The sequence below is a fragment of the Panthera pardus genome, unplaced genomic scaffold (genome assembly GCF_024362965.1).
Source record: "Panthera pardus isolate Hobbes unplaced genomic scaffold, ASM2436296v1 HiC_scaffold_27, whole genome shotgun sequence".
Taxonomy (NCBI): domain Eukaryota; kingdom Metazoa; phylum Chordata; class Mammalia; order Carnivora; family Felidae; genus Panthera; species Panthera pardus.
Genome location: NW_026526843.1, coordinates 67347157 through 67419245, shown reverse-complemented (window position 1 = coordinate 67419245; position 72089 = coordinate 67347157). Strand labels below are relative to the sequence as shown.

Genomic DNA, 72089 nt, shown 5'->3' with positions numbered 1-72089 from the left:
TGTATGAGTTGGGGGTGGGCACAGTATCAAAAATGCTTGATCCTTTGGTCTGGGCATGAAGCACCCCAGTCCAGCAAGGCTGTATCCAAACACTAAACTCTGAACTGGAGTTCTGGCTGGTAGTGGCAAGCTGGGACAGCTATCTTATGGAGCCTAAGAAAAAGGTTTGACCTTATATACAAATCAGGAGAAGAGGGGTTACAGATAAGGGAAGAAAGTGTGGGGACACAAATTCAAAACTCATTCATCTTACTCTAACATTCTATGAGTTAGTCGTTGGTTTCTGTGCTTTACAAATATAAACTTGTTTAATTCTCTTAACACCCTGTGAGTAGGTACTATTATCATCAACTCCATTTTACAGATAGTGAAACTGAGCCAAAGAAGGATGAGGTAATTTCCTCAAGGTCACAGAGCTAGTAGCCAGATGTTGGAGCAAGGATTTGAAGCCAGGCAGTCTGGCTCCAGAATCCATGCTTTTAAGTATTTTATACTGCACCATTACAGAAAATTTGGAAAATATACAGAAACATATACAACAACCTGTACTAGCACCACTGGTCACATTTTGCTAGGTAGCCTTCCTGTCTTTTATGCATATATAATAGAGCACACTATATACTTTTTCTAAAAAATGAATCATATTCTATAGCTTGGTCTGTAACCTTCCTTAAGTCCATTTCCTGTGTCAGCTTTTCAGACAGCTTTACATTCATTATTTTAAATGGCGCATATCCTTTTGTGTGATTGAAACATTATTTATTTAAGCAATACCCCACTGAGGAACATTTAGACCGCTTCCAATTTTTCTCCATGACAGAGTTCTGCAAGAGGCAGAGGGGTGATAGCTTTTTTTTTTTTTTAACTATCTTCTAAATCCAATCAGCTACAACTGCAGAATAAAATTTAAAAATGAAAAACCTCAAGAGAGAGCAAGGCCTATGAGTAGGAGAGAGCAGGAGGAGGGGGCAACCACCGCGGCTCTTCCTCCTTTCCCTTTGTCTGGCGGCCCCGCGGGATTGGCTAGAGCCGGCGCCAAGGGACTGCAGAGGCCCGCACCTTCCACTACGCATGCGTGGAGGAGATGGGCGGGGGAGTGAGGGAGCATGGGAGCTAGCTCAAATAATGGCGTGCGATAGAAGGAACAGCTACAACAAAAAAAACGCAAAGGCGGGGTTTCCCGCCCCTGCTTCACCACTGGCTCCTCCCCTCTAACAGAACCTAACTTCTTATTGGTCAGACATCTTCAGCTCCATTGGTCCGCGGGCCCAAGGACCGGGTCTGCCTCAAATTATGCCTGCTTCCAGGGCCACAGCAAAAACTGTCAAGTTCGATGCCGTTTTCAGTCGTTTGTTTCGGACATGCCCGTGGGGCCTGAAGGGGCTTTGTCAGGCAACCGAAGCCTTTGACAGTACAGCCCCAAGATTCGAAGATGCCGCCCAAGGGAAAAAGCCGTTCCGGGAAAGGGGGGAAAGGTAGAGCGGCCAAAGCAGCCAGAGAGAATGGGATCGGATGAGGAGCGAGGGGAGGAAGCTGACCGGCGACCCCCAGGGCCCGGGACGGGGCAGTGGGTGGCCAGTGACTAGAGGATTGACCCGGAAGTGAGAAGTTGGAGACAGTGCGGACTTCTCTGGAAAGCCTTTATTGAAAACGCAGGGGAATTAAATGGTAGATAGAGGAAGACAAAGGACTAAGAGGAAGTTTTGATGGTTTCTTCAAAATGGGGAAAACTTAAGAGTGAGGCTGACGTAAAGGATCCGGTAGAGTTAGAGAGGTAAGGGGCCGGAAGGAGTGAAGTTGGAGAAAATGGGGTCTAGGACAGAGGTGGAGAAGTTGACCTTTGAATAGGAGAAAGGACACTTTATGCTCGAGGCCATAGGGAAAGAGACGAGGATGGGTGTGGTTGTAAAAATTGGGGCCACAATGGGGAGGTGTTTATAGGATATCATGATTCATGGCCTCAATTTCTTGTTAAAGTGGAAGGCAAGGGTAATTTTTAAGACCGAGGGGCAAGGACTGAGTGAGGTTCTTAAGAGTGGTAAAGGTTTGGAGTCGTCATTGGGGGTGATGGGAAAGGGAAGGAAACGCTAATAAAAGGATCAGCCCTCAAGGCTGAGAGCCTAAGGTTGAAGGCCATGAATTTGTAGAGGACACAATCTGCACAGTCATGATTTACCTGGTAACTTGCAACTGGCACAATATAAGATTGAAAAGAGCTAGGTGTAGCCTTGAGCCAAGGTTGAGGGTTTGTTGGACAATGAGAATAGAATAGCAGAACAAGTGAATTAAGGGTGACAGTAGGAACACAGATGATCGAGCATGGGGTCTAGACTGGCAGGGGAAGGAGAAATGGGTAGCCCAGGGAAACACATCAGGATAAAGGTACCGAAGTTGGGAGTGATTTCTGTGAAGTCAAAGAGCCAGTGTTGTGAGAGTGAGGCATGAGAAGGCTGGAAGAACATGAAGTTGTAGCCAGAGACTGAACTGTTAGTTCTCGGTGGCACAGTTCCATCGTGTTGTGCCCTTGGGAGCAGGTGGCCTGGAGTAGAAGGCATGGACATTGAGGAGGAGGGAGGTCCAGAAGTGTGAAGTTAGGTTGTTGGGTGATTCCTCAGCCTAGGTGGTGAGGTCATCCAAGATGATGGCAAGAGTGAGGATGGAAAGGCAGCCTGAAACTGCTGCCAGAGTCCTCAGTCAATCAAAGGGAGTGAAGTGGTGGCAGTCAGAAGATGCCAGCATCCAGCAGGGGAGAGGCTGGGATAACAGGAATGCATCATCGTTCAAGAGTGAATGTACAGCAGTTTTAGTGTAATAAAACTCCTTTGGCAGTAACATTTTCCTAGGCATTTGGCGATCAGCATTTTGGGTTTTCAGTTTAGTTGGACATTTATTGAACAACTGTTGTGTGCCATGTACTGTGCTAGGCATTGGAGATACTAAGACAAGTAAGATGGAATCTCCTGATTAAAACTTTTCAGTGGTTCCCTATTGTAGGTTCCTTAGTGGGGCTCATAGGCCCTCATGCCCTAACCTTCAGCCATTTCCCCAGGGCTTACTTATCTCACAGCATTCCCACCTCAGACTTGGATTCATCCATAGTTTCATACACACCACGGTGTTTGACCACCCTGGGGTGTCTCCTCATCCTTGTCTTTTCTTCACTTAGCTTCTGTTCATCCAGGAAACCTTCCCTGACTGGCTAAAATGGCTCTCTGTGCTTCCACAGCCTTCTGTCCATAGATCACAGGTCATTCTCCTGAAATGATCTGTTTACGTATCTGTCTTCCCCAGTAGAATATGAATTTCCTGAAGGAAGATACCATGGCTTGTTCATCTTTGTATGCCCAGTGTCTAATAGTTATTTAGGAAATGTTTATTGAACTGAACATTTAATCCAGCAGTAGTTCTTAGGAACATGAGCCTCTAAAAGTAAGTATGCTGCCACAAACAACAAAGTTGGTGTAGTGGTGAGATGACATAATAGTAAAATGTAAGATGCTGCCTGTGGTGGTTAATCTGAATACCGACAACTTTTCTTAGTAAGGTATCAATAGGCAATGCAGGAGACTCCAGGAATTTGGACAATGAATACATTCTTTAGCCAAATATGGGTGGTGGGAAATTTGATCTTTATTTAAAATAGATTCTTAGAGATTTTACTTATTGGAATTGTGAGTACTCAAATACATAGTTGCAGTGCTTATTAGAAATCTTACAGGAGGGGGGCGCCTGGGTGGCTCAGTCGGTTAACGTCCGACTTTGGCTAAGATCAGGATCTCACGGTTTGTGAGTTCGAGCCCTCTGTCGGGTTCTGTGCTAACAGCCTCAGAGCCTGGAGCTTGATTCAGAGTCTGTGTCTCCCCCTCTCTCTGCGCCTCCCATGCTCATGCTCTATATCTCTCTGTCTCTCAATAATATATAAATGTTAAAAAAAAAAATCTTACAGGAGCTCGGAGATTTGCCCTTAGAAGCAGGATTTCAAATTGGGTCCAGAGAATCTGGACCAGACTTTTGGCACTCTCATTCATCCATTAGCACACTCACTTGTATATCTGTTTTCTACGAAGGGCTTATGTGGGCATGAATTTCTTGTTTTAAGAGAGGTGAGTCACAGGTTAATTGTAGCTTCATGTAGTAAAGTGGCAGAGTGCCCCTTTGAAGCATGGTGCTATGACAGAAGTATCCACTCCTCTTGTATTGGACCTTTCTGTAAATATCAAGATGCATTTTAAATGAGTACCTATGATCTCTTCTCTAAAGGGGGAGCAGCCTCTGGGAGTGACAGTTCTGACAAGAAGGCTCAGGGTCCCAAAGGTGGTGGCAATGCAGTAAAGGTGAGTTACTAGTTCCTTTTCTTTCATGTTAAATATAAATAACATACATATACATGTGTTATTTTGGTACCCAGAAAAGGAAAAGACAGTATGCTTAACCCATTCTAAGAGGCTAGCCTACTTACTACTGGGGCACCTGGGTGGCTCAGTCAGTTAAGCATCTCACTCTTATTTCAGCTCTGGTCACAATCTCACGGTCATGATGACCAGTCGTGATCGAGCCCCTCATTGGACTCTGCACTGAAACGGTGTGGAGCCTGCTTGGGATTCTCTTTCTTTTTCTCTCTCTGCCCCTTCCCCCCGCCAAAATAAACTTAAAAAAAGAGGCTAGCCTACTACTGATATGAAATCAAGATAACATAAAATTGGAAAATAGGGACCAGTGTCACAAAGTAATTCCATTTTATTTCTCAACTGTTCCCTCAAACATCCAGAATTTCTTCATACTTTGTATTGTTTCTTTTTTATTTTTTTTTTAAAATTTTTTTTTTTTTTTTAACGTTTATTTATTTTTGAGACAGAGAGAGAGCATGAACGGGGGAGGGTCAGAGAGAGAGGGAGACACAGAATCTGAAACAGGCTCCAGGCTCTGAGCTGTCAGCCCAGAGCCCGACGCGGGGCTCGAACTCACGGACTGCGAGATCACGACCTGAGCCCAAGTCGGACGCTTAACCGACTGAGCCACCCAGGCGCCCCTGTATTGTTTCTTAACATGTATTAAGTTAGATCTTCCCAGTAAATGAATGAACTGTTTGTCAGAAGGAAATAATATTTAATATTTTATGTTGCTCCCCCAATTGGTAAGCTACAGTCCAGGGACCTGACCATGAACATTGGGATGGGAGGCAATCACAAATAACTATTTGAAGTACTTGACCTAGTACAGAGGAGTGTTATCTGCCCTGGGAAAACAAAACCTTACTACTTAGTGCTACGTAACAAGGCAGTTTCATTGTTTCAGAGTATGGGATCCGATACTTGGATTCATTCATTCAATAAGGATTTAGTGACATCTGCCCTGTGCCAAGCAGTGTACTGAGATGGTTTCTGTATTTAAAAACAAAAACAAAAACGGGCACCAGGGTGGCTCATTCAATTGAGCTTTCAATTTCAGCTCAGGTCACAATCTCATGGTTCATGAGTTTGAGCCCTGCGTTGAGCTCTGTGCTGACAGCTCAGAGCCTGAAACCTGCTTCAGATTCTCTGTCTCCGTCTCTCTCTCTCTGCCCCTCCCCTGCTCACACTCTGTCTATCTGTCTCTCAAAAATAAATAAACATTAGGGGCGCCTGGGTGGCTCAGTCGGTTAAGCGGCCGACTTCGGCTCAGGTCATGATCTCGCGGTCCATGAGTTCGAGCCCCGCATCGGGCTCTGTGCTGACTGCTCAGAGCCTGGAGCCTGTTTCAGATTCTGTGTCTCCCTCTCTCTGACCCTCCCCTGTTCATGCTCTGTCTCTCCCTGTCTTGAAAATAAATAAAACGTTAAAAAAAAATTTTTCTAAATAAAAAATAAATAAACATTAAAAAAATCTTTAAAAAATCCAGCAGGTAAGAGATGGTTTCTATTATCACAGTATACTTGGAGCAGTTAGGTAAAGATAAATTTCACTGCTGTATAATAAGTGGAGTAGTGGATTGCATCGTATAAACCCAGCCATGCACACGCAGCCAAAAAAAAGAGAGAGGGAGCATAGAAACAGTGTGGGCTTTTCTACCCACTTTTCTACTCGATGACCCTATGGCCCAGAGAAAGTGAGGTAGGAGACATTAATCAGCTTCTCCATAGTAGACCTCTGTTCTCATATGAGCATCCAGTTATGTGAAGTGGGATTCTGGTATCCAAAGAGAAGTTCTCATAAAACGTGGTCCCTAAATATAAACCAAGTACTTCATCTGGTGTTCAGCTGAAGAAGTTGTCATTGTTGCCGCAGTCTGGGGAGACAGGCTGTGTTGGGTTTGATGAGGGCTGACATGTTGGTCTCCAGTATGGCATCTTCATAAGGGATATTGTAGGGAATTTTGGCCATATACAATTTTCACCTTATATGCTGACTTTTACAAGCACCCAACACAAGAGACTGCTCCGCTGCACATGGCTTCAAAGAGGATTCTTGCTCTTTCTGGAAAAAAATGATTTCAGTGTGGCTGTGCATGAGGTATGTGGAAAGAAGTGGCACATAGGAAATTTGATTAGAACTAAATTCTCTTGCTAAGCTTTTTCTTTTGAGATTATTTTATTTTTATTTTATTTTGGGAGAGAGAGAAAGCAAGCACATGAGCAGGGGAGGGGCAGAGAGAGAGGGAGACAGAGAATCCCAAGCAGGCTCTAAGCTGTCAGCACAGAGGCCGATATGTGCCTCAATCCCACAAACCGTGAGATCATGACCTGAGCCAAAATCCAGAGTTGGACACCTAACCAACTGATCAACCCAGGCACCCCATCTTTTGAGATAATTTGAGACTCACATTCCACTTGTAAGAAATGGTACATGTGCTGTTTCCTGTTTCCCCCCGATAACATGTTACATCAAACTCTAGTACACAGCACAACCAGGAGGTTGACGTTGATCCAGTAAACATACAGAACATTTCCATCACCCCCAGAATCCCTCTTGTTGCCCTTTTATAGCCATACCCACTTTCCTCCCCCACCTTCCCTCCGTCCTTAACCCCTGGCAGCAACTGATCTGTTCTCTATTTCTGTAATTTTATAATTTCAAGAATGTTACACGAATGGAATGACACAATATGTAACCTTTTGGCTTTTTCACTGGCATAATTCTCCGGAGATTTCACCTATCAATAGTCTATTCCTTTGTATTGCTAAGTAGTGTGCCATGGAATGGGTGTGCCGTAGTATGTTTAACTGTTCACCTGCTAGAGGACATCTGAGTTATTTCTGGTGTTTGGAAAGGTCCCAGTAGGAAGGGAACCCTGGAACCCTCCAGTCTTTTAGGGGCTAGGCTCCTTCCACATCCTGCCATCCTGCTTTCAATCCCACTCCTGAGCCCACACCCTGCCCTGTGTCTCTAGAGCTATCCAGATTCTGAAATCCACCTACCAACCACAGCTTCCTTCCTACCCCTTTGCTTCCTGCCTCCCCCAGTCTTGTTCTGTTCTTCTGTGCATATGGACCTCTAGCCCTCAAGCCTGCCTGTTCTTCCCACCGTCTCCCGGCTTCCTGTCTGTTGTCCAAGCCCTGTATGTCCTGTAGGCTGGAAATTAGATCAGAGAGCTTGACCACTGGATGTTGGAGCCCCGACTCTTTTTCCTTTTGGTCAGCTGTTGCATCCACCTGCCAGACTACCAACTCCAGATCATCCAGTGGTCTACTTCCTTTACATTAAAATTTTTTTAATGTTTGTTTATTTTTGAGAGAGAGAGACAAGGAGAGGGACGGAGGGGGTGCGGACAGAGGATCCAAAGCAGGCTCTGTGCTGACAGCAGCATGCCCAATGACGGGCTTGAACTCACGAACTGTGAAATCATGACCTGAGCCGAAGCCAGAAGCTTAACTGACTAAGCCACCCAGGCGCCCCTACTTCCTTTACATTTAAACCCAGAACTGCTGGGCCCTGCTGGAGAGTCACACAGCCTTGGGAATTGGGACCACTAATTCCTGGTCTCTAACCTTAGCTAGGCTCTCAGTACTACTCAGCAGTCCTCTGCCACTCACTTCAAGCCATCCACCACCCTGCTCCAGTCCGTCAGTAGATAACTTCGTCCATTGTTTCTCAATCCTGCTGTACATCAGATTCGCCTAGATAGCTTCTCAAACTACCAATGTCCAGGGTCCCACCCCAGACCAGCTGCCTCAGAATCCCTGGAGGATGGGGCCTGGACCTTGGTGGATTTTTTATTTATCTTTTTAAAAAATTTTTTAATGTTTATTTATTTTTGAGAGAGAGCGAGAGAGAGAGCATGAGTGAGGGAGGGGCATAGAGAGAGGGAGACACAGAATCTGAAGCAGGCTTCAGGCTCTGAGCTGTCGGCATAGAGCCTGATCAGGGCTGGAACTCAAAAGCCGTGAGATCATGACCTGAGCCAAAGTCGGACGCTCAACCTACTGAGCCACCCAGGTGCCCCTCAAAAGCACTGAGGACGATTCTGAAATACTGCCAGGGTTGACAATCACTGACCCAGTGTCACAGGGTTGGTGTGAGGATTTCATGAGAGAAGTGCTTAGCACATGCCTAGCAAATAATAACTTTTAAATATTGTTAAATTTTCAGAAGAAAATGGAAACCTGATCTATTGTGAGGAACTCGTTGGCTTTCTGGCCCCCTCTCCAACAAAGTTCTCTTCACCCACATCTCCCTTCTCTGTCTTCTCATCTTTCTTTCTTTAAGACTAATAAGTTTTTCAAGCAGGGCTCTGAGTACCAGGCCTTATCCTGCATTATGTCCACCCTGTTTCTTTGCTCTGTCTTCAACCTTTCCCTCTTTACTGCATCTTTCCCTTCATTCTGAGACCTCTGCCCAGGGACCTTTAAAATACGTACATGTTGGGCTGCCTGGGTGGCTCAGTCGGTTAAGCATCCGACTTCGGCTCAGGTCATGATCTCACAGTCCTTGAGTTCGAGCCCTGCGTCGGGCTCTGTGCTGGAGCCTGCTTCGGGTTCTGTGTCTGCCTCTCTCTTTGCCCCTCCCCCATTTGTGCTCTGTCTCTCTCCCTCTCTCTCCCTCAAAAATAAATAAACATTTAAAAAAAAATTTTTAAAGCAAAATATAAAAAACAATAAAAAATAAAAATAACATATATACATGTCTGTGACCATTTTCTTCTGATAAGAGCCCTTTCTCTTTTTCTACCTCAGCTGGGGGAGTACCCCACACGGATTTCCTTCCTGCCTCCTATCCCTCTCTCTGTGTGCCCTCCACCATCTGGCTTCTGCAGTTTCTACTCTTCTGAAACTGCTTTTGCTAAGGTCATCAATCACTCATTGCTAAATCGGTTGTACTTCTTACCTGATCACTCTGCCGCATTTAAGCCTGTTGACCATTTCCTCCTTGAAACTTTCTTTTGGCTTGGTTTCTATTAACACACCTTTCCTACCTTTCTGGCCTTTCTTTTTATATTATGGTTATTGAGCTTTTTCCTTGCTTATTGCTTAAACATCAGTGTTCTCCGAGGATGTCTTTAACCTACGTTTCTCCTATTCTCATTCTACGTAACCTTCCTGGGCAATCTCATCACCTCCCATAGTGTCAGCTGCTACCTCTGTGCTAATCACTCCCAAATTCTCTGTGGGTTGGCTCTCTTGTTTTTTAAGTTTATTCATTTATTTAGAGAGAGAGTGAGAATGCACAGGAAAGGCAGAGAGAAAATCCCAAGCAGGCTCTGCACTGTCAGTGCAGAGCCTGACGCAGGGCTCAAACCCACAAACAGCAAGATCATGACCTGAGCCAAAATCAGGAGTCGGACACTTAACCACCTGAGCTACCCAGGTGCCCCAGGGTTGGCTGTCTTCTAAGATGCCAGCCTTACACAGTTGCCAGTTGGTCACATTGCAAACCCCACAGGTACTACAGACTCATTATGTGTAACCTGTCAGACTGTCCAGACCAAAATACTTGTTTATTCATGTATAAGGTGCTGGGTGGTCTCCCCTTTCTGTGATCATGAATACTGTAATTCAGTTCCCAGTAATTGTACCAGAAGGTTGCTTTGTGAGTGTAGAAGCATAAAGAGGGGGGGCATCCTAGAAGCTGTTTTGGCCAGGCCAACTTGAGGTCTTGATGAACTGTCCTTGTTTCCCAACATGTATCTCTAGTGTCCAGATTGTTCCTGTCTGCCAGGGACAGTACATTCTGTACATCCTGTACATTCTATATAATTTTGCCTCTCTGAACCCTGCTTTTTGACACATTCTTTCCTTTGCTATCTATGTTCCTAACTCCTGTGTAGCTTCTCCATCGGGAAGTTATTCCTGTGGGCCTAGAATCCCCTTGCCCCCAATTGCAATAGTTGAACCCTGAAGACAACCTTGATTTGCTTGTCTCCATTTATAAGGGAGACACCTTTAGCCCCCATCCCAGTGTATCACTTACAATATGAAACAATGGATTGTGTTTGAGAAATTGGAAATCCTGCAAAATGGCTACCCTGACAAAACCAGTTTTCAAGATAGAGTGATTTTAATAAAAACACATGGCTTTATGTAAACATAGGTCAAACTTGAATACTTCTATAGGGTTGAGTATTCTTAATCAACATACGATACTTTTTCAAAGTGTTGAATTGTGAGGAGGCTTTATACCTTGGGCCTTTTTTCATAAAAAATATTTCCTAGTGGGTTTTTAAATATCATCCCCACTCTGATGAAATAACAGCTAACCTTTATTGAATACTGACTGCATCACCTCAGTCTTCACAACCCTATGAGAACACATAAGTACTATTATTATCTCAGTGCACAAAGGGGGAAACACTTAGAGGTTTAAGAAAATGCCTACAATTGGGGCACCTGGGTGGTTCAGTCAGTTAAGTGTCTAACTTACGCTGAGGTCATGATCTCACAGTTTGTGGGTTCAAGCCCCACATTAGGCTCTGTGCTGATGGCCTAGAACCTAGAACCTGCTTTGGATTCGGTGTCTCCCTCTCTTTCTGCCTCTCCCCCACTTGTGCTCTGTCTCTCAAAAATAAATGTTAAAAATTTTTTAAAAAGAAAAAAAATGCCTGCAATTGTACAGCAGAGGTGGGATTTGACTCAAAGGCCCAAGCTTTCAACTATTCTGTTTCCTCTTCCTGTTACCATTGAAGTACATGGTTAAGATAGTAGCTTCCCACAGCCAGGTGCCCATTTTCCATCTAAATCAGATTTCTGAGGGGTGCCTGAGCTCAGTCAGTTAAGCGTCCGATTTCTCCTCAGGTCATGATCTCACAGTTTGTGAGTTCAAGCCCCATGTCGGGCTCTGTGCTGACATCTCGGAGCCTGGAGCCTGCTTCAGATTCTGTGTTTCCCTCTCTCTGCCCCTCCCCTACATGCGCTCGCTCGCTCACTCTCTCAAATATAAACACTGAAAAATTTTTTTAGTAAAAAAAAATTTAAGTTAATTAAAAAAATATCAGAGTTCTGAGATAGTGTCTTGACATGGGAAACGAGCTTGTGGCCATCGCCCAACTGAGCAGACTTCAGGGTTTTGTTGCCGTAACCTGATCTATTTTTTCACTACTGGGGGTAATACAGCATGACTGCTGTACTGTGAGAAAAGGAATTGTTTGTGTCTCTCAAATTATGTGACCATACTTTTTCCTTGTAGGTCAGACACATTCTGTGTGAAAAACATGGGAAAATCATGGAAGCCATGGAAAAGTTGAAATCTGGAATGAGATTCAATGAAGTGGCCATACAGTATAGTGAAGATAAAGCCAGGCAAGGGGTATGGTGTTGTTTTCATTTATCCCCCATGGAGGACACACAGTGGTAGGGGTTATTTCTATGTTCTGCCTTTAATTTTAGCCATATCTTGGTTTAAAGATCTTAAAAGCAGAAATGTACAGTTGTGTACAGGGCACCTGTTGTCTAAGACTAGGCACGACCAAACTCGCACAGCTGAGACACCTGGCAGCATTGTGAGTGCTTATGTGTTCAGTCCATGGTTGGATCTCTTTCACCCATTTGTCCTTGTCAGGCCCACTTCTTTACAGCCCAGGCAAATAAAACTAGGAACCTTAGCATTTGTGTTGGGAAATTCTCAAGCTACTGTAGAACTGTTTCCTCTGGAGGGCCACCTGACATCACATATCTTTTGGGTTTTTCAGGGTGACTTGGGTTGGATGACCAGAGGTACCATGGTGGGACCATTTCAAGAAGCAGCATTTGCCTTGCCCATAAGTGGGCTGGATAAGCCTGTGTTTACAGACCCTCCAGTTAAGACAAAATTTGGATATCATATTATTATGGTTGAAGGGAGAAAATAAAATTGTATGGAAGACTGACAGTGTTTTATACAATTCTGTTTATTTCTTTTTAAAAAAATTTTTTTTTGATGTTTTTATTTATTTCTGAGACAGAGAGAGACAGAGCATGAGCAGGGGAGGGGCAGAGAGAGAGGGAGACACAGAATCTGAAACGGGCTCCAGGCTCTGAGTCATTGGCACAGAGCCTGACGCGGGGCTCGAACTCACGAGCTGTGAGATAATGACCTGAGCTGAAGTCGGACGCCCAATCGACTAAGCCACCCAGGTGCCCCTGTTTATTTCTTTAAAAGGTGTTGAATAATCCTTGTATTTTATGAACTCTGTCATTGTGGGTTTGTCAGCACAAGATGAGGTGGGGAAAAGTTAGTGTGCACACTATAGTGGGTATTCAGTCAGCTGTTCTCAAAGATAAGTCAAGCAAGGGCACCCAGCTGGCTCAGTCGGTAGAGCATGCAACTCTTGATCTTGGGATTGTGAGTTTGAGCCCCACATTGGGTGTAAAGTTTACTTAATTAAAAAAAGAGAGAAGTCAAGCAGACTCCTTTTAACCTTCAGTCTCTTTTCCCTCAGAGCTACTGTCTGTGATTCTCAGTATACCCCATAAGTTAATTTAAAAATCATCTCTAGGAGAGCCAAATACCTAGTTCACACTATTCACACATTGAGTTGGACATCAAATAGTTGTATTAGCATATGAAAATCCTAAAATAAGCAATAGACAACACTTGTTTTGTAAGTTAGCCAACTTTGATCTGCCAGGACAGTTATTAGCTCCAATGTCTTAATATAATATGCTGTACATAAAGGCCATTCAACATGAACTTTTTTTTGTGAACTCTTCTTTTTAAATAAACATTTATTGCAGGCAAAAAGGCACTCAGTTCTTCTACCAGTTGTTTGTACTAGACTAAGCAGCCGATGTTTTATGTATCTGAATTTTTTATTTCACATTCCCATATTTATAACATACAAAAATGTATAAAGAATTATAAATACTGTACTGCTTCAAAAATAAAACTTTGCCAAAATAACCACATGATTCTTAACAGTGATTCTTTTAATACACTGTGTTCTTGCTCAGCTGCATTTGACATAGAAGTTTCTTATTTTAGAGGAGTTTCTGGGCATCCTCAGCAGGTTAGTCCTCCAGGAGATTTTCCCCACTGAGCAGACTAACGGATGGTACGTAGTGATAATGACACCATTCCTTTGCTGAATCCGATTGAGGTTTCTGGTACGTTCATTCTTACTAGGACCGTGAAAGGTTTTCACTCTCATTCCTGGAGTCCACTTAACAAATTCTTTTATCCACGTGCTAATGAGATTGGTTGGCATGATCAGCAGCACATGATTCACAAGTGTGGCATCAAACATACCAGAAAGGAAAGCGATGATCTGCACAGTCTTCCCTAATCCCATATCATCTGCCAAGATGCCACCTTTTCTTCCATCCCTATATAGGCTATAGAGGAAAGCTATACCTTCCTTCTGGTGCTCAAATAGTTGGTTGTGGAGCTCTCGATAGAGCAGCAGGCCAGAGTTGCACACATCTGTGAATTCATCATCTCCGTGTTCTGCCAACTCCTCCAAGGCTTCCTGTATTTTTTGGATTCTGCTCATCACCTTTTCATTGGGAAAAATGTCCTTTGCCAAATTGAAAAGTTTAAATGCTTCTTCCAGATCTCCATTCTTAGTTGCTTCTTTGGCCTCTTTCACGTATCTGTAAAAAAAAAAATATATATATATATATATATATATATATATATATATATACACACACATATATATATAGATAGATAGACAGATATAGATAGAGAAGATTAGAAAAGAAGGAAACAGATTGAACATTCAATCTGAGAACATGTTAGAATCCATTTTGGAAACTAAACTGCAGTTGGGTTTTTAATATCCTCAATTCAGGATGGGAAAGATTAGCACAGAAGATGCCAATGAAAGCTGGCATCACTTAAGACACATACCCACCAGACACTGCCAGCAACACCTTCAGACATTATTTGTGAGAAATGTATGTGCAAAGGTTATTGGTTCCATAGTATTTTTTTAAAATGTCACCCATAAGAAGTATGGAGTGATATTTTCTTGTAAAACCAACCAACCAGGGGTGCCTGGGTGGCTCAGTCAGTTGAGCATCCGACTTCTGCTCAGGTCGTGATCTCATCACCTGTGTGTTCGAACCCTGCATTGGGCTCTGTGCAGACAGCTCAGAGCCTGGAGCCCGCTTCAGATTCTGCATCTCCATCTCTCTCTGCTGCCCCTCCCCCACTCGCACTGTCTCTGTGTCTCTCAAAAATAAACAAACATTAAAAAATTAAAAAAAAAAACAACCAAACCAACCAACCTATATCGTGGGAGCATGGAAACAGGAAAGATACCTGGGCACTTCTCAAACCTTATTTTTCTGTACCTCTGATACATTTGACACTAATGATCACTCCCTCCTTAAAATTTCTTCCTTCCACTGGATTCCTATAGATTCTTCCTGGTTTCCTTCCTGATCAGTGGCCATTTCTTCTGTGTCTTTCTTGGGATCCTATTCTTCTTTCCATAGGGCTCAGTCCTGGGCCCTCTTCTCATCCCTTTTACTCTCTCCTCTGGCTTTCCCAGAGCTTCCACCTCCACCTATGTGCTCATGAAACCACTCTCTCCATTCCAGGGCTTGCCCCCAAACTCCAGTCTAGACTCGCATTCCAAATGCCTTCTGCACATCTCCACTTGAAAAAAAATCTCACAGGCAACTCAAATTCAACTAATTCCAAATTAAACTTGTTATTTCCCCCTCTAAAAACATGTTTCTCCATTCATGTGATAGTAAATGACACTACTATCAACTTAGCCATACAAGCTAGAAATCTGAAGATCATCCTTGACTCCAATTCACATGAGTCATCCTTGACCTCCACCCTCTTTTAATCACCCTCTCCCCTAGCTGGACAATCCCCAAGCCCTACTAACTTTATTTCCCAAGTATAACCTATGTCTCCATCTGCACTACCACTACTGTGGTTTAAGTCACCATCACCTCTGGCCCAGGTAATGGCAACTTCCTACTCACTGGTCTCCTTACATCCACTCTTGGCCCCTCCAATACATTCTCTACATAGCAGCCAGTGATACTGCCTAAAACATAAAAGAAAAAAAATGTAAAAGAAATCAGGTCATTCCTCTGCTTAATATTCTCCAGTGGTTTACAGTCAATTGATTTAGAAAGGAGGCCAAAACAATTCACTGAGGAAAGAATAGTCTTTTCAACTGAATATCATATGCAAAAGAATAAAATTGATCCCCTACCTCACACCATACACAAAAATTAATTAAAAATGGGTCACAGACATAAATATAAGAACTAAAAACTCTTAGAAGAAAATATAGGTATAAATCTTCATAACCTTGGATTTGGCAGTGGTTTCTTAGATATGATGCCAAACACACAAGCAACCAAAGGAAAAAGAAATTGGACTTCACCAAATGAAAAACTTATGTTTCCAAGGATACTACCAAGAAAGTGAAAAGACAACCCAAGCAATGGGAGAAAATATTTGTAAATCATGTATCTGATAAAGGATTTGTACTTAGAATATATAAAGAAATCTTGTAACTCAATAATTAAAAGACAACACAATTTAAAAATGGAAAAAGGATCTGAATAGAGATTTCTCCAAAGAAGATCTATAGCTAGTAAGCACAGGAAATAATGCTCAACATCATTAGTCATCAGGGAAATGCAAACCAAAACCACAATGAGATACCACTTTATGCCCATTAGGATGACTAGAATCAAAAAGCAAGAAAATACCAAGTGTTGGCAACAATGTGGAAAAATTGGAACTCTCATAACACTGTTGGTGGGAATGTAAAATGGTGCAGCCGCTTTGGAAATAATTTGTCAGTTCCTCAAAAAAGTTACACATGGGTGTGGCTGGGTGGCTCAGCCGGTTGAGCATCCCACCTCAGCTCAGGTCATGATCTCACAATTTGTGAGTTCAAGCCCCACGCTGGGCTGCTTCTGTCAGTGCAGAGCCCGCATCTTTGGATCCTCTGTCCCCTCTCTCTCTGCCCCTCCCCACCCCCTCAAAAAAAAAAACCCAAACATTAAAAAAAAGTTACACATGGGATTACCATGTGATCCAAGAATTCTACAATCAGGTACAGACTCAAGAGAAATGAAAACATCTGTCCACAGAAAATCTTGTACATGAATGTGCGTAGCAGTATTATTCATACGCCAAAAGGGGCAATAACACAGATATCCACCAACTGAATGGATAAAAATGCGGTATATTGGGGCACCTGGGTGGCTCTGTCAGTTAAGGGTCCAACTTTGGCTCAGGTCATGATCTCTCAGTTTGTGAGTTCGAGCCCTGCATCAGGCTCCGTGCTGACAGCTCAGAGCCTGGAGCCTGCTTCAGGTTCTGTGTCTTATTCTCTCTCTGTCCCTCCCCTGCTCACACTCTGCCTCTCTCTCTCATTCTCTAAAAAATAAACATTAAAAATTTTTTTTAATGTGGTATAGCCATATGATGGAATATTATGCAGCCATAAAAAAGGAATAAAATACTGATTCGTGCTACAACATGAATGAACCTTGAAAATGTTTTGCTACATGAGTAAGCCAGTCACAAAAGAGCACGTTTTATTATTCCATTCATATGAAATGTCCAGAATAGGCAAATTCACAGAGGAAAAAGTAGATTGGTGGTTGCCAGGGACTGGGGGTGGGGGGGGCTGGGGAATTCTGGGACTTGGTGGTGGTAACAGCTAAAGGGCAAGGAATTTCTTTTGGGGGTGATGAATGTACAACTCTGTGAATATACTAAAAATTATTAAACTGTATAGTTTACATGGCTGAAATGTATGTATGGTATGTGAACTATACCTCAATAAAGCTATTAACAATAACAGAAAATTCTTCAGTGGCTTCCTGTGGCCTATATAATAGAGTTTAAGTTCCTTAGCCTGGCATTCCAAGCCCTCCTGATATAGCCCGGAACTGCTGAACCTCTCTGCCTTAACTCCTACCACTTCCTGCCTCAAACATCTTATTTTAACCCCTTATGCCCATCATGCTACTTGGTGTCATCTAAGCTTACACCACCCTCCTCTTCCTGGAATGCACTCTCCTTTCATCAAACGAAACTCACAGAACTCATTCTTTAAGACAGTAACTCTCAATGTTATGCATAATCTTCTGGAGGGCTTGTTAAAACACAGAATGCTAGACCCCAACACCAAACTATCTGATTCTATAGTCAGGCCCAAGAATTTGTATTTCTATAAAGTTCCCAGGTGATAATAATGCTTGTGGTCCAGAGACCATACTTTAGGAGCTGCTTTGAGGTATACACCAGGCCTCACCTGCGGTTCCCCTAGGCTGCCTTCTATCCCTACCCTATCCCAGAGCTGGATCAACTGTTCCACCTCAGGACTCCCCCATGTGCTCATCTCTTATCAGTGCACTTAACACATTGTATTAAAATCATTACAAAACAATCTAGCTGTATTACAAATGTATGAAACAAACTCACTGAAAGGGTAGAGACAAAAGGTGCTGACCTAATAACCTAGGAAATGAGGGAAGTCTGTACGACTAAAAACAAAAGAAACAATATAAGTATTGTACTCTAGTGGATAAAGTTGTTTTTGGCGTATGGGCTAACAATTCTGTCGCTACAATGCATGTATAATAAAATTGAAGAGTTAGGTAAATGCGGTGCCTCAGTGGCTCAGTCGGTTAAGCATCTGACTTTGGCTCAGGTCATGATTTCATGGTTCATGAGTTCAAGCCCCGTGTCGGGATCTGTGCTGACAGCTTGGAGCCTGGAGCCTGCTTCAGATTCTTTCTCTCTCTCTCTCTCTCTCTCTCTCTCTCAAAAATAAATAAACATTATTTCTTTTTCTTTTTTTTTTATTTTTTATTTTATTTTTGAGACAGAGAGAGACAGAGCATGAACGGGGGAGGGTCAGAGAGAGAGGGAGACACAGAATCTGAAACAGGCTCCAGGCTCTGAGCAGACAGCACAGAGCCTGACGCGGGGCTCGAACTCACGGACTGCGAGATCGTGACCTGAGCCGAAGTCGGACGCTTAACCGACTGAGCCACCCAGGCGCCCCCATTATTTATTTTTCAAAAAAAAATTTTTTTTGAAGAATTAAGTAAATGAATGGTGGATAGTGGGAGCCACGTTTCTTACCTGTTCGAATGGAGAAGCAAGAGGAGACGGTGGTAATGCATGTGGTAATGGATTAGAGTTGGAGACATCAATATAAACCCATTTTTAACACAGATACAGGTGGTTATACATAGAATATTTACAGTTGTGTGTATACACATGGAGTATTATACACCCATATTTCCTTGCTTGGTCAGGTGAGAGGGCCTAGAAGCAAGAAAATCCCAGTAGCAAAAAGCTCACCTAGCACCCAGATCTTGGTTTCTAATACGATTCTCCAATAAAAGGAACCTGGGCTCCTTGGAAAAATGGCTGATTCTAGGACTGTGGCAGGAACTGTGTAAGATGAGCCTGGAGGAACCTGTAGTGTCAGAAAATAAGGAAGTGCTCAAACAACCCCCCACAATGATGGGAGTATGCCAAAAAGACACAGGAGCCAAATGAAAGAGCTCTCAATGGTCACAGCTGGAACAATTTGAGCAACAAAGTAAAATTGGATTAGAACCCAATGTATAAAATAAATACCTATGAGTCCATACTGATATAAATGAGTGAACAAATATAGGAGAGGAGACAAATCTCCCATGCAGGAGAAAATCAAATAATTTATGTAGATACTCTGCCCTCAAGGAAATGGAGCATAACTCCCTCTACCTAAATATGGAGTGCATATACTAACATCCTCCCAAAAAGTACAGTGTGGAAAGGTATGGGGGAGGGGAGAAGCGCAAGTAACTTTAAAGAGGAGAATCCTGGCAAACAGTACCTCAGCCAGGTGATTACAGTCAACATTAACAATGATATATCACATTAACATATGTACCCTTGATACAATTTGATGATAAGGGCACTTTACCTCTCTAGTCTTCCCCCCAAAACCAAAACCTCCAATCTAAACACCAGAAACAATGAAAGATCCCAATTGAGAGAACATTTTACAAAACACCTAAGCAATACTCCTCAAAACTGTCAAAGTTATCAAAAACAAAGGAAGTCTAAGAAAATGTCACAGGCAAGAGTAACCTAAAGAGACAGATGACAAAATGTAATGTGATGTCCTAGACAGGATGCAAGAACAGAAAAAGGACCTTATGTAAAAACGAAGGAAATCTAGGGGTGCCTGAGTGGCTCAGTCAGTTAGGTATCCAACTCTTAATTTTGGCTCAGGTCATGAGCTCATGGTTTGTGAGATGGATCCCCATGTCAGGCTCTGCATGGACAGTGTGGAGCCTACTTGGGATTCTTTCTCTCTCTCTGCCCCTCCTCTGCTTGTGCTCTCTCTCAGTCTCTTTCAGAATGAAGAAATGAACTTTAAAAAAAAAGATGAAGAGCAGGAAAGGAGGAAGAAAAGAGCTTGCTTGCTGTAAAACTCTGCTAGTTCTACTGTGGCAGGTCAGCTGCCCACCTCCCCAAACTCTACTGAGCTGTAGAATTAAGTTATATTCCCTCTTACTCTGGTCTTGAACGTGAGGGCATAGTGATGACCACTGGATCCCTCCACCTTAGTGCCAGCCCCTGAACTCATTCTCCACTTTCTCTTTCCTCACAACCCTCCCCACCCTCAGGGTGCCTTCACCTGGGTAACTGGTCTTCTGGCTTGGTCTATGTCCCAGAGCTTGAAGGAGAAAATATGTCATTTTCTATTACTATTAGATCGTTTCCAAATCCCTAAACTGGTAACCTGTCCAGTATCCTAAACCCCTGTGAAGCCTGGTCTTCTAACTACAGCCAGGCCTCCTCTCCAGGAAGTAAAGTGCTGCCTGTGAACCCTAGCTCTGGGTTACACTCCCCAGAATCATACACCTTTTTTTTTTAACAAAATGTTTATTTTTGAGAGAGAGAGAGAGAGCACAAGCAGGGAAGGGGCAGAGAGAGAAGGGGACAGAGGATCCTAAGCAGGCTCTGCACTGACAGCAGTGAGCTCGATGTGGGGCTCAAACTCACAAACCATGAGATCATAACCTGAACTGAAGGTGGATGCTCAACCAAGCCACCCAGGCATCGTAATACACCAACCTTTTAAATGGCAACTGTCTGCTTAGACTTTTTTTTTTTTTGTCTTTTTAAAATCTTTTTAATGTTTACTTATTTTTGAAGGTGAGAGAGAGACAGAGTGTGAGTAGGGGAGGGGCAGAGAGAGAGACACAGAATCTGAAGCAGGCCCCAGGCTGAGCTGTCAGCACAGAGCCCGACGCAGGGCTCGAACTCACAAACTGCGAGATCATGACCTGAGCTGAAGTCGGACGCTCAACCGACTGAGCCACCCAGGTGCCCCTGTCTGCTTAGACTTCTTACCACCAGTCTAAGACTCATATTGCTGGGTCCTACCCATCCTCTGGAACTCCCACATTTGTCAACCTTCTACCTGAACCACAACTGGAATTTATAGTATTCCTTGCTCACCACCACTTTCTGATTGGGTTGAACCCCTATCAGGCAAGCTGCTTTGCAGTCCGCTCCACCTGAGTTAGCAGGTCTCATACTGCATCTCAGCTCCTTCCCTCTACCCAGTCTGCTCCACCAATGAAGTTGGGCCTTCTTTCCTTATAACGGAGTTAAGAGAAAAAAATGAAATCTGCCTATTATAGCACTATCCTGGATATCTGGTTACTTACAAGACCACAATGTTTTCTGTAATACAGTTTGATTTAGCCACTCAACCTCTAATCACTTCCATTTTCCAGGGCTGGAAAAGAAAAAAAAATGTCATTTTTACTACTAATGCAATCATGTGTCCATCTGAAACACATAGGATCCCTAATGATCTAGAGAATGTAACACTTCATGGGTCCAAATGTTTTCTCCAAAATTGCTACCCTATTCTTCTTGGGCATGGCTGGGGAAAAGCCAGGCCTGCTTGGCAGCCAAGAAGATAAGGGAAGAGTAACCAGTTCAGGAGAAAGAACCTCCTCCCAAGCAGAACAAGGAGGAAAACAGTGCTAAGTATGGGAGAAGGTCAGATTTATTTTCATTTACCAATTTATTTTTTTTCAGTTTATTTATTTATTTTGAGAGAGAGGGAGGGGCAGAGAGAGGAGACACAGAATCCCAGGCAGGCTCAGCACTGCCAGAGTGGAGCCTGATGCAGGGCTTGAGCTCAAGAACCTTGGGCTCAAGAACTGTGAAATCATGACCTGAGCCAACGTCAAGAGTCGGAGGCTTAACGGACTGAGCCACCCAGGCACCCCTCATTTACCAATTTAATAACTATTTAAAAGGCACTTACATGTGAGGCTCTGATGTTAAAGAACTATTCAGATGCAAAATTGTCAACCCAGAAGAGAGATTTTAATTCCATAGCAAGGGACTATAAAACAAAAAATTTTTTTTTTTAATTTTTTTTTTTTTTAACGTTTATTTTTGAGACAGAGAGAGACAGAGCATGAAGGGGGTAGGGGCAGAGCGAGAAGGAGACACAGAATCGGAAGCAGGCTCCAGGCTCTGAGCCATCAGCCCAGAGCCCGACGCGGGGCTCGAACTCACGGACCGCGAGATCGTGACCTGAGCTGAAGTCGGACGCTTAACCGACTGCACCACCCAGGCGCCCCAAAAATTTTTGTATTTTAATGATTGTACCTGAAATTTCATGTGTAGAACATGATTCCCTATAAGGATCATTTTATTTGTTTTTTAAATGTTTTATTTTTGAGAGTGCAGGCGGGGAAGGGGCAGAGAGAGAGGGACAGAGGATCCTAAGCAGGCTCTGTGCTAACAGCAGGGACCCTGCCTGATGCGGGCTTAGCTCTAGAACTCAAGGAACATGAGATCATGACCTGAACCGAAGTGAGACACTCAACCGAGTCACCCAGGTGCCCTCCACTTTAAGAATCATTTTAAAGGACTTATAGAAAAATTATAGAGATAAACACTAGGTTCTGGAGGGGTCCTTTGGAACATTCCCTATAATATTCTTCTGGAATGTGATGGGATATGGAACTAAATGCAAAGACCCAGACCCAATAAAACTTTGTTTCACACACAAAGAAACCAGAGTTGCTCTTTGTTTTCTAACCTAGTCACCAGGCTCTGGGCTTCTGGGAGAGGTGCAGGAGCATGGTCCTGCTAACCTCACTGCGTGTGAGTAGTTACTACTATCCTTCCCAAAAGATCTCAGTTCCCCTATCCTGATCCAACTCCCTGATAAGGAGCTCTCTGACATACCTCTACATATCCAGTCCCCTTGGCAATGTGCATGCGGATGCATCAGGCACAACTGGTAAATCTTTTCGATTGTCAACCAGCATCAATAAAACATGTGATTCTGATTAAAAAAAAAAAAAAAAAAAAACTACAGGTGGCCTTAATGCCAGTACTGGAAACCGATCCATTAAAGCCTGAGTCACGGAAAAACTAGCCTGAAAAGATGGCCACCTATTGGCCTGACTTCCAGGGATGATCATGTTAACCAAAGTAGAAAACAATGTATCACAATCACTTATAAATATTAACTTAATGTTATTAAACAGCAACCTCTGGGATAAATTAGAGGAGAATGTGGTTCGCATTTCAGTCACACAGCAAGTATTACTGATTATTTGATAATTAGCTTTTCCCTGATTAGCCCCATTAATGAGATGGACAGTTAAGGGGAAAAAAAAACCAACCAACCCTACATCGCTTTACTCTTAACAGCCAGAAACTGGAAACAACTCAAGTGTCCGACTTGGGTTAACAATCTGTGGTATATTCATACAATGGAATACTACTCAATAACAGAAAAGAATGAACTACTATATGTATGAATTCATACATGTAAGAAACTCAACATTATGCTGAGCTACAGAAGCCAGGCCTAAAAGCAGCAGTGAGATTCAGCTTACACGAAGTTTTAGAATAAGCAAAACGAATCTGTAGTGGAAAACATCAGAGCAGTGGTTGCCTCTTTAGGTGGAAGGTGAGAGTGGGGACAGCCTCGGAAGGGGCCTAAGGGAACTTTCTGGGGTGACAATAATATTCTACACCTTGACAGGGGTTTGGGTTACACAAATGGATGCATTTGTGAAAACTCACCAAATGGACATGTAAGATTTGTGATTTCTTTGTATGTAAATTTTACTTCAACAAAAGAAAAAAAAAGTGAAAATATTAAAGCCTAGTTAATGGTATGTATGCTGCGGTAGGAGGAAGTATCCTGATCTCTGCAATCTACTTTAAAATGCATCCAAAACGTAAGATGGATTGGTAGAATAGGTATGTGATGGAGTAAGTGTAGTAAAATGTTAATAATTGAATCTGGGTGGTGGGTCAAAAAAAAAAAACCAAAAACAGGAAATAACTGCTTTGCCCATAGATTACTACCCATAGATTACCTCAGTTCAAAGGCACACATAACCCGGAGTCATAACACACTGAAGTCAGGCTTCTTAACCAAGCACTCAAATGCAACTGGTTTCACCAACAGCACCAATAAACTCCATATTACCAAATCCAGTGGCCACTTCTTGGTCTTTATCTTTCTTGACCTTTCTGTTGCATTTAAAACCACTGACCACTGGGGTGCCTGGGTGGTTCAGTCTGTTAAGCATCCGATTCTTGGTTTCAGCTCAGGTCATGATCTTGTGGTTCGTGAATTCAAACCCCGAGTCAGGCTATGCACTGCCCGTGTGGAGCTGTAATAATCACCCAATGTTTCCAGGTCCTCCACTGGTGAAATTATAACCACTATGTTTGCGGACATCTGACTAACGAAATAAGCTAAGAGATCTTCAGTTGTGCATCACATAGGAATTAAGCACTCACTATGTGTCAAGCACTGTGCTAAACACTGGAGATACAGTGGAGAGCAAGCCAGGTGCAGGCTGTAACAGGGACTGACATTTATCAACGAATCACATAAATAACTAGTTACAAACTGTAACAACGGCATGAAGGCTATCAAAGCATACATCAGGGAAATCTGGGGATGAGCAGCAGTGGGTCTCAAACCTCACAGAATTCTATCTTAATTTTTGAGGTTTGGTCCTTGCTGAATACACCCAATGTGTAGTGGTCACAAAGCAAAGACCTGTGGGGACAAGGCAAGTAACTGCAATGAGTGAAAATGCTGTGTGAAAAGTAACACTGGGGCACATGTGCCCTATTTAAAGGGGGCAGGCTGCTACTGGTCTCCAGATGCTAGTTACAGTTGCAGGAATAAAAGCCCAGGATTGCCAAGATCTTCTGACTATTGAAGATCAGTTGGAAACTCTGATTTTTATGGGAATTTCTCCTGATTTTTAAATGGTAACTAATGGGGCATCTGGGTGGTTCAGTCCAACTCTTGGTTTCAGCTCAGGTTTGATCTCACGGTTCGTGGGATCAAGCCCCCGCTTTGGGCTCTGAGCTGGCAGTGTGGAGCCTGCTGGGGATTCTCTCTCTTTGTCCTTCCCCTATTCGTTCTCTCTCTCTCTTGAAATAAATAAACATTTAAATGGTAACTAATGCAGAAGTTTTTTTTTCTTTTTTTTAACGTTTATTTATTTTTGAGACAGAGAGAGACAGAGCATGAACGAGGGAGAGGGAGAGAGAGAGGGAGACACAGAATCGGAAGCAGGCTCCAGGCTCTGAGCCATCAGCCCAGAGCCCGACGTGGGGCTGGAACTCACAGACTGCTAGATCGTGACCTGAGCTGAAGTCGAACGCTTAACCAACTGAGCCACCCAGGCACCCCAATGCAGAAGTTTTTAAAATACTAGTAAGAACAAACAAAACTTACCTGTGAACATGGCTCATGGGCTGCCAATCTGTGACCTATAGTTTATCTGAGCTAGAAAAAGCACCACTGGGTTTGGCTGAATCCCCTCTCCAAATGTTTTCTCCTAAAAAAATGGTAGGCCTGTAGTTCTCTGGACAGGAACCTAGTCAAGGTTTGGTTTGGGGCTTAACACTGTCCCTCTATGTCCTCTGTTTCACCTGTAAGTCCAATCACTTACAACAGTGTAAGGCTTTCTATAGTACTCATTATCTGTGTCACTGGCTTTGGACTCCACAGCTAAGAACTATCTGGACCAAACCATACGGCCCAAAAGAGATCCAAGGTTCTTAGTGCTCTTCCAGGTCCTTTATACCCTGTCGCAAAGAGATTACAAGCAGGCAGGAAGAGGAAGCCCTAGTTTAAAGTGGGTAAAGGCAGGTAGGGATCTAGTCCCCCTCCTTTGTAACTTCAACCTGAAAATTTTGGTTAAACCGGGCAAACGTTCCTCTGCCAGAATAAACAGGAAGACGGCATCCTCTTACATGTTAACAACATGCCCTCAGAAAGCAGCTGAACTTGCTGGCTAATTACTCTGGAAAAGACAGCTAATTAATAATTATGTCAAAACCAAAATTACCTTTTTTTTCTGGCATAGCAGATGTGCGTTGGCACCCAGATGGGTCATACCAGCCAAAGCGCCTCAGCAGGAAATAGTTTCATCACTTGGGAGAGTATTTGGTGGCCAATATCCTGACTGGCCCTTTGGAATGAAGTCTAACTAAAAATGAAAAATTCTCCAGGAACAATATTAAGTTCTCTTAGAGTAGCTATAGACTTTTAGTACTTCCAGCCCGTAATCTGCCAGCCCAAGGTTATCTCGTTAGCCACTGCATTGTAGTGCAAAACTCTGGGGCTTCAAGCAAGTACTTATTCCGGGATTGGGACAAACCTGGGGTTGTTTGGAAAGAAGTTCCGAACCCTCAAGTTTGCCTTCAATTCACCTTCAGACCACCTTAGTGGGGAAGTGGACAAGACCTTCCATTAAGATGAAAATAAAAATCTAAAAACCATTGGGGCGCCTGGGTGGCTCAGTTGGTTAAGCATCCGACTTTTGCTCAGGTCATGATCTCACAGCTCATGGGTTCAAGCCCCGGGGTCGGGCTCTGTGCTGACAGCTCAGAGCCTGGAGCCTGCTTCGGATTCTGTGTCTCCATCTCTCTTCCCCCTCCCACTCATGTTCTGTCTATAAATAAATAAATAAATAAATGAATAAACCATTTAAAAAATTTTCTAAAAAAATCTAAAAACCATTACCTAGGTGATGGTTGCAATAATAATTCATTAAACTGAATACCTGTTTTATACATTTTCATATATATATATATATATATATATATATCAGAACAAAAGTTGTAAAAGAATGTTACTTGCCTAAATACAATTCAAAAAAATTTTTTGAATTTAAAAAATTCTTTTAACGTTTATTAAGTGGGGGAGGGACAGAGAGAGAGAGGGAGACACAGAATCCGAAGCAGGTTCCAGCCTCCAAGCTGTCAGCACAGAGCCCAACATGGGGTTTGAACTCGTGAGCCTCAAGATCATGACCTGAGCCAAAGTCGGATGCTTAACCGACTGAACCTCCCAGCTGCCCCTACGATGCAATTTTGAATACTGATCTTGTATCTTGCAACTTTGGTGAACTCTTTTATTAGCTCTTATAGTTTTTTGTGGATTCATTAGGACTTTCTACATAAAACACCATTTTATCTGCAAATACAGATAGTTTTATTTCCTTCTTTCCAATTTCCATGCCTTTTAGTTCTTTTTCTTGCCTATTTGCCATGGCTAGAACCTGTATTATAATGTTGAATTATAATATTGAACAGAAGTGGCGACAGCAGACACCATTATCATGTTCCTAATAAAAGATGGAAAGCTTTCGGTCTTTCACCATTAAGTATAATGTTAGCTTTGAGTTTCTGTAGACACCTTTGATTAGACTGAGGAAGTTACCTTGGATTCCTAGTTTGTTGAGCTTGTATAATTAAAGGGTGCTAGATTTCTCAAAGGCTTTTTCTGCACATATTGAGAAGAACATATGGCTTTGTCCTTTGGCTCTGGATAAGATTGATAGGTCCACTCTGAAGTAGAGATGTCAGGGAAGCAGTTGGATACATGAGCCTAGAGTTCAGAAGAGGTCAGGACTACAGACAAAAATGTAAAAATTTTCAGCATAAAAATGTGATTTAAAGCCAAGAACCTAAGGGCACCTGGGTGGCTCAGTCAGTTAAGCGTCTGACTCTCGATCTCATCAGCTCAGGTCATGAGTTCAAGCCCCATGTTGGGCTCCACGCTGGGCATGGAGCCTACTTAAAAAAAAATAAAGCCAATGGGGTGCCTGGGTGGCTCAGTTGGTTAAGTGTCTGACTTCAGCTCGGGTCATGATCTCGTGGTTCATGAGTTCAAGCCCTGCATAGGGCTCTGTGGTGACAGCTCACAGCCTGGAGCCTGCTTCAGATTCTGTGTCTCCCTATCTCTTTATCCCTCCCCCACTCACACTCTCTCTCTCTCAAAAATAAATAAACGTTAAAAAAAATTAAAAAAAAAAAGCCAAGAGCCCAGAAAAGATTGTCAAAGGATGAAGTATAATTTTAAAAAAAGATAAAATGGGGCACCTGGATAGCTCAGCCAATTAAGCATCTGACTCTTGATTTTCGCTCAGGTCATGATATCATGGTTCGTGAGATCGAGCCCCACATCTCAGGCTCTGTGCTGACAGCATGGAGCTTGCTTGGGATTCTTTCTCTCCCTCTCTCTGCCCCTCCCCTGCCCATGCACACGTGCGCCCTCTCAAAATAAACACTAAAACAAAACAAAAACCATGTCAAAAAAACCAACAGTGCAACATTGAGAACATTTACAGAATTCCAGCTAACAAATACAAAACCCCTCCCCCACTCACACTGTCTCAAAAATAAACAAACATTAAAAAAATAAAAAATAAAAAGCAAACTAATTTGTGGCATGGAAAGAGAAAGCAGTGATAGCTACCTTGTGAGAAAGCAGAGCAAGAATGGGTCTCTGACACCAAGCAACCCTTTGGGAAGTTAACTTGGAACTGGCAACTAAGGTTCTAAAGGAGTTGATAAATGAGAAAACTAAGGATTTATACCGATTTATACATATTATAGCACATGCATTCAATTCTGCTTTGAAATTACATCTTTTTCACTAAGTTCAATGCTTAATGAACCAACTTCATTCAGAGTAAAATAACTGCAAATTAAAACCAAAATGAGGTCTTGCTTTTTACCTATCAGATTGGCAAAGTTCAAAACATTTAACATATTGTTGGTGAGGGTATGAAGAAACAGGTATCCATTAATGGTAGAAATGTACATTTCTACCTCTATCATACATTATACGATGTACATTATAACCTCTATCGAGAAAATTTGGCAATACCTATCAATATTATAGATACAGGGGCGCCTGGGTGGCTGTCGGTTGAGTGTCTGACTCTTGATTTCGGCTCAGGTCATGATCTCACAGTTTATGAGTTTGAGTGCCACATTGAGCCCCACACTGACCGTGCAGAGGCTGCTTAAGATTCTCTCCCAAAAAAAAAAAAAAAAGAAAAATTACAAATATACCCTTGCACCCAGCAGTTCCATTTCTAGGAATTTATCCCATAGATATAATACATGTGTAAAAGGTACAAGGATATTATTCATCACAGTGTCAGTTGGAAATAAACGGACTATCCATCAATAAATGATGGTATATCCATTCAATAAAATATCATACAGCTGTGTTAAAATTAAAAACTGGTGCAGAACAGCATATATAACATACTATCATTTGGGTAAGAACATAGATATACAAACATATACTTGTGCTTGTACATATATACTGTCCTTGGAAATGGTAATCCAGAACTGGGGGCAGGGCAGGTAAGAGACTTTATTTCATACCCTTAGATCAGGGGGTCTTAATCTGTTCTGTGCCATGGAGCCCTTTGGCAGTTTGCCCAAGCCTATGGATCCCTTCTAAGTTGCTTGTATTTTTTTTTAAGTTTATTTATTTTGAGAGAGAATCCCAAGCAGGCTCCATGCTGTCAGCACAGAGCCTGACACAGGGCTCAATTTCACAAACTGAGATCATGATCGAGCCAAGATCAAGAGTCGGACCGGACCGTTTAACCAACTGAGCCACCTAGGCGCCCCTACCTGTAGTTTTTTAAATTGTTTTATATACAATATGTAGATTTAAATTATATATATTTCATATTTTCTTGAGTTCTGTGTGCTGTTCTAATTATTGAACCTGAAGGTGCAGTCATAGGAATCCTCAATTTGTAGCCAATTTGGATAGAAGTGTGGATAACATGGGGACCCAATACTAGCAACTGTCAACCGAGGTGAGGGCAGTTTTATGGGAGTGAGCCCTTGAACGTGTGGAGTCTGACTGGAACTCCAGGTAGTGTCAGAACTGACTTGAATCGTAGGACACTCCATGGATATCTGCCAAGAACTGGAGGACTGGTGTGGAAAACCTCCACACATCTGGGGTCAGAAGTGTTGTCAGTAAAAACATCTCAGTATATTCAGTGAAGCAGAGACAGTTTATTATGGTAACTTTTCACCAAGTAACACATGGTTTAAAAAACTCCATTTCACTCCCTACTGTGTGATCTTGGGCAGGTCACAGCCCCATTGAGCCTTAGTTTCCTCAACTAAAATAAAGTAAATGCCACCCTCAACCTCAAAGGATTATGGTAAGGATTAAACAAGGAACCTATGCAGAATACCCAATATAGAGCAGGTACTTCATAAAAGCTAGTTCCACTTCTTAAGTGCAGAGTTCTGTATTGTACTTTGTTTCTAAGAAGCAACTGAACTCCTTTTCAGTCTACCACCCAAAGATCCGCTATGCTGACCTGTATCAGAATGCAGTGGGAGGTGAGTGAAGAATGGCTAAGTTGTTGACAAAGTGACTCCGGGGTCAGGAGCCAGTGATAAAGAAGCCTGGCACCAGGTACCTTATCCCAGCCTTCTGCTGGAGTGAGCTGAGGACACAAAATAGCATGTTAATAAGCAGGTCACAGATTCAGAATTCCAATAAGCTCCTGCTTAAACTAATGTGCTTCCATATGCATTTGCCAGTGTCATCTCAGTGAAAGAAAGCAAATGGAGAAGAAAACACTGAGAAAAGTGACTTTATTTTCTTACCTGAAGTGCGATATACAGAAGTGGTCATTTCCAGAATGAAATGAAGAATAATTTCACAAAAACATTTCTAGAAATCACATAGTTCTATTAAGTTGACAGAGCATGCCACCACACTGAGCGTGGAGCCTGTTTAAGATTCTCTCTCTCCCTCTGCCCTCTCATGGACTTACGCCCTCACTCGCTGTCTAAAAAAAAAGTTTATAGAGCATGCCTAAAAGAAAAATATAAGCCTATTCAAGTAAAGAAATATTAACCTAGTGTTCAGAATATATGTACAGGGGAGGGGGACAGGAAGGAATAGGGAGTAAATGCAGAATTTACAAAATAGTTAAAACCAAAACCTTGCTTTTTGAGATCTCTCACCTTAAGCCTAAATGCTTCATGCTCCCAAAGAATCCAGTTACAGGAACGAATTCATACTCAGTGTCTCATTTTAACAATAAACAGGTTATAGTCTTAAGGTTTATTAAGCTGCTTATACAAACTTAAAGTCATGAGCATGACTTCAGGATCGGCACTTTTTATGTCAAGTGCTTTAACGAAGCAGTTTAAGGCCTCCTGTATTTTCCCACACTCTTTCAGTTCTTTTCCACGAATTACAAGGGTCTCATAGTCATTCACAGCCTCCATTGCCTCATCCTGGGGAGAATCAACCAACTGTCTGCCAGACAAAGAGGTCTGTCCTGGGTTGCCAGGAGAGGTCTCTTGAGCCAAAGCATGAGGCTCAGGTGTCATTAACTTATTTTCTGAAGGCAGCGTTTTGCCAGGAGGGTCTTCTGTACACTCTGAGACTTCACCACTGCTTTCCTCGGCTCCTTCCTCCAGGTAATCTTCAGCAACCTCTGCTTCACTGCTGTTGTCAAGTCTTTCCTCCATATCCTCCACGTGGTCTAAAACCACATTAACAAGAGACCTCCTAGAAGCCAGGGATCTTCTAGAGGTTACAGACTTATTTATACTATCAGCCATTTTCAGTGAAAAGAACATTCCTGGCGGACTGATGTCACTTTTGGGAGTGGAAGCATCAAACTGTTTTACAGATAACAACTGAAAGGGAGGTGTGTTGAATGGATCTGTGCTTGAAGTATCTTTAAAAGTATCATCTTCATCTTCACCATCTGAAACGATCCTTCTAGCTTTCCTTCTGACTTTCACATTAACTATTACTTCTTCTGGCTCGTTTGTCTCAGAAAGATCCATACTAAGATGGGCTTTGCCATGCTCGACCTCTGCTTCAGAATTAGCTGCAGCACCGCACAGGCTATTTTCATTCTCAACATGCTGCAAAGACTGCCTGGAAAGATCTTGTCCGTTGTCTGCAGCAGAGTCTTCCAAGAAAAGATTGAAATCACATGCATACTGTGATGAGGACGCTGAAGGTTCCTCTTCCAACTTGGCCTCACTGCCTTGAGCATCCTGTAGTGCACCGTGGGATGCTGACACGTCATCATCAGCTATTTGAATTACAGATGTGCTTGACTCTGTATTTTGATTTGCGCTGGTCATGGGACTCATGGGCCAGGGACTGCAGTGAAGTAAAATCTCATTGTCCTTCAGTTGATCTAGATGTGGCCCAAGATCAGCTCTGACCAATTTGTTAAGTGAATAATTAAAATTTCCCAGAGGGTCCTCTTGCAATGTCTCTTTCTGTATAGCCATTCCCATGGGGTCAGTACAAATTTCATCCACACTTCCACACCACTTGGGCAAAGTAGCCACAGAGTCAGCATCAAATGTGCTTTCGCATGGGTGACTACCATCTTGTAAGACGGTAACGTTCATCTTTACATTGGAGAGATCTTGATTCCCATGCTCTTCAGGCAGATCATCAATGATTATACTTGCCATTTGGGAACTGATTTCTTCTTCCTGGGTTAGAAGTGGTGAAGGCCAAGGCTGCGGTTTCCTTGATTCAGGGCATTTCTTCTTTGTTTGAGAAGGAAATATAGGTTCTCGCTGCCAGATCCCCTCATTTCCAGTCCTTTGTCTTTCCACTAAAAGCTCTGTATTTTGAGATTCTAATTCAACAAGGAATTGAGCTTTCTGAACCCTTTGTTGAATATAGTGAGATTCTTCGATCACATCAAGCTCTTCTTTAACAGACAGATCACGTGTGTACATCAAATCATGGTCTGAGATTCCAGCTATCCCCAAAGAGTGCAGGTAGGCAATGTGTTCATCTAGTTTCTTATCAGATCTTCTCTGAGCAGCGTGCAAAGACTGAAGCTGCAGCTGGGTTGCAGAGTTCTGAAAATCCTCAATTGTAAAGAGCTCTCTCAATTCTTGTTTAGTAAAATATCGGAAAGGGTTCTTCTTATCGCCAGTAGTTTGTCTTATTAAGGAGTCCTTGAAAACCTGTCTTCTGTAGATTTTTTCCTCTACAGTCCCACAAGTGATCAGCCTATAAACTACAACATTTTCTTTTTGTCCAATTCGGTAAACTCTATCCACAGCTTGGGCATCAGTTGCAGGATTCCAGCTAGGGTCAAAAATGACCACTCTAGTTGCTGCAGTTAATGTTAAGCCAACACCACCTATTTGAGTGGTAAGCAGAAAAACAGAGTAATCTTTATTTTGCTGGAATAAGTTAATTCTTTTTTCTCGTTCCACAAGATGAGTAATTGTTCCATCGATTCGCAAAATCTTAAAGTGCCGATTTTTTAAGAGGCATTCGATGATGTTTAGAATTTGTCTTGACTGAGAAAACACCAGAGTCTGATGCCCTTCATCTCGCAATCTCTCAAGCAGCTCTATTAGAAATAGCATTTTTCCAGATTCTGCCATCAGTGTATCATCAGTTATTTGATCAATCTGGTCCACATCTGAGGAATCTTCCCCTTCATTTTCACCTGGAACAGAGAATTTCACAGACCCTAAATTCAACAAAAGACAAGCCCGTGCAGATAGCAGCCTAGGATGATCACACAGCTTCTTTAAGACACCTAGCTCAGCCAAAGGTGAGCGTGTCTCCATCAACAACTCCTTGATATGGTCTAGAGACACAAATTTCCTGTATATTTCTTCTTGTAAAGGCACAAGACGTATCCAAATAATAAAATCGTTTTTCCTGGAAAGGGAAGGCATTTCACAAATGGCATCAACATCTAGATTCTTTTCGTGAAGTCTGACCTCTGGGTTGCTTAACTTTTTCTTTTGTACCTCCTCTTTCGTCCTCCTGAGGAAATAGGGTTTTATGATTGTCATTAAGTTTTCAGATATTTTAAATCCCAAGGCTTTTTCCCCTTGGGTAGCATCCTTCTCTCTTGCTCTAGTAATAGGATTTTCATACTCCATTTTAAAAGTTTTTAATGTTCCTAGCAGGGACCCTTGACAAGCAAAATCAAACAGGGACCATAGTTCTTGTAAATTATTCTGGATTGGGGTTCCTGTGAGGAGGATGCGATTACGGGTAGGGATAGCCCGAGCACATATTGCTGACTTAGTAGATGAGCTTTTTATTTTATGTGCTTCATCAAGGATGACATAGTCCCACACAAACTCTTGGCCGTTCAAGCTTGAAAGCTGTTGCCAATTATTGATTAACATTTGGTACGTAGTGATAATGACACCATTCCTTTGCTGAATCCGATTGAGGTTTCTGGTACGTTCATTCTTACTAGGACCGTGAAAGGTTTTCACTCTCATTCCTGGAGTCCACTTAACAAATTCTTTTATCCACGTGCTAATGAGATTGGTTGGCATGATCAGCAGCACATGATTCACAAGTGTGGCATCAAACATACCAGAAAGGAAAGCGATGATCTGCACAGTCTTCCCTAATCCCATATCATCTGCCAAGATGCCACCTTTTCTTCCATCCCTATATAGGCTATAGAGGAAAGCTATACCTTCCTTCTGGTGCTCAAATAGTTGGTTGTGGAGCTCTCGATAGAGCAGCAGGCCAGAGTTGCACACATCTGTGAATTCATCATCTCCGTGTTCTGCCAACTCCTCCAAGGCTTCCTGTATTTTTTGGATTCTGCTCATCACCTTTTCATTGGGAAAAATGTCCTTTGCCAAATTGAAAAGTTTAAATGCTTCTTCCAGATCTCCATTCTTAGTTGCTTCTTTGGCCTCTTTCACGTATCTGTAAAAAAAAAAAAAAAAAAAATATATATATATATATATATATATATACACACATATATATATAGATAGATAGACAGATATAGATAGAGAGAGAAGATTAGAAAAGAAGGAAACAGATTGAACATTCAATCTGAGAACATGTTAGAATCCATTTTGGAAACTAAACTGCAGTTGGGTTTTTAATATCCTCAATTCAGGATGGGAAAGATTAGCACAGAAGATGCCAATGAAAGCTGGCATCACTTAAGACACATACCCACCAGACACTGCCAGCAACACCTTCAGACATTATTTGTGAGAAATGTATGTGCAAAGGTTATTGGTTCCATAGTATTTTTTTAAAATGTCACCCATAAGAAGTATGGAGTGATATTTTCTTGTAAAACCAACCAACCAGGGGTGCCTGGGTGGCTCAGTCAGTTGAGCATCCGACTTCTGCTCAGGTCGTGATCTCATCACCTGTGTGTTCGAACCCTGCATTGGGCTCTGTGCAGACAGCTCAGAGCCTGGAGCCCGCTTCAGATTCTGCATCTCCATCTCTCTCTGCTGCCCCTCCCCCACTCGCACTGTCTCTGTGTCTCTCAAAAATAAACAAACATTAAAAAATTAAAAAAAAAAACAACCAAACCAACCAACCTATATCGTGGGAGCATGGAAACAGGAAAGATACCTGGGCACTTCTCAAACCTTATTTTTCTGTACCTCTGATACATTTGACACTAATGATCACTCCCTCCTTAAAATTTCTTCCTTCCACTGGATTCCTATAGATTCTTCCTGGTTTCCTTCCTGATCAGTGGCCATTTCTTCTGTGTCTTTCTTGGGATCCTATTCTTCTTTCCATAGGGCTCAGTCCTGGGCCCTCTTCTCATCCCTTTTACTCTCTCCTCTGGCTTTCCCAGAGCTTCCACCTCCACCTATGTGCTCATGAAACCACTCTCTCCATTCCAGGGCTTGCCCCCAAACTCCAGTCTAGACTCGCATTCCAAATGCCTTCTGCACATCTCCACTTGAAAAAAAATCTCACAGGCAACTCAAATTCAACTAATTCCAAATTAAACTTGTTATTTCCCCCTCTAAAAACATGTTTCTCCATTCATGTGATAGTAAATGACACTACTATCAACTTAGCCATACAAGCTAGAAATCTGAAGATCATCCTTGACTCCAATTCACATGAGTCATCCTTGACCTCCACCCTCTTTTAATCACCCTCTCCCCTAGCTGGACAATCCCCAAGCCCTACTAACTTTATTTCCCAAGTATAACCTATGTCTCCATCTGCACTACCACTACTGTGGTTTAAGTCACCATCACCTCTGGCCCAGGTAATGGCAACTTCCTACTCACTGGTCTCCTTACATCCACTCTTGGCCCCTCCAATACATTCTCTACATAGCAGCCAGTGATACTGCCTAAAACATAAAAGAAAAAAAATGTAAAAGAAATCAGGTCATTCCTCTGCTTAATATTCTCCAGTGGTTTACAGTCAATTGATTTAGAAAGGAGGCCAAAACAATTCACTGAGGAAAGAATAGTCTTTTCAACTGAATATCATATGCAAAAGAATAAAATTGATCCCCTACCTCACACCATACACAAAAATTAATTAAAAATGGGTCACAGACATAAATATAAGAACTAAAAACTCTTAGAAGAAAATATAGGTATAAATCTTCATAACCTTGGATTTGGCAGTGGTTTCTTAGATATGATGCCAAACACACAAGCAACCAAAGGAAAAAGAAATTGGACTTCACCAAATGAAAAACTTATGTTTCCAAGGATACTACCAAGAAAGTGAAAAGACAACCCAAGCAATGGGAGAAAATATTTGTAAATCATGTATCTGATAAAGGATTTGTACTTAGAATATATAAAGAAATCTTGTAACTCAATAATTAAAAGACAACACAATTTAAAAATGGAAAAAGGATCTGAATAGAGATTTCTCCAAAGAAGATCTATAGCTAGTAAGCACAGGAAATAATGCTCAACATCATTAGTCATCAGGGAAATGCAAACCAAAACCACAATGAGATACCACTTTATGCCCATTAGGATGACTAGAATCAAAAAGCAAGAAAATACCAAGTGTTGGCAACAATGTGGAAAAATTGGAACTCTCATAACACTGTTGGTGGGAATGTAAAATGGTGCAGCCGCTTTGGAAATAATTTGTCAGTTCCTCAAAAAAGTTACACATGGGTGTGGCTGGGTGGCTCAGCCGGTTGAGCATCCCACCTCAGCTCAGGTCATGATCTCACAATTTGTGAGTTCAAGCCCCACGCTGGGCTGCTTCTGTCAGTGCAGAGCCCGCATCTTTGGATCCTCTGTCCCCTCTCTCTCTGCCCCTCCCCACCCCCTCAAAAAAAAAACCCAAACATTAAAAAAAAGTTACACATGGGATTACCATGTGATCCAAGAATTCTACAATCAGGTACAGACTCAAGAGAAATGAAAACATCTGTCCACAGAAAATCTTGTACATGAATGTGCGTAGCAGTATTATTCATACGCCAAAAGGGGCAATAACACAGATATCCACCAACTGAATGGATAAAAATGCGGTATATTGGGGCACCTGGGTGGCTCTGTCAGTTAAGGGTCCAACTTTGGCTCAGGTCATGATCTCTCAGTTTGTGAGTTCGAGCCCTGCATCAGGCTCCGTGCTGACAGCTCAGAGCCTGGAGCCTGCTTCAGGTTCTGTGTCTTATTCTCTCTCTGTCCCTCCCCTGCTCACACTCTGCCTCTCTCTCTCATTCTCTAAAAAATAAACATTAAAAATTTTTTTTAATGTGGTATAGCCATATGATGGAATATTATGCAGCCATAAAAAAGGAATAAAATACTGATTCGTGCTACAACATGAATGAACCTTGAAAATGTTTTGCTACATGAGTAAGCCAGTCACAAAAGAGCACGTTTTATTATTCCATTCATATGAAATGTCCAGAATAGGCAAATTCACAGAGGAAAAAGTAGATTGGTGGTTGCCAGGGACTGGGGGGGGGGGGGGCTGGGGAATTCTGGGACTTGGTGGTGGTAACAGCTAAAGGGCAAGGAATTTCTTTTGGGGGTGATGAATGTACAACTCTGTGAATATACTAAAAATTATTAAACTGTATAGTTTACATGGCTGAAATGTATGTATGGTATGTGAACTATACCTCAATAAAGCTATTAACAATAACAGAAAATTCTTCAGTGGCTTCCTGTGGCCTATATAATAGAGTTTAAGTTCCTTAGCCTGGCATTCCAAGCCCTCCTGATATAGCCCGGAACTGCTGAACCTCTCTGCCTTAACTCCTACCACTTCCTGCCTCAAACATCTTATTTTAACCCCTTATGCCCATCATGCTACTTGGTGTCATCTAAGCTTACACCACCCTCCTCTTCCTGGAATGCACTCTCCTTTCATCAAACGAAACTCACAGAACTCATTCTTTAAGACAGTAACTCTCAATGTTATGCATAATCTTCTGGAGGGCTTGTTAAAACACAGAATGCTAGACCCCAACACCAAACTATCTGATTCTATAGTCAGGCCCAAGAATTTGTATTTCTATAAAGTTCCCAGGTGATAATAATGCTTGTGGTCCAGAGACCATACTTTAGGAGCTGCTTTGAGGTATACACCAGGCCTCACCTGCGGTTCCCCTAGGCTGCCTTCTATCCCTACCCTATCCCAGAGCTGGATCAACTGTTCCACCTCAGGACTCCCCCATGTGCTCATCTCTTATCAGTGCACTTAACACATTGTATTCAAATCATTACAAAACAATCTAGCTGTATTACAAATGTATGAAACAAACTCACTGAAAGGGTAGAGACAAAAGGTGCTGACCTAATAACCTAGGAAATGAGGGAAGTCTGTACGACTAAAAACAAAAGAAACAATATAAGTATTGTACTCTAGTGGATAAAGTTGTTTTTGGCGTATGGGCTAACAATTCTGTCGCTACAATGCATGTATAATAAAATTGAAGAGTTAGGTAAATGCGGTGCCTCAGTGGCTCAGTCGGTTAAGCATCTGACTTTGGCTCAGGTCATGATTTCATGGTTCATGAGTTCAAGCCCCGTGTCGGGATCTGTGCTGACAGCTTGGAGCCTGGAGCCTGCTTCAGATTCTCTCTCTCTCTCTCTCTCTCTCTCTCTCTCTCTCTCTCAAAAATAAATAAACATTATTTCTTTTTCTTTTTTTTTTATTTTTTATTTTATTTTTGAGACAGAGAGAGACAGAGCATGAACGGGGGAGGGTCAGAGAGAGAGGGAGACACAGAATCTGAAACAGGCTCCAGGCTCTGAGCAGACAGCACAGAGCCTGACGCGGGGCTCGAACTCACGGACTGCGAGATCGTGACCTGAGCCGAAGTCGGACGCTTAACCGACTGAGCCACCCAGGCGCCCCCATTATTTATTTTTCAAAAAAAAATTTTTTTTGAAGAATTAAGTAAATGAATGGTGGATAGTGGGAGCCACGTTTCTTACCTGTTCGAATGGAGAAGCAAGAGGAGACGGTGGTAATGCATGTGGTAATGGATTAGAGTTGGAGACATCAATATAAACCCATTTTTAACACAGATACAGGTGGTTATACATAGAATATTTACAGTTGTGTGTATACACATGGAGTATTATACACCCATATTTCCTTGCTTGGTCAGGTGAGAGGGCCTAGAAGCAAGAAAATCCCAGTAGCAAAAAGCTCACCTAGCACCCAGATCTTGGTTTCTAATACGATTCTCCAATAAAAGGAACCTGGGCTCCTTGGAAAAATGGCTGATTCTAGGACTGTGGCAGGAACTGTGTAAGATGAGCCTGGAGGAACCTGTAGTGTCAGAAAATAAGGAAGTGCTCAAACAACCCCCCACAATGATGGGAGTATGCCAAAAAGACACAGGAGCCAAATGAAAGAGCTCTCAATGGTCACAGCTGGAACAATTTGAGCAACAAAGTAAAATTGGATTAGAACCCAATGTATAAAATAAATACCTATGAGTCCATACTGATATAAATGAGTGAACAAATATAGGAGAGGAGACAAATCTCCCATGCAGGAGAAAATCAAATAATTTATGTAGATACTCTGCCCTCAAGGAAATGGAGCATAACTCCCTCTACCTAAATATGGAGTGCATATACTAACATCCTCCCAAAAAGTACAGTGTGGAAAGGTATGGGGGAGGGGAGAAGCGCAAGTAACTTTAAAGAGGAGAATCCTGGCAAACAGTACCTCAGCCAGGTGATTACAGTCAACATTAACAATGATATATCACATTAACATATGTACCCTTGATACAATTTGATGATAAGGGCACTTTACCTCTCTAGTCTTCCCCCCAAAACCAAAACCTCCAATCTAAACACCAGAAACAATGAAAGATCCCAATTGAGAGAACATTTTACAAAACACCTAAGCAATACTCCTCAAAACTGTCAAAGTTATCAAAAACAAAGGAAGTCTAAGAAAATGTCACAGGCAAGAGTAACCTAAAGAGACAGATGACAAAATGTAATGTGATGTCCTAGACAGGATGCAAGAACAGAAAAAGGACCTTATGTAAAAACGAAGGAAATCTAGGGGTGCCTGAGTGGCTCAGTCAGTTAGGTATCCAACTCTTAATTTTGGCTCAGGTCATGAGCTCATGGTTTGTGAGATGGATCCCCATGTCAGGCTCTGCATGGACAGTGTGGAGCCTACTTGGGATTCTTTCTCTCTCTCTGCCCCTCCTCTGCTTGTGCTCTCTCTCAGTCTCTTTCAGAATGAAGAAATGAACTTTAAAAAAAAAGATGAAGAGCAGGAAAGGAGGAAGAAAAGAGCTTGCTTGCTGTAAAACTCTGCTAGTTCTACTGTGGCAGGTCAGCTGCCCACCTCCCCAAACTCTACTGAGCTGTAGAATTAAGTTATATTCCCTCTTACTCTGGTCTTGAACGTGAGGGCATAGTGATGACCACTGGATCCCTCCACCTTAGTGCCAGCCCCTGAACTCATTCTCCACTTTCTCTTTCCTCACAACCCTCCCCACCCTCAGGGTGCCTTCACCTGGGTAACTGGTCTTCTGGCTTGGTCTATGTCCCAGAGCTTGAAGGAGAAAATATGTCATTTTCTATTACTATTAGATCGTTTCCAAATCCCTAAACTGGTAACCTGTCCAGTATCCTAAACCCCTGTGAAGCCTGGTCTTCTAACTACAGCCAGGCCTCCTCTCCAGGAAGTAAAGTGCTGCCTGTGAACCCTAGCTCTGGGTTACACTCCCCAGAATCATACACCTTTTTTTTTTAACAAAATGTTTATTTTTGAGAGAGAGAGAGAGAGCACAAGCAGGGAAGGGGCAGAGAGAGAAGGGGACAGAGGATCCTAAGCAGGCTCTGCACTGACAGCAGTGAGCTCGATGTGGGGCTCAAACTCACAAACCATGAGATCATAACCTGAACTGAAGGTGGATGCTCAACCAAGCCACCCAGGCATCGTAATACACCAACCTTTTAAATGGCAACTGTCTGCTTAGACTTTTTTTTTTTTTGTCTTTTTAAAATCTTTTTAATGTTTACTTATTTTTGAAGGTGAGAGAGAGACAGAGTGTGAGTAGGGGAGGGGCAGAGAGAGAGACACAGAATCTGAAGCAGGCCCCAGGCTGAGCTGTCAGCACAGAGCCCGACGCAGGGCTCGAACTCACAAACTGCGAGATCATGACCTGAGCTGAAGTCGGACGCTCAACCGACTGAGCCACCCAGGTGCCCCTGTCTGCTTAGACTTCTTACCACCAGTCTAAGACTCATATTGCTGGGTCCTACCCATCCTCTGGAACTCCCACATTTGTCAACCTTCTACCTGAACCACAACTGGAATTTATAGTATTCCTTGCTCACCACCACTTTCTGATTGGGTTGAACCCCTATCAGGCAAGCTGCTTTGCAGTCCGCTCCACCTGAGTTAGCAGGTCTCATACTGCATCTCAGCTCCTTCCCTCTACCCAGTCTGCTCCACCAATGAAGTTGGGCCTTCTTTCCTTATAACGGAGTTAAGAGAAAAAAATGAAATCTGCCTATTATAGCACTATCCTGGATATCTGGTTACTTACAAGACCACAATGTTTTCTGTAATACAGTTTGATTTAGCCACTCAACCTCTAATCACTTCCATTTTCCAGGGCTGGAAAAGAAAAAAAAATGTCATTTTTACTACTAATGCAATCATGTGTCCATCTGAAACACATAGGATCCCTAATGATCTAGAGAATGTAACACTTCATGGGTCCAAATGTTTTCTCCAAAATTGCTACCCTATTCTTCTTGGGCATGGCTGGGGAAAAGCCAGGCCTGCTTGGCAGCCAAGAAGATAAGGGAAGAGTAACCAGTTCAGGAGAAAGAACCTCCTCCCAAGCAGAACAAGGAGGAAAACAGTGCTAAGTATGGGAGAAGGTCAGATTTATTTTCATTTACCAATTTATTTTTTTTCAGTTTATTTATTTATTTTGAGAGAGAGGGAGGGGCAGAGAGAGGAGACACAGAATCCCAGGCAGGCTCAGCACTGCCAGAGTGGAGCCTGATGCAGGGCTTGAGCTCAAGAACCTTGGGCTCAAGAACTGTGAAATCATGACCTGAGCCAACGTCAAGAGTCGGAGGCTTAACGGACTGAGCCACCCAGGCACCCCTCATTTACCAATTTAATAACTATTTAAAAGGCACTTACATGTGAGGCTCTGATGTTAAAGAACTATTCAGATGCAAAATTGTCAACCCAGAAGAGAGATTTTAATTCCATAGCAAGGGACTATAAAACAAAAAATTTTTTTTTTTAATTTTTTTTTTTTTTAACGTTTATTTTTGAGACAGAGAGAGACAGAGCATGAAGGGGGTAGGGGCAGAGCGAGAAGGAGACACAGAATCGGAAGCAGGCTCCAGGCTCTGAGCCATCAGCCCAGAGCCCGACGCGGGGCTCGAACTCACGGACCGCGAGATCGTGACCTGAGCTGAAGTCGGACGCTTAACCGACTGCACCACCCAGGCGCCCCAAAAATTTTTGTATTTTAATGATTGTACCTGAAATTTCATGTGTAGAACATGATTCCCTATAAGGATCATTTTATTTGTTTTTTAAATGTTTTATTTTTGAGAGTGCAGGCGGGGAAGGGGCAGAGAGAGAGGGACAGAGGATCCTAAGCAGGCTCTGTGCTAACAGCAGGGACCCTGCCTGATGCGGGCTTAGCTCTAGAACTCAAGGAACATGAGATCATGACCTGAACCGAAGTGAGACACTCAACCGAGTCACCCAGGTGCCCTCCACTTTAAGAATCATTTTAAAGGACTTATAGAAAAATTATAGAGATAAACACTAGGTTCTGGAGGGGTCCTTTGGAACATTCCCTATAATATTCTTCTGGAATGTGATGGGATATGGAACTAAATGCAAAGACCCAGACCCAATAAAACTTTGTTTCACACACAAAGAAACCAGAGTTGCTCTTTGTTTTCTAACCTAGTCACCAGGCTCTGGGCTTCTGGGAGAGGTGCAGGAGCATGGTCCTGCTAACCTCACTGCGTGTGAGTAGTTACTACTATCCTTCCCAAAAGATCTCAGTTCCCCTATCCTGATCCAACTCCCTGATAAGGAGCTCTCTGACATACCTCTACATATCCAGTCCCCTTGGCAATGTGCATGCGGATGCATCAGGCACAACTGGTAAATCTTTTCGATTGTCAACCAGCATCAATAAAACATGTGATTCTGATTAAAAAAAAAAAAAAAAAAAACTACAGGTGGCCTTAATGCCAGTACTGGAAACCGATCCATTAAAGCCTGAGTCACGGAAAAACTAGCCTGAAAAGATGGCCACCTATTGGCCTGACTTCCAGGGATGATCATGTTAACCAAAGTAGAAAACAATGTATCACAATCACTTATAAATATTAACTTAATGTTATTAAACAGCAACCTCTGGGATAAATTAGAGGAGAATGTGGTTCGCATTTCAGTCACACAGCAAGTATTACTGATTATTTGATAATTAGCTTTTCCCTGATTAGCCCCATTAATGAGATGGACAGTTAAGGGGAAAAAAAAAACCAACCAACCCTACATCGCTTTACTCTTAACAGCCAGAAACTGGAAACAACTCAAGTGTCCGACTTGGGTTAACAATCTGTGGTATATTCATACAATGGAATACTACTCAATAACAGAAAAGAATGAACTACTATATGTATGAATTCATACATGTAAGAAACTCAACATTATGCTGAGCTACAGAAGCCAGGCCTAAAAGCAGCAGTGAGATTCAGCTTACACGAAGTTTTAGAACAAGCAAAACGAATCTGTAGTGGAAAACATCAGAGCAGTGGTTGCCTCTTTAGGTGGAAGGTGAGAGTGGGGACAGCCTCGGAAGGGGCCTAAGGGAACTTTCTGGGGTGACAATAATATTCTACACCTTGACAGGGGTTTGGGTTACACAAATGGATGCATTTGTGAAAACTCACCAAATGGACATGTAAGATTTGTGATTTCTTTGTATGTAAATTTTACTTCAACAAAAGAAAAAAAAAGTGAAAATATTAAAGCCTAGTTAATGGTATGTATGCTGCGGTAGGAGGAAGTATCCTGATCTCTGCAATCTACTTTAAAATGCATCCAAAACGTAAGATGGATTGGTAGAATAGGTATGTGATGGAGTAAGTGTAGTAAAATGTTAATAATTGAATCTGGGTGGTGGGTCAAAAAAAAAAAACCAAAAACAGGAAATAACTGCTTTGCCCATAGATTACTACCCATAGATTACCTCAGTTCAAAGGCACACATAACCCGGAGTCATAACACACTGAAGTCAGGCTTCTTAACCAAGCACTCAAATGCAACTGGTTTCACCAACAGCACCAATAAACTCCATATTACCAAATCCAGTGGCCACTTCTTGGTCTTTATCTTTCTTGACCTTTCTGTTGCATTTAAAACCACTGACCACTGGGGTGCCTGGGTGGTTCAGTCTGTTAAGCATCCGATTCTTGGTTTCAGCTCAGGTCATGATCTTGTGGTTCGTGAATTCAAACCCCGAGTCAGGCTATGCACTGCCCGTGTGGAGCTGTAATAATCACCCAATGTTTCCAGGTCCTCCACTGGTGAAATTATAACCACTATGTTTGCAGACATCTGACTAACGAAATAAGCTAAGAGATCTTCAGTTGTGCATCACATAGGAATTAAGCACTCACTATGTGTCAAGCACTGTGCTAAACACTGGAGATACAGTGGAGAGCAAGCCAGGTGCAGGCTGTAACAGGGACTGACATTTATCAACGAATCACATAAATAACTAGTTACAAACTGTAACAACGGCATGAAGGCTATCAAAGCATACATCAGGGAAATCTGGGGATGAGCAGCAGTGGGTCTCAAACCTCACAGAATTCTATCTTAATTTTTGAGGTTTGGTCCTTGCTGAATACACCCAATGTGTAGTGGTCACAAAGCAAAGACCTGTGGGGACAAGGCAAGTAACTGCAATGAGTGAAAATGCTGTGTGAAAAGTAACACTGGGGCACATGTGCCCTATTTAAAGGGGGCAGGCTGCTACTGGTCTCCAGATGCTAGTTACAGTTGCAGGAATAAAAGCCCAGGATTGCCAAGATCTTCTGACTATTGAAGATCAGTTGGAAACTCTGATTTTTATGGGAATTTCTCCTGATTTTTAAATGGTAACTAATGGGGCATCTGGGTGGTTCAGTCCAACTCTTGGTTTCAGCTCAGGTTTGATCTCACGGTTCGTGGGATCAAGCCCCCGCTTTGGGCTCTGAGCTGGCAGTGTGGAGCCTGCTGGGGATTCTCTCTCTTTGTCCTTCCCCTATTCGTTCTCTCTCTCTCTTGAAATAAATAAACATTTAAATGGTAACTAATGCAGAAGTTTTTTTTTCTTTTTTTTAACGTTTATTTATTTTTGAGACAGAGAGAGACAGAGCATGAACGAGGGAGAGGGAGAGAGAGAGGGAGACACAGAATCGGAAGCAGGCTCCAGGCTCTGAGCCATCAGCCCAGAGCCCGACGTGGGGCTGGAACTCACAGACTGCTAGATCGTGACCTGAGCTGAAGTCGAACGCTTAACCAACTGAGCCACCCAGGCACCCCAATGCAGAAGTTTTTAAAATACTAGTAAGAACAAACAAAACTTACCTGTGAACATGGCTCATGGGCTGCCAATCTGTGACCTATAGTTTATCTGAGCTAGAAAAAGCACCACTGGGTTTGGCTGAATCCCCTCTCCAAATGTTTTCTCCTAAAAAAATGGTAGGCCTGTAGTTCTCTGGACAGGAACCTAGTCAAGGTTTGGTTTGGGGCTTAACACTGTCCCTCTATGTCCTCTGTTTCACCTGTAAGTCCAATCACTTACAACAGTGTAAGGCTTTCTATAGTACTCATTATCTGTGTCACTGGCTTTGGACTCCACAGCTAAGAACTATCTGGACCAAACCATACGGCCCAAAAGAGATCCAAGGTTCTTAGTGCTCTTCCAGGTCCTTTATACCCTGTCGCAAAGAGATTACAAGCAGGCAGGAAGAGGAAGCCCTAGTTTAAAGTGGGTAAAGGCAGGTAGGGATCTAGTCCCCCTCCTTTGTAACTTCAACCTGAAAATTTTGGTTAAACCGGGCAAACGTTCCTCTGCCAGAATAAACAGGAAGACGGCATCCTCTTACATGTTAACAACATGCCCTCAGAAAGCAGCTGAACTTGCTGGCTAATTACTCTGGAAAAGACAGCTAATTAATAATTATGTCAAAACCAAAATTACCTTTTTTTTCTGGCATAGCAGATGTGCGTTGGCACCCAGATGGGTCATACCAGCCAAAGCGCCTCAGCAGGAAATAGTTTCATCACTTGGGAGAGTATTTGGTGGCCAATATCCTGACTGGCCCTTTGGAATGAAGTCTAACTAAAAATGAAAAATTCTCCAGGAACAATATTAAGTTCTCTTAGAATAGCTATAGACTTTTAGTACTTCCAGCCCGTAATCTGCCAGCCCAAGGTTATCTCGTTAGCCACTGCATTGTAGTGCAAAACTCTGGGGCTTCAAGCAAGTACTTATTCCGGGATTGGGACAAACCTGGGGTTGTTTGGAAAGAAGTTCCGAACCCTCAAGTTTGCCTTCAATTCACCTTCAGACCACCTTAGTGGGGAAGTGGACAAGACCTTCCATTAAGATGAAAATAAAAATCTAAAAACCATTGGGGCGCCTGGGTGGCTCAGTTGGTTAAGCATCCGACTTTTGCTCAGGTCATGATCTCACAGCTCATGGGTTCAAGCCCCGGGGTCGGGCTCTGTGCTGACAGCTCAGAGCCTGGAGCCTGCTTCGGATTCTGTGTCTCCATCTCTCTTCCCCCTCCCACTCATGTTCTGTCTATAAATAAATAAATAAATAAATGAATAAACCATTTAAAAAATTTTCTAAAAAAATCTAAAAACCATTACCTAGGTGATGGTTGCAATAATAATTCATTAAACTGAATACCTGTTTTATACATTTTCATATATATATATATATATATATATATATATATATATATCAGAACAAAAGTTGTAAAAGAATGTTACTTGCCTAAATACAATTCAAAAAAATTTTTTGAATTTAAAAAATTCTTTTAACGTTTATTAAGTGGGGGAGGGACAGAGAGAGAGAGGGAGACACAGAATCCGAAGCAGGTTCCAGCCTCCAAGCTGTCAGCACAGAGCCCAACATGGGGTTTGAACTCGTGAGCCTCAAGATCATGACCTGAGCCAAAGTCGGATGCTTAACCGACTGAACCTCCCAGCTGCCCCTACGATGCAATTTTGAATACTGATCTTGTATCTTGCAACTTTGGTGAACTCTTTTATTAGCTCTTATAGTTTTTTGTGGATTCATTAGGACTTTCTACATAAAACACCATTTTATCTGCAAATACAGATAGTTTTATTTCCTTCTTTCCAATTTCCATGCCTTTTAGTTCTTTTTCTTGCCTATTTGCCATGGCTAGAACCTGTATTATAATGTTGAATTATAATATTGAACAGAAGTGGCGACAGCAGACACCATTATCATGTTCCTAATAAAAGATGGAAAGCTTTCGGTCTTTCACCATTAAGTATAATGTTAGCTTTGAGTTTCTGTAGACACCTTTGATTAGACTGAGGAAGTTACCTTGGATTCCTAGTTTGTTGAGCTTGTATAATTAAAGGGTGCTAGATTTCTCAAAGGCTTTTTCTGCACATATTGAGAAGAACATATGGCTTTGTCCTTTGGCTCTGGATAAGATTGATAGGTCCACTCTGAAGTAGAGATGTCAGGGAAGCAGTTGGATACATGAGCCTAGAGTTCAGAAGAGGTCAGGACTACAGACAAAAATGTAAAAATTTTCAGCATAAAAATGTGATTTAAAGCCAAGAACCTAAGGGCACCTGGGTGGCTCAGTCAGTTAAGCGTCTGACTCTCGATCTCATCAGCTCAGGTCATGAGTTCAAGCCCCATGTTGGGCTCCACGCTGGGCATGGAGCCTACTTAAAAAAAAATAAAGCCAATGGGGTGCCTGGGTGGCTCAGTTGGTTAAGTGTCTGACTTCAGCTCGGGTCATGATCTCGTGGTTCATGAGTTCAAGCCCTGCATAGGGCTCTGTGGTGACAGCTCACAGCCTGGAGCCTGCTTCAGATTCTGTGTCTCCCTATCTCTTTATCCCTCCCCCACTCACACTCTCTCTCTCTCAAAAATAAATAAACGTTAAAAAAAAATTAAAAAAAAAAAGCCAAGAGCCCAGAAAAGATTGTCAAAGGATGAAGTATAATTTTAAAAAAAGATAAAATGGGGCACCTGGATAGCTCAGCCAATTAAGCATCTGACTCTTGATTTTCGCTCAGGTCATGATATCATGGTTCGTGAGATCGAGCCCCACATCTCAGGCTCTGTGCTGACAGCATGGAGCTTGCTTGGGATTCTTTCTCTCCCTCTCTCTGCCCCTCCCCTGCCCATGCACACGTGCGCCCTCTCAAAATAAACACTAAAACAAAACAAAAACCATGTCAAAAAAACCAACAGTGCAACATTGAGAACATTTACAGAATTCCAGCTAACAAATACAAACAGTAGTAAAGTTAGAAAATCAACACTTTGTAATCCCTAATGAAATAACTAAGTTGGGCAATCATTATAAATGGATGAAAGGTCATTGGGGAACTGAGTACTCGCAGGATGCTAAAGTATCCCCAATATATTATTTATTCATCATAAGGGGGGAAATGCAACTCTGCAAAGGAGTGACCAGCCTGTGACCACCTGAGCACACTGACCAATCCTAACATTACTAAAAGTAGGAATATCAGACATTATATGCTTCCTGATGTGATGCAATAAGAAGTACACAACCTCACCTTTAAAATATTCATGCCACAAATACTGACCCTTAATCTTTGTGGTTTTTTTGCTCTAGAATAGTGTTTAATTTTTTTATTAAGGTATAATTGACATATAACATTGTATTAGTTTCAGGTGTACAACATAACAATTCAGTATTTGTATATATTATGAAGTTATCACCACAGTAGGTCTAGTTAACATCTGTCACCATGGATAATTAGTTTTTTTACTTGTGATGAGAACTTTTTTCAAATTACTCTTAGCAACTTTCAAATATGCAATACAGTATTATTAACTATAGTCATATAGTTAACTATATGACCATGGGGTACATTACATCACCATTACTTATTTTATAACTGGAAGTTTTGTACCTTTTGACTTTCCTCACCCATTTTGTCCACTCTCCCACCTCTGGCAACCACCAATCAGTTCTGTATCTATAAGCTTGTTTTTTAGGGTTTATTTGTTTTTTTAAGATTCCACATATTTGCCTTTTTGTCTGACTTATTTCACTTAGCATAATGCCCTCAAGGTCCATCCATGTGGTCACAAATGGCAAAATTTTATTCTTTTTTATGGCTGAATAATACGCTATTATGTGTACATGTGTGCATGTAGCACATTTCTTTACCCATTCCATCAAGCCTTTAAATTTATTTTTTTTATTATGAAATTTATTGTCAAATTGGTTTCCATACAACACCCAGTGCTCATCCCAACAGGTGCCCTCCTCAATACCCATCACCCACCCACCCCTCCCTCCCACCCCCCATGAATCCTCAGTTTGTTCTCAGTTTTTAGGAGTCTCTTATGTTTTGGCTCCCTCCCTCTCTTAACCATTTTTTTTCCTTCCTCTCCCCCATGGTCTTCTGTTAAGTTTCTCAGGATCCACATAAGAGTGAAAACATGGAATCTGTCCTTCTCTGTATGACTTATTTCACTTAGCATAACACTCTCCAGTGCCATCCACATTGCTACAAAAGGCCATATTTCATTCTTTCTCATTGCCACGTAGTATTCCATTGTGTATATAAACCACAATTTCTTTATCCATTCATCAGTTGATGGACATTTAGGCTCTTTCCATAATTTGGCTATTGTTGAGGGTGCCGCTATAAACATTGGGGTACAAGTGCCCCTATGCATCAGCACTCCTGTATCCCTTGGGTAAATTCCTAGCAGTGCTACTGTTGGGTCATAGGGTAGGTCTATTTTTAATTTTTTGAGGAACCTCCACACTGTTTTTCAGAGTGGCTGCACCAGTTTGCATTCCCATCAACAGTGCAAGAGGGTTCCCGTTTCTCCACATCCTCTCCAGCATCTATAGTCTCCTGATTTGTTCATTTTGGCCACTCTGACTGGTGTGAGGTGATATCTGAGTGTGGTTTTGATTTGTATTTCCCTGATGAGAAGCGACATTGAGCATCTTTTCATGTGTCTGTTGGCCATCTGGATGTCTTCTTTAGAGAAGTGCCTATTCATGTTTTCTGCCCATTTCTTCACTAGGTTATTTGGTTTTCGGGTGTGGAGTTTGGTGAGCTCTTCATAGATTTTGGATACTAGCCCTTAGTACGATATGTCATTTGCAAATATCTTTTCCCATTCCGTTGGCTGCCTTTTAGTTTTGTTGTTTGTTTCCTTTGCTGTGCAGAAGCTTTTTATCTTCATGAGGTCCCAATAGTTCATTTTTGCTTTTAATTCCCTTGCCTTTGGGGATGTGTCAAGTAAGAAATTGCTGCAGCTGAGGCCAGAGAGGTTTTTCCCTGCTTTCTCCTCTAGGGTTTTGATGGTTTCCTGTCTCACATTCAGGTCCTTTATCCATTTTGAGTTTGCTTTTGTGAATGGTGTAAGAAAGTGGTCTAGTTTCATTCTTCTGCATGTTGCTGTCCAGTTCTCGCAGCACCATTTGTTAAAGAGACGGTCTTTTTTCCATTGGATATTCTTTCCTGCTTTGTCAAAGATTAGTTGGCCATACTTTTGTGGGTCTAGTTCTGGGGTTTCTATTCTATTCCATTGGTCTATGTGTCTGTTTTTGTGCCAATACTATGCTGTCTTGATGATTACAGCTTTGTAGTAGAGGCTAAAGTCTGGGATTGTGATGCCTCCTACTTTGGTCTTCTTCAAAATTACTGTGGCTATTCGGGGCCTTTTGTGGTTCCATACAAATTTTAGGATTGCTTGTTCTAGCTTCGAGAAGAATGCTGGTTCAATTTTGATTGGGATTGCATTGAATGTGTAGATAGCTTTGGGTAGTATTGACATTTTAACAATATTTATTCTTCCAATCCATGAGCACGGAATGTTTTTCCATTTCTTTATGTCTTCTTCAATTTCCTTCATAAGCTTTCTACAGTTTTCAGCATACAGATCTTTTCCATCTTTGGTTAGGTTTATTCCTAGGTACTTTATGCTTTTTGGTGCAACTGTGAATGGGATCAGTTTCTTTGTCTTTCTGTTGCTTCATTATTAGTGTATAAGAATGCAACTGATTTCTGTACATTGATTTTGTATCCTGCGACTTGCTGAATTCATGTTATCAGATCTAGCAGACTTTTGTTGCAGTCTATCGGATTTTCTACATATAATATCATGTCTTCTGCAAAAAGTAAAAGCTTGACTTCATCTTTGCCAATTTTGATGTCTTTGATTTCCTTTTGTTGTCTGATTGCTGATGCTAGAACTTCCAACACTAATGTTAAACAACAGCGGTGAGAGTACACATCTCTGTTTTGTTCCTGATCTCAGGGGGAGAGCTCTCAGTATTTCCCCATTGAGGATGATATTAGCTGTGGACTTTTCATAAATGGCTTTGATGATGTTTAAGTATGTTTTTTCTATCCCGACTTTCTCGAGGGTTTTTATTAAGAAAGGATGCTGACTTTTGTCAAATGCTTTTTCTGCATCCATTGACAGGATCATATGGTTATCTTTTCTTTTATTAATGTGATGTATCACGTTGATTGACTTTCGAATGTGGAACCAGCCCTGCAGCCCAGGAATGAATCCCACTTGATCATGGTGAATAATTCTTTTTATATGCTGTTGAATTCAATTTGTCAGTATCTTGTTGAGAAATTTTGCATCCATGTTCATCAGGGATATTGGCCTGTAGTTCTCTTTTTTTATTGGGTCTCCATCTGCTTTAGGAATCAAAGTAACACTGCCTTCATAGAATGAGTCTGGAAGTTTTCCTTCCCTTTCTATTTTTTGGAATAGCTTGAGAAGGATACGTATTATCTCTGTTTTAAATGTCTGGTAGAATTCCCCTGGGAAGCCATCTGGTCCTGGACTCTTATTTGTTGGGAGGTTTTTGATAACTGATTCAATTTATTCGCTGGTTATGGGTCTGTTCAAGCTTTATATTTCTTCTTGTTTGAGTTTTTTTTTTAAATTTTTTTTTAACGTTTATTTATTTTTGAGACAGAGAGAGACAGAGCATGAACAGGGGAGGAGCAGAGAGAGAGGGAGACACAGAATCTGAAACAGGCTCTAGGCTCCGAGCTGTCAGCACAGAGCCTGATGCGGGGCTCGAACTCATGGACCGTGAGATCATGACCTGAGCTGAAGTCAGACGCTCAACCGACCAAGCCACCCAGGCGCCCCTTCTTGTTTGAGTTTTGAAGTGTGTGGGTGTTTAGAAATTTGTTCATTTCTTCAAGGTTGTCCAGTTTGTTGGGATATAATTTTTCCTAGTATTCCCTGATAATTGCTTGTATTTCTGAGGGATTGGTTGTAATAATTCCATTTTCATTTATGATTTTATCTATTTGGGTCATCTCCCTTTTCTTTTTCAGAAAGCCTGGCTAGAGGTTTATCAATTTTGTTTATTTTTTCAAAAAAACCAACTCTTGGTTTCATTGATCTGCTCTGCAGTTTTTTTAGATTCTATATTGTTTATTTCTGCTCTGATCTTTATTATTTTTCTTCTGCTGGGTTTGGGGTGTCTTTGCTGTTCTGCTTCTAGTTCCTTTAGGTGTGCTGTTAGATTTTGTATTTGGGATTTTTCTTGTTTCTTGAGATAGGCCTGGATTGCAATGTATTTTCCTCTCAGGACTGCCTTCACTGCATCCCAAAGCATTTGGATTGTTGTCTTTTCCTTTTCATTTCTTTCCATATATTTTTTAATTTCTTCTCTAATTGCCGGGTTGACCCAGTCATTCTTTAGTAGGGTGTTCTTTAACCTCCATGCTTTTGCAGGTTTTCCGGACTTTTTCTTATGGTTGATTTCAAGCTTTATCACATTGTGGTCTGAAAGTATGCATGGTATGATCTCAATTCTTGTATACTTATGAAGGGCTGTTTGGTGACCCAGTATGTGATCTATCTTGGAGAAGGTTCCATGTGCACTCGAGAAGAAAGTATATTCTGTTGCTTTGGGATGCAGACTTCTAAATATGTCTGTCAAGTCCATCTGATCCAGTGTATCACTCAGGGCCCTTGTTTCTCTATTGATCCTGTGTCTAGATGATCTATCCATTGTTGTAAGTGGAGTATTAAAGTCCCCTGCAATTACCACATTCTTATCAATAAGGTTGTGTATGTTTGTGATTGTTTTATATATTTGGGGGCTCCCGTATTCGGCGCATAGACATTTATAATTGTTAGCACTTCCTGATGGATAGACCCTGTAATTATTATATAATGCCCTTCTTCATCTCTTGTTACAGCCTTTAATTTAAAGTCTAGTTTGTCTGATAGAAGTATGGCTACTCCAGCTTTCTTTTGACTTCCAGTAGCATGATAAATAGTTCTCCATCCCCTCACTTTCAATCTGAAGGTGTCCTCAGGTCTAAAATGAGTCTCTTGTAGACAGCAAATAGATGGGTCTTGTTTTTTAATCCATTCTGATACCCTATGTCTTTTGGTTGGGGCATTTAGTCCATTTACATTCAGTGTTATTATAGAAAGATATGAGTTTAGAGTCACTGTGATGTCTGTAGGTTTCATGCTTGCAGTGATGTCTCTGGTACTTTGTCTCACAGGATCCCCCTTAGGATCTCTTGTAGGGATGGTTTAGTGGTGACAAATTCCTTCAGTTTTTGTTTGTTTGGGAACGCCTTTATCTCTCCTTCTAAATGACAGACTTGCTGGATAAAGGATTCTCGGCTGCATTTTTTTTCTGTTCATCACATTGAAGATTTCCTGACATTCCTTTCTGGCCTGCCAAGTTTCAGTAGACAGAGCCATCATGAGTCTTATGGGTCTCCCTGTATATGTTAGAGCATGTTTATCCCTAGCTGCTTTCAGAATTCTCTCTTTATCCTTGTATTTTGCCAGTTTCACTATGATATGTCGTGCAGAAGATCGATTCAAGTTACGTCTGAAGGGAGTTCTCTGTGCCTCTTGGACTTCAGTGCCTTTTTCCTTCCCCAGTTCAGGGAAGTTCTCAGCTTCCCCTCTCTCTCTTCCTCCTCTGGAATCCCAATTACGCGTATATTATTTCATTTAATTATGTCACTTCTCTAAGTCTCCCCTCATGCTCCTGAATTTTTTTCTCTCTCTTTTTCTCAGCTTCTTCTTTTTCCATAATTTTATCTTTTAATTCACCTATTCTCTCCTCTGCCTCTTCAATCCGAGCTGTGGTCGCCTCCATTTTATTTTGCAGCCCATTTATAGCATTTTTTAGCTCCTCCTGTTTCTTAGTCCCTTGATCTCTGCAGTAATAGATTCTCTGCTGTCCTCTATACTTTTTTCAAGCCCAGCGATTAATTTTATGACTAATATTTTAAATTCATTTTCTTACATTGCTTAAATCGTTTTTGATCAGTTCGTTAGCTGTCGCTACTTCCTGGAGTTTCTTTTGAGGAAAATTCTTCCATTTCGTCACTTTGGATAGTCCCTGGAGTGGCGGGGAACTGCAGGACTCTTACCCTGTGCTGTCTGGAGTAACTTGCGTTGGTGGGCGGGGCCGTAGTCAGACCTGATGTCTGCCCCCAGCCCACTGCTGGGGCCACAGTCAGACTGGTGTGTACCTTATCTTCCCCTCTCCCAGGGTCAGGACTCACTGTGGAGTGGAGTGGTGTGGCCTCTGTCTGGGCTACTTGCACACTGCCAGGCTTGTGGTGCTGCTTCGACGGGATATGGCGTATTAGCTGATGGGATCTGGTGTATTAGCTGGGGTGGATCCTCAAAGTGCACAGGGGTGGGAGGGGTAGGCTCAGCTCACTTTGCCTTCGGTGGTCTGCTTTGGGAGGAGCCCTGAGGCACCGGGAGGGAGGCAGACCCTTCGGAGGGATGGATCCACAGAAGCACAGCATTGGGTGTTTGCATGGTGCAAGCAAGTTCATGACAGGAACTGGTTCCCTTTGGGATTTTGGCTGGGGGATGGGTGAGGGAGATGGCGCTTCCCAGTGCCTTTGTTCCCTGCCAAGCTGAGGTCTGTCCTCCGGAGCTCAACAACTGTCCTTCCCGTTGTCCTTTAGCCCTCCCGCTCTCCAAGCAGAGCTGTTGACTTATAACATTCTAGATGTTAAGTCCCGCTGGCTGTCAGAACACACTCCCTCTGGCCCCTCCGCTTTTGCAAGCCAGACTCGGGGGCTCTGCCTTGCCGGGTGGGCTGGCTGCCCCTCCACCGCCCCGGCTCCCTCCCACCAGTCTGTGTAGCGCACACCGCCTCTCCACCCTTCCTACCCTCTTCTGTGGGCCTCTCATTTATGCTTGGCTCCGGAGAGTCCGTTCTGCTAGTCTTCTGGCGGTTTTCTGGGTTATTTAGGCAGATGCGGGTGGAATCTAAGTGGTCAGCAGTACGCGGTGAGCCCAACGTCCTCCTACGCTGCCATCTTCCCCTGAATCTAAGCCTTTAAATTTAAATTATAGGAGATAGGAGAACAAACTAATAATACTACAAGGAAGCCATCAGACTAATCCAAATCATTGGCATAGAAATAAAAGTCAGGGGTGGGGAGGGATTGATTTAGATTAAGAGACTTTTTTGAGAGAGAGAGAGAGAGAGAGAGAGAGAGAGAGACAGGGAGAGAGAGACAGGGAGAGAGGGAGGGGCAGAGAGAGAGGGAGAGAGGGAATCCCACGGAGCCCTATGTGGGGCTTGAACCCACAAACCCTGAGATCATAACCTGAGCCAAAATCAAGAGTTAGATGTTTAACTGAGCCACCACGGTGCCCCTAGATTAAGAGACTTAAGAAATATAACCAAATGCAGTGTGTGGACCTTCTTTGGATCCTAATTCAAACAAAGCAATTATAAAAAGACTAAAGACCACTTGAAAAATGTGAATATGGACTGGGTATTAGCTGATATCAAGGAATTAGCTTGTTTTGTTAGGTGATACATTATAACGGTTTTGTAAGTATGTGTTCTTTTTAAAAAGAGATGCAGCACTGAAGTATTTAAGGATGAAATTAGATGATGTCTGAGAATTTAAAGTACATAAGATGAGAAAAAGAAAAAAAGTAAGGATATGAGGAGGTATCAGCATAATCTGAGAAGCAGCATCAGCAAGGTAAAAAGAAACCTCTTTGACCTCAGCCACAGCAATTTCTTACTCGACACATCTCCAAAGACAAGGGAATTAAAAGCAAAAATGAACTATTGCGACCTCATCAAGATAAAAAGCTTCTGCACTGCAAAGGAAACAATCAACAAAACTAAAAGGCAACCAATGGAATGGGAAAAGATATTTGCAAATGACATATCGGATAAAGGGCAGGTATCCAAAAATCTATAAAGAATTCACCAAACTCCACACCCGAAAAACAAATAATCCAGTGAAGAAATGGGCAGAAGTCATGAATAGACACTTTTCCAAAGAAGACATCCAGATGGCCAACAGACACAAAAAACGATACTCAACGTCACTCATCATCAGGGAAATACAAATCAAAGCCACAGCGAGATACCACCTCACGTCGGTCAGAGTGGCTAAAATGAACAAATTAGGAGACTATAGATGCTGGAGAGGATGTGGAGAAACGGGAACCCTCTTGCACTGTTAGTAGGAATGCAAACTGGTGCAGCCGCTCTGGAAAACAGTGTAGAGTTTCCTCAAAAAATTAAAAATAGAACTACCCTATGATCCAGCAATAGCCTGCTAGGAATTTACCCAAGGGATACAGGAATGCTGATGCATAGGGGCACATGTACCCCAATGTTTATAGCAGCACTTTCTTTTTTTTTTTTTTGAATGAGAATAACAGATCCAGTTAATAACTTTTTTAAAATTTTTTTATTAAAAAAATTTTTTTTAAATGTTTATTTATTTAATTTTTTTTTGAGAGAGACAGAGACAGAATGCAACTGGGTTAGGGGCAGAGAGAGAGGGAGACACAGATGCAGAAGCAGGCTCCAGGCTCTGAGCTGTCAGCACAGAGCCCGGCGCGGGCCTCGAACTCACGAGCTATGAGATCATGACCTGAGCCGAAGTCGGACACTCAACCGACTGAGCCACCCAGGCGCCCCTATAGTCGCACTTTCAACAATAGCCATATTATGGAAAGAGCCTAAATGTCCATCAACTGATGAATGGATAAAGAAGATGTGGTTTATATGTACAATGGAATACTACTTGGCAATAAGAAGGAATGAAATCTGGCCATTTGCAGCAACATGGATGGAACTGGAGGGTATTATGCTAAGTGAAATAAGCCAGGCAGAGAAAGACAGATACCATGTGTTTTCACTCATATGTGGATCTTGAGAAACTTAACAGAAGACCATGGGGGAAGGGAAGGGGAAAAAAAAGTTACAGAGAGGGAGGGAGGCAAACCATAAAAGACTCTTAAATATAGAGAACTGAGGGTTGATGGGGAGTGGGGGAGAGGGGAAATTGTGTGATGGGCATTGAGGAGGGCACTTGTTGGGATGAGCACTGGGTGTTGTATGGAAGACAATTTGACGATAAATTATATTAGAAAAAAAAATCAGGAGAAGGGAGCCTGGGTGGCTCAATTGGTTGGGCGTCTGACTAATGATTTTGGCTCAGGTCATGATATTATGGTTTCATGAGTTCGAGCCCCACATGGGCTCTGTGCTGACAGCACAGAGCCTGCTTGAGATTGTCCCTCTTTCTCTGCCATCCCCCATTCACATTCTCTTGGTCTCTCTCAAAATAAATAAATAAACTTAAAAAAAGAAAAAGAAAATCAGGACAGTGAGGAGTCCTGGAAGCCAAATGAATGCAGAGTTTCATGGAGAAGTGATCAACACTGTCAAATACTGCTGGTAAGTCAAGGAAGATGAGGATTACAAAGTGACCTTTAGATTTATGAAATCATTAGTGACCTTGACAAAAGCAGTTTGAGTGACAGGAGAAAGTGGGTGACACAGAGAATAGAGAAAGAGAGCAGCAGACAGGTGATAGCAAGACAGTATGGACAACATAGATACATACAAACTGGTGACACAGGGAGAGCAAGTGACATAGACAGTGAGTGAGAGACAAAAGGTAGGCAACATGAGAGAAAGGGTGGGTGACAGAGGTAAGCAGAGGGTGGCTGACTCTACCAGTCATCATTTGTTGCCTCTCAGTTCCAAATTCACCCCTCAATACCTGTTCTGTGATAATGGACAGAATTCCTTTAAGCATCTCTCCTTTACAGTGAACACGATGCTACTCTTTCTCAGTAGAGGGCGCCTGAGGGACACTTCAGGAGGAAGGGGCTCTTCTGAAGTTGCCGGCTGCTGCAGCACAGGGGGACAACAGAATAGCCCACAACCACAAACCCAGAACATGCCGTCCCTCAATGACCTTGAAGCCTCCACCTGGCCTGGCAATAACCTTCTTGCAGCCCCTCACACAGAAACCAGCTCGCCCAACAGCTCGCCTGTGCCCTGGGCCCCTACCTCTTCTGTGTGCACATGCCAAGAGTTGCTGATAGACTGCTGGCCACCTGCACTCCAGAAGTTTGCCTCCTGTTGGCCCAGGGGATGCAGACCAGCCAGAGCACTTCTCCGCTACACAGTGGGCTGAACTACACTTCTCCAATGAAGTCTGAACCTCAGCCTTGGGGAGAGGATCCCCTTCCAAGTCTGTCCTTCCTTGGATACTCCCCCTTAGCCCAAGGACACCATATGGAGTTTCCGTATGTCTTTTTTTTTTTTAATGTTTATTTTTGAGAGAGAGACAGAGCATGAGCAGGGGAGAAGAAAGAGAGGGAGACACAGAATCCAAAGCATGCTCCAGGCTCTGGGCTGTCAGCACAGAGCCTGACGCAGGGCGTGAACCCACGAACCACGAGATCATGACCTGAGCTGAAGTCAGATGCTTAACCGACTGAGCCACCCAGGCGCCCCGTTTGTATTTCTTATAGTCACTCGTTTATCATTTTAATAATTCTTTATATTGAAATTCTTGTTTTAATATGCTATATGGTTTCTACCTCCTGACTGGACCCAAGATACAGTGACAGAGAGGAAAAAGAGGGTAGGTGACAGAATGAAAGAATGGTGACAGAGAAGGAAAGTGAATGACAAAGTGGGTAACAGAGAATGGGTAACAGAGGTAGAGAGTGGGGGACAGAGGTTATGGGTGACAGAGAAAGGGGGGAAGGGGCGACAGTGGGGAGGATGACAGACACAGAAAGAGGGTGGGACGGAAGAGTAAGTGGATGAGACAGAATGGATGACAGTGTGAGCAGGAAGAGGACAGTGTCGACAGGATGGGTGACAGAAGGAGAGAGAATGGGGGCAAGAGAGAGAAGGATGTGGTGGGTGACAGAGAATGGGAGAAGGAGCAAGAAAATATGAGTGCCAGAGAGGGAGAGTGAGTGACAAAGGTGGGTGACAGAGGAAGAGATAATGGGGAACAGGAAGAGACAGGACAGAAAGAGGGAGAGGAGGACGGTGGGCAAGAGAAGGGCTGGGGGGTAAGCATGACAGGCACCGAAAGCGTGCGACAGTTACTTCATCTGACAGAAGACGTGTGTGAAAAAGAAAACATGGGTGCAGAGAGTGTATGACACCAAGTTTCAAAGTTTTCTTTCAGCTGTCAGGCAGGAGGGGCAGAGAGATGAAGGTGGGACAGCAAGAGGAGAGAGAGGAGAGAGGGAGGAAGAAAGGCAGATATGTGTGAGCAGAGTGTGCCAAGGAGGACTAGCAGCACTGAAGAAGGCAGAGAAGGTGATGCTTTGTGCCAGGGGACTTCGGTGTAGGTTGGATTTGGAAGAGGATGGGAGAGACAGAGAAAGATTAGGAGAAATAAAAAAGATTGTGAGTTGAGGGGTCATGAGAGGCAGGGGACTGTGAGGGCAGAAGATGCTGACTGTGAAAGAAGGGCTGAGCATTGAAGGGAGCAGGGGAGTTTGGGAATGTTCAGGAAAGAGCACCTGAGAGCAAGGAAGAGACAGGTGCCTGTATAAGAGGCAGTGTTGGGGAAATCCAGGCATTTTTGCTTGCTCAGGGAAAGGAGGGGAGGGGGTTAAATAGCTTAAGCCTTCCTATCCCCATTTTTCAGATGAAAACATTGAGGCTCAGAACAGTCAAATGACTCACTTAAGGTTTCCCAGCTAGCAGATGGCAGAGCCATATTTTGAACCCCAAATGGCCCAACTCCAAAGCTAGTACTCTACCACACCACACTGCTCCCTGTTTTCCCAAATCTTCCTTAAAGGCGTCATGTAACTTAGCCTAAAGATGTGATTTTACTCTTCAGTAAGACCTTTTAGCTTTTAACAGCCTTAACACACTTTTTTTGAAAGGAAGACAGAACTATTACACTGGCCCAATTTATTTGTTTGTAAAACATCAAAATTTAAAACTTCTGTGCATCAAAGGACACTACCAACAGAGTGAAAAGGCAACCTACAGAATGGGAGAAAAGATCTGCAAATCATATTTGATAAGGAGTTAATACCCAAAATACGTGAAGATAAAACAACCCACCTGACTAAAAAATGGGCAAAGGAGTTGAATGGACATTCCTCCAAAGAAGATATACAAATGGCCAATAAGCATATGAAAAGATGCTCAACATCACTAATCATTAGAGAAATGCAAATCAAAATCCCAACCACTTCATTATCATTAGGATGGCTAGTAACAACCATCACAACAAAACCAGAAAATAACAAGTGGTGGCGAGAATATGGAGACTGTAACCCTTGTACACCGCTGGAGGGAAGGTAAAATGATGCAGCTGCAGTAAAAGACCGTATGGCAGTTCCTCAAAAAATTAATAATAGAATTACCCTGTGAGCCAGCAATCCCACCTCTGGCTAGATATCCAAAAGAATTGAAAGCAGGATCTCAAAGAGAGATTTGCACACCCATGTTCAAAGCCAGCTCTGTTCACAAGAGTCAAGAGATGAAATCAACCAAGTGTCCATCAACAGATACATGGATAAACAAAATGTGGTATGTGCACATGATGGAATATTCCCCCCTAAAAAGGAAGGAAATTCTGTAACGACACAATACTGATGAACTTTGATGAAAGTATGCTCTGTGAAATAAACCCATCACATAAAGACAAATACTGTATGATGCCACTTGTATGAGGCTCCTGGAGTTAAATGCACCAGGGCAGAAAGTAGAATGATGGCTGCCAGGGGCTGAGGGAGATGGGAGGAAGGAGTTCTTTAATAGGAAATTTTGGCTTTGCAAGCTGAAGAGTTCTGGAGGTGGAAGGTGGTGCTGCTTTAACAACAGTATTAATGTTATTAATGTTATTAACACCACTGAACTGTATACTTAAGAATGGCTAAGTTACATTGTTTCTATTTTATCACAACTTTTAAAAAAAGTTTAAATCTCATCCTCACATCACCATGTCCCCCACCCTTAGCCATAAGATGAACGCTTACTCATTGAACACAAGCATCTCCTTCTGTGAGGCCGGCCCTTGTAGTTGACCAATCTCATCCTCTATGCCCATACTATGCCTTGCACGTTATACCTCTTTCAGCACTCATCAAACATTATAGCGATTCTTGGTTTACCTACCCCTTTCCATTACCAAAATATAAGCAGTATTGAGGGGGCAAGGTTAGTGTTTCACTCCTCTCTGTATCCCTTAGGCCTGGTGTTTGGTAGACTGGCAAGACTCAAGAAAGGCTTGATCAGTGGAAGTTCTGACTTTTAAGGAGTTCGCACTGGAGAGCTATCTGACCAAAGAAGGGGGCATCGGGAGGCTCCCCAGGTTTTAGAAATCTGAGCAGATTCCCACGCCCTACTCCGAGAACGCAAGGGCGCGTCTCACAAGGGCCTCAGCAGTCTGGGCCCCCGGGAGGGTCCGAGGGCTTCCCACCCCCAATACCGGCCAGAGCCTGCGAGCTAGACCCCCCCAGCGGCCCAGACATACCTCAGGTAACGGGCAGCCTGCTCCGGGCTTAAGGCCGCGGCTTCCGCAGACCCTCTGGACGCCTCCATGACCCCCAACTCGGGCTCCAGGTATCTCAGGCGGCGATCAAATTTCGCTCGCTCCCGCCCGGCGCATGCGTGGTGCGCCGGAAGGCGGGTCAAGGCCAACATTCGGCCTCACGGCTGGCCAATCGGCAGCACCTCCTTCCGCGCCACCGCCGGAGCCCGCCCGCGAAGGTCGCGCGCCTGCGCCTACACGCGCTGGAGCTAAGAGGCGGTCCCAGCCCCAACGGAAAGGGAGGGCGTTGTGTCCTCTCATCTCTCGCATTTTCAGTTCGGTGCAAGCAGTGCTTCAGCACTTTCGTGCGTGTGCGTGTGCTAGCTATCCTCGTGAGTGAAGTAAAATGCCTGATATGATCTCGGTCACTTTAGTGGCCGCTAGAGACCTTCTCCATAGCCTGTTCCCCCAAATATCCTTCATTCCATGCTCGCCATTGCCTGGCATTGAGCATGCTTTGAATTCAAACACGCTGGGAGGCATGGTCCCCGTGACTTAGACTTACATTGAGGAAGAGTCTTCAAGAGCCAAGCCAAAGCTCTCATTTAAGAAATAAGTAGTGCTGGGGCGCCTGGGTGGCTCAGTCGGTTGAGCAGCCGACTTCAGCTCAGGTCATGATCTCGCGGTCCGTGAGTTCGAGCCCCGCGTCGGGCTCTGTGCTGACAGCTCAGAGCCTGGAGCCTGTTTCAGATTCTGTGTCTCCCTCTCTCTGACCCTCCCCTGTTCATGCTCTGTCTCTCCCTGTCTCAAAAATAAATAAAACGTTAAAAAAATTTAAAAAAAAAAAAAAAAAAGAAATAAGTAGTGCTAAAAAAAAAAGTAGTGCTGTAACGTATGGTTACCATTTCTTTAGAAGCTCCAACTAGGATGCGGTCATTTTCAAAGGCAGAGCTCAGAGCTTGGGGCAGGAAACGCAGTGAGTTTAAGTCAGTTGCTTGGATGATCCTCAGAGGTTGTGGGCCAACAAAAATTGCCCTTGTTCATACAGCGATGAAAACATGGACATTGTGATTCTTCAAGGCACTAATTAACATTCAGTGTTTGAAAACTCACTTATTGACCCAGTCACACCCACCATAAGTCCAGAGGATTTTAAGCTTTTTGTAAATACCATAGATCATTAGTTTCAAAGGGGATCTTCTAAAAAGAAACTATGGGATATTTTCCTAGTTCACATGACTTTAGGTCATATTTTCATATGGCTTTAAGCCTTCTGTTAAGAGGGCTTTTAGTATACTACTACTATCCCCGTTTTCAGATACGAAAACTGAGGCTGGGGACATAAAGTGACTTTGCCTAAGGTTCCAGAGCTGGGAAATAGCAGAGCCAGAATTTAATACCAGGTCTATATGGAAAATCCATGCTCCTTCACTGTGTCCACTGTCTATTGCCAGAAAGGAGAGTAGTGGGAAATGAGGTAGATGAGGTAGTTGGAAGCCAGTTTTTGAAAGAGCTTGCTTACTCTGTTAAAGTGTTTGAATCACTTCTCTCCCTAGAGGCAAGTTTGCATTGGGGTGAGTCGAGTGCGCAGGCGTTCTGGGTACCCAAAGTAGGCGTGTGATGAGAAAGGCTGGTTGGGGAGAATTTCATAGAAAGGAGAAAAGAGATGGGAGCACAAAAATCTTCATCGCCAGTCTAGGGCAGGCCATCTCCAGTTGTGCTTTGGCTCAACATCTACCATCATCTCTTACATATCTTTGGAGCAGTTGAGAACTCAAAATGAAGCAAAGCAAAACCCTGATTACTGTCTCAGGCAGCTGCCTTTCTGTGGGCTGTGGAGAAAAGCTAGAAGGAACTCCCTCAGGACCCAGACTCTGGCCTCCCTGCTTCCTAGCTTTCAATGATCCCCAAAGGCTCTGAATATTGGGAAGAAAGGACCAGGATTCCTGCTTGCTTGCCCTTAGGTTATTGGATTTTTTTTCAGTACCATTCTCACACAGCCACAGGACTCCCCCTTCTGTTTTGTTAAAGTTTATTTATTTATTTTGAAAGAGAGATAGGGCAAAGACAGAGGGAGAGAGAGAGAGAATCCCAAGCAGGTTCCGCACCATCAGCACAGAGCCCAAAGTGGAGCTGGAACTCACAAACTGTGAGATCATGACCTGAGCTGAAATTAAGAGTCTCACACTTAAGCAACTGAGCCACTCAGGCGCCCCAGGACTCCCCCTTATTTAAAACGCACTAAATCCTCTAGCTCTCTTTCCCTCCCCCTCAGTCCCACAGTCACTACCTTCGGGCCCTTCTCAGTGCCTTCCAGAGTCCCAGCTCTCACCAAGGGGTGCAAGTGACCCAGGAAACTCATCACCCTGGACTCCTAGTCCTCCTTTCTAAAGGGTAACACAGGCTCATAGACCAGAAATAAGAGAGGGGTTGGGGAGGATTTAGGGTGGATAAGTAGAGAAAATGGAAAAGAATCAAAATAACAGTTATTACTATATCCCATTTATGTATCAGAGCCTGTTCACAGTACTTTATATTAATTCTCTTGACTGTTCCTCATTTCATGTCTACCCCCAGAGTGAGGGCTCCCATTCCCCCAGCTTCCCCCAGGGGAATGGAGTTTCAAAAGCCTTCCCTAATTATTGTTAATGTTTAAAGTGTGCTAATGGTATTGTTGTATTTTTTAAAGTCCTTATCTGCTAGAGATGCATAATGGAGTGTTTTCAGATAAAATTATATGACATCTGGGGTTTGTATTAAAATACTCCAGAAGGCAGAAAGATGAGGAAGGGGAAAGATGAACATAGACTGGCAAAATATTGATTATTGTTGAAACTTGTTACAGAGGTTCATTATCGTTCTTCTCTCTGCTCCACCTGTTCGAAATTTTCCATAATAAAAATTTAAAAAAAAACTTTGCTATCTAATCTGCAAATAACACTGAGTCACCAGTACTCAAAGACCGGAAATAAGATAATGAGTCCTTGTGGGGGAGCTCAGAATGGGTAAATGGAGAGATGGATGAGGCAGGCTAAGAACAATAGCTATTACTAATATAGTACTTGAGTGCCAAGCCTTGTTCCACACAGTTTACATATATTAAGTCTTTTCATCCTCACAACAACCTTGTTAGGTAGAGTATGCTATTATTATCCACCCTTCATAGATAAGGAATCAGAGGCACAGAAAGAATAACTTCTACCAGCTTACACAGCTTGTGAGTGGTAAAGCTGGGCTCCAAACCCAGGCATTCTGGCTTTCGACTTTTTGCTCTTAGACATTATGCTAGTTAGATATAGAAAGCAGATGATAGGTGAAGATAAGTGTTCATTCATCCATTTACTTCTTCATGTATTTAATAGATATGTGTTGAGCCTTTACAAGATGGCCAGGCAAGCATCTGGGTGCTGGGATACAGTGGTGAGCAAAACAGACCGGTTCTTGCTATCAAAGAGTTTGAAGTTTGGGGATTTGGGGGGAGACTTGAAATAATAAACATGCAAGCATGTGGAAAATCACAAACCATGATGAGGCACAGAAAGAGAGTTCCAGGGAATCTGAGAGCATATGATGGGGTACCTGACCCAGTCTGAAGGGGCTGGGGAGGTTTTTCTGAGGAAGTAACATCTCAGCTGAGAGCTGAAGGGTAAGGAGAAATTAAAAGGGAAGGGAAAAGCATTTCAGGCAGAGGGAAGAGCACGATCAAAGGTCCTGAAGCAGGAGAGAGATTGATGCACATGAAGAACTGAAAAGGGTAAGGTGGTTGGAGCAAAACCTAGGACGCTAGAGTTGGAAGGGTTTTTTGGAGTCCAGTCCAAAGTCGCAGGTGAGAGAACTGCCAGTGGGAAAGAAGGAAGTGACTGGTCCAAGGCTACACCCTGAATCGGTGGCCGAAACAGGACTCAACCTAGGTTCCTTGACTCCCAGCCCAGTACTCTTTCCAGCACAGACTATGGCTTTCCTGCATATGAGGAGGAGGAAGGTCAAATGGGTGTCAGCAAAATGCTGCTCATGCGGACTCAGAATGGAAGAGAGTGTTTTTGGAGATAGGTAGAAATAACCAAATGGAATCCTCGTGGACAAGGAGGCCAAGAGTGAGTTTGGGGCAGAAGAGAAGTAATTTGGAAACAGGGAGAATTTAATCTGTGATTCCCAGACACCTAATTAGGCTTTTATCCAGCTATTTCCAGCAAGAGTTCTAAAGTGGGTGGGATTTGGTGGGGTGGAGGGGGGAGTTGGAGAAGAATACTGGGGCAGATGTCTTCAGCCTCTCTTTTGAGGTGAGGAGGGTGCTTCCCAGCTCAGCGGCCCAGCTGTGAGTCATCTCCAGTTCTGCCAGCAGGGGGAGCCAGAAACTCAGTTTCCTAAGAATGGCAGCTGGCCTGGCCCACCCGCAGGATAAATTCTTACTGGAAGCTAGTCAAGTCAGTCCAAGATGCCGTGGAGATGACAGGAGCTGAGGGGAAAGAGGGAGCCAAGATTTAGGATTATCCACAGGGTCTTTGCACTAAATTTCAGTCTTTGATAAGTGCCTCTTAAACCCGCCTCCTAGGGTTTGAGCTGAAGCAGGCAGGCACCAAAGGGTAGGGATCGTTTGACAGGACAGTGCCGCTGCAAAAAACATGGCCTCCTTCACTCCCTTTGGGCTACCTCGTCCACTCCCCAAACCTCACAATTTTGTCTCTAGCCTCATCCTTTCTCCTGAGTTTCAGTCCTAGATGGCCAACTGGCTACAGGACATAGCTTCCTGGAAGCTCAACCTCAACATGGCACTGAACTCATCTCCCACCCTCCCCTAGACCTGTTCCCTCAATATTCCTCACTTCCATGAACAGCATTTCCAACCCCCCCAATTGTTCAAGTCAGAAACTGAGAGGCATCTTTCCAATTCACCAATACATCTTGTTGGATCTACCTCCAAAATATATCTCCAACCCAAACACTTCTCTTCATCTCCTCTGCCACCATTCTGGTCTGTCACACTGTCATCTCTCACCTGCCTTACTTCAATAGCTTCCTGACTTTCTTCCTGCTTTTATTTATGCCTGCTCCCCAGTGTTTCTGCACCCAGAAACCAGAGTGATCTTTCAAAAACACCAATCTGATCATGTCATGGCCCTGTCTAAACCCTTTGAAGCACCCCCTTGCCCTCAAAATCAAGTCTGCCTCCTCAGCATGGCTTTCAAAGCCTTCCTGATCTGGCCCCTGACTGCTTCTCCTGCCTTATGACTCACTTCTCCATGACATGAGCATGCACACACTCTCACGCACATACACACACATACGCACATCACTCTTCTCAAGCTAAAACACTTCTACTCACTCAAATCTTGTCTCACATGCTATTTCCTCTGCGTGGACTTTCTTCCCTTCCTTTTTGTCTCACTATGTCCTACTCACTCCTTGGCTCTCAGCTCAAGTCTCCCTTCTTCCAGGGACCTTCCATAATCCTTCCCAACATTCATCCTCTGTGACACAGTGTGACATGCCCTGCTTTTATCATTGGATTTAGTCCATGGAATGTGGTTGTCCAGTTACCTCTGGCTCACCCAGCCCATGATCATGTGGGCTCTGTGAAGGACAGATATGGCTTTCACAGTTACAGCTTCACAGAGCTTAGCACAGCACCTGCATATAGTAGCTTATAAGCAAATATTTGTTGGATGGATGGATGGATTTGTCAATTTACTAGTCTCAAAGGTGAGCAATAGACACCGTGTTGGAGAGCTAAATAAAGCTGTGGGTAAGAATGATACACCCAAAACAATAGTGAGGAGCAGGAACCAAGGAAAAGGGGAGGTCCAAGCATACCCATCCCAGCCACACTTCTTGCCAGCACTGTGCCTGTCTCCCTCTTAAACCTGCCTCAGAATGGACTTGGAAATAGCACAAAAGAATCTGAGTTACACCGAGGAATAGGATACTCCCTTTCTATTCTCTTCCAAATCTTGTTTTGCTGTGAAATGAGTGGGTTCCTGCCAGTGTTGGTGGACTCTCCAGATGCCCTATACATATGTGTTCCCCAAGTCAAGAGCATTTCTGGTAGCTCCCATGACCTCCTCCTCAGCTTCCAAATCTACTTCCTGCAGCAGCAGAGAAAACCTTCCTACATGGCATGAGCACCTATCTTAAAAGCTAAAGTCAAAGCTCCTCCCTGGTGCCAGCCCAAGAAGGGACTCCTGTGGGCACCTAATCTTAACCTTTGTGGTCCTTTGCCCTTCCTTTTAGGCACTAAAAGAGATAGACAGTAGAAACTACAAGCTCTTGAGGGGAGGCTAAGGGTTACATTTTTCTACAGCCCTTCGAAGGCCTTGGCCCCCTGCCCAGATCTGAGTCAGGAACTGTATGTCCCAGAGAATTGGCTTCCCAGCCATCTGCTGTGAGCTTAAAGAGCCTAGGGGCCCTCGTTGGATGCTCTGTTCAAATTAGCCAAGAAGGGCAGGGTGAGGACAACACAGCAGGAGGGAACTTGGCCAATCTAGGCCTCCTAGACTATGTGTGGAGGGAAGGGGCAGATACATGACACGAGGGCACACTGAGGGCATGGCAAGTCCCCAAGCAGAGGGCTCCTCTCACAGCCCAGTTGCACTGCTCCCAGAGCCAAGCTCCCCAGCTCCCCTTTTGAGGGAACCGATGGCTTTGTGAACACCTACTTTTTAAAAAATTTTTTTAACGTTTATTTATTTTTGAGAGAGAGAGAGACAGACAGACATAACATGAGCAGGGGAGGGGCAGAAAGAGAGGGAGACACGGAATCTGAAGCAGGCTCCAGGCTCTGAGCTGTCTGCACAGAGCCTGATGTGGGGCTTGAATTCACAAACTGTGAGATCATGACCTGAGCCAAAGTCGGACACCTAACCGACTGAGCCACCCAGGCATCCTGTGAATACCTACTTGATGCCAGGCACTTTCCGCATAACAAGCAAGCAATTGCTCTACCAGTCACAGGAACAAAGGCTCAGATTGGTTAACTGCTTTACACAAAATCATGCAGCAAGTACACAGCAGATTCAAAGAGACCAGGACCAGGCCATCAACTTCCAGACCCTTGGTGAATTGTTCCCAAGGCTACTAGAAAATGATTCAACCTTTCAGTGAGCAGGTAGGCAGCCTGAGGACAATGGCTGTGAGGGGATTCAGAAAGTCACACTCCTTCTATGCCTAGGAAGGACATAGCTTGCTCCATCCAGAAGAAAACATGTCTTTGGCCTTTGACATACACAATATCCAGGTAGTCAGAATGGGTCAGGCAATAAGGCCAAGTTTCATACATGGAAAATTTTAGGATAGTGACAATAAAAGACTTACAGTCTCACATCAGAGGGTAAGAGAACCGTTCAGATGAATGAACAATCCAAGAAGCCATACAGATCCATAAGAGGAAGACTGACAAGCCACCCCTAACTCCCCAAATCCCCACAGCCATGTATGTTCACATGGATTGAAGAACCAATCATCAGACATAGTTGCAAGGGGGCATATTTGGGAACTCATAGAGGCAGAGACCCTCTGGAGCTGATCATTATGGTATCAGGGGTGCTCGGGGCACCTGGGTGGCTCAGTCAGTTGAGCATCCGACTTCAGCTCAGGTCATGATCCCGTGGCCTGTGAGTTCGAGCCCCATGTCGGGCTCTGTGCTGACAGCTCAGAGCCTGGAGCCTGCTTCGGATTGTCTCTCTCTGCCCCTCCCCTGCTCATGCTCTGTCTCTCTCTGTCAAAAATAAATAAACATTAAAAAAAAAGTTTAGAGTATCAGGGGTTCTCAACCCTAGATTCATGTTAGAATCACTAGAGATGTTTTAAACAATAATTGTATTTGCAATATATGTATCTGGCAAAATATAGTATACAGAATATATAGACAGCCCCTACAAATCAATAATAAAATGACCTACAATGGGCAAAACACTCAAACAGACACAGAATTGGACAGGATATATGAATGATTAATGAGCAAATAAAAAGATGACCAACATAGTCATTAGGGAAATGCAATTTAAAATCACAATGAGATACTACTATGTACCCGTGAAAATCACTATAATTAAAAAGACAGACAATCCAAAGTGTTGTCAAAGATGTGGAACAGCTATAAGTCTCATATTTTGTTGGTAGGAGTGTAAATTGGTATAAGAACTTCAGAAAAGAGATGGCTTCAAAAAAAGTTCTACATAAATCCAGTAATTCCAGCCCAAGAGAAATGAATGCATGTCCCTATAGAAAGATTGCGACAACCCAAACGTCCCTGGATGTGTGAATGACTAAACAAACTTTGGTGTATCCACACAAAGGAATACCATTCAGCAATGGAAGAGACTACTAGTGATGAACTACTGATCAGTGCAACAATTTGGATGAATCTCAAAGGCATTGTGCTAAGTGAAAGAAGCCAATCCCAAAATGTTACATTCTACGCAATTCCACTTATACGCAATTCAAGAACAATCAAAAATGGATCTATGATAGAAATAAGAAAGGTGGTTTCCTCTGTCAATGGTGTGGGCATTGACTGGGACAGTGGAAATGGTCTATGTTTTTATTGGGACAGTGGTTACACACTGCCCACAAGTAGCAGAATTCATTGAACTACATGCTTAAGACCTATGTCATTGTACCTTGTGTAAATTATGCCTCCATTTAAAAAATCATGTCCAGGCCTCACCTCTAATTAAATCATAATCTCTAGAGGTGGGGCCTGGGCAAGGACATTTTTTAAATCTCCCCTGGTGGTGCTAATGTGCAGCTGTTCTGAGAACCATTGATTAATATTACCACCACCTTTCCTTAGCAACAGACTCAGCCTTCTATGTCATGGAGACATTTCAAAGGTGCCCATCGAAAAAAGTCCCTCCTAGGATCACCAGCAGAGGTAGACAGGTGGGGACAGGTGAGTGGGGGTAGGCACTTACCAATAGGTCTCAGAGGATTTTTCATATCAATACATATAAACACTGAGTTTTACGCTTTAAAATGGTTAAACTAGTGAATGTAATGTTATGTGAATTTCACCTCAATTTAAAAAATAAAAAAAAATTAAGATCTTCCTTAGTTTTAATGGCTGCATATATTCTATTGTAAGAGTGTACCTTAATTTATTTGACTTGTCCCCTGCTGGTGGATATTTTTCAAATCTTTTATTTTATTTTATATTTTTATTTTAGAGAGAGCATAAGTGGGGGAGAGGAAGAGAGAGACAGAGACAGAGACAGAAACAGAGAGAGAGAGAATCTCAAGCAGACTCCATGCTCTGCACAGAGCCTGACTTGGGGCCTGATCCCATAACCCCGGGAGCATGACCTGAGCCAAAAATCAAGTGTCAGATGCTCAACTGACTGAGCCACCCAGGCACCCCTCCAGTCTTTTGCTATTACAAACATTGTGGCAGTAAATACCCTGGCACATGCATTTTTGTGAATGTGTGAGTATATCTGTAGGATAATTTCCTAAAGGTGGAATTGTTGGGGTCTCAGTATATGTGTCTCTCATTTTGATAGAAGCTGCTAAATTGCCTTTCATCAGGGATGAGCAAATTTACATTCCTATCAACAACATATGAGGATACCTGTTTCCCCACACCTTTGGTAACAGTGTTTTCCAACCTTTTGATCCTCACCCTTCTGATTATTAAAAAGTTTTATTTTGCATTTCCTTGAAGAATAGGTCTTCACTGAGACAAGTCAAGTTGAGAACAGAGGTGTCCTTTTGGAGGTAGAGAGGGAGGCAGGTATCCCCCTGTCCCCCTGGGCAGTTATCTGTTCTAGTGTAGGGTTGGCTTTGAACAAGTCACCAAGAATCCTGAGAACTCTTTGCCGAATATTAAGGACTCCAAAATGTCTTTCTTAGGTCCAAACCTTTCACTTCAGCCCCAGACTCCTATATCAAGGGTTCCCTGACATCTCATACTGAAAGCATCCAAAAGTATGGGTTCCCAACCCACTCTCAAACCTGATCTGCTCTAGTCTTTTCCATCTCTATAAATGGCACCACCATCCATCCAGTTGCTCAAGCCCCAAACCTATAAACTAGAA

At 42.9% G+C, this 72089-nt stretch overlaps 2 protein-coding genes across 2 annotated transcripts; one reads left to right on the top strand and one right to left on the bottom strand.

Moving 5' to 3' along the window:
* The first annotated feature begins 1344 nt into the window (after positions 1 to 1344).
* On the top strand, positions 1345 to 12275 carry PIN4 (peptidylprolyl cis/trans isomerase, NIMA-interacting 4). Its single transcript, XM_019428725.2, has 4 exons — positions 1345 to 1475; positions 4261 to 4334; positions 11595 to 11714; positions 12097 to 12275. Exons 1-4 carry the CDS (start codon positions 1433 to 1435, stop codon positions 12253 to 12255), a joined length of 396 nt encoding a protein of 131 aa, XP_019284270.1. The 5' UTR covers positions 1345 to 1432; the 3' UTR covers positions 12256 to 12275.
* Positions 12276 to 29721: 17446 nt separating this feature from the next.
* Positions 29722 to 62195, bottom strand: ERCC6L (ERCC excision repair 6 like, spindle assembly checkpoint helicase). The gene is made up of 2 exons (XM_053891485.1): positions 62065 to 62195; positions 29722 to 34434 (listed from the first exon to the last, which is right to left on the bottom strand). The coding sequence occupies exons 1-2, from the start codon at positions 62130 to 62132 to the stop codon at positions 30804 to 30806; spliced, it is 3699 nt and encodes a 1232-aa protein (XP_053747460.1). The 5' UTR covers positions 62133 to 62195; the 3' UTR covers positions 29722 to 30803.
* Positions 62196 to 72089: the final 9894 nt, after the last annotated feature.

Excerpts from the sequence above, each read along its gene's own strand:
- ERCC6L (XM_053891485.1), bottom strand. The coding sequence starts at position 62,132 with ATGGAGGCGTCCAGAGGGTCTGCGGAAGCCGCGGCCTTAAGCCCGGAG. Across the intron at positions 34,435-62,064 it reads CAGGCTGCCCGTTACCTGAG|ATACGTGAAAGAGGCCAAAG; the intron begins GTATGTCTGGGC and ends TTTTTTTTACAG.
- PIN4 (XM_019428725.2), top strand. The coding sequence starts at position 1,433 with ATGCCGCCCAAGGGAAAAAGCCGTTCCGGGAAAGGGGGGAAAG. Across the intron at positions 4,335-11,594 it reads GTGGTGGCAATGCAGTAAAG|GTCAGACACATTCTGTGTGA; the intron begins GTGAGTTACTAG and ends TTTTCCTTGTAG. Across the intron at positions 11,715-12,096 it reads AAGATAAAGCCAGGCAAGGG|GGTGACTTGGGTTGGATGAC; the intron begins GTATGGTGTTGT and ends TGGGTTTTTCAG.